This window comes from Elaeis guineensis, chromosome 2, assembly GCF_000442705.2.
Source record: "Elaeis guineensis isolate ETL-2024a chromosome 2, EG11, whole genome shotgun sequence".
Classification (NCBI taxonomy): Eukaryota; Viridiplantae; Streptophyta; class Magnoliopsida; order Arecales; family Arecaceae; genus Elaeis; species Elaeis guineensis.
Window position 1 is genome coordinate 102,271,450 of NC_025994.2, and position 72,089 is coordinate 102,343,538.

Sequence of the window (72,089 nt, forward strand, 5' to 3'; positions counted from 1 at the left end):
GCCGGATGCCGCATCATCAATTTTTTTAAATTATTATATTTCTCACCTATTCAAATTAAACCAGCCACGTATACACCGATAATATCAAATAAAATTTACGATAAAAAAAAATCATTGAAAATGTAACGAAGGATAATATTAAAACGGTTCAAAAATTTTGCGAATCAAAAATTATAGTTTTATAATTTAAAAATTATTTTAAAAAAATATGATATAGTTTAGAAATTAAAAATATAGTTTATTTTTTATTATAAAATTAATATTTATCATGCAAAAATCTAATTAATATTAAAATTTGGATTGCGAACCTAATTAATATTTGAACCGATCCGCTCCAAATCCAACATAACTCAACCTGCGTGTATCAAGGCATAACTTCAGATGTCAATAGTTTGTTCAGAAAAACTAAAGCAAGTCAGCCAGCCGTTCAAATAGAACTTTTATCAGCTTCTATCGGTCATATAATACTATACTCACTGAACTCTAAAGAAAATTTTCTATAAATTAGTTTTCCAAAATAATAAAAAAGTACATCTCTTCCATCTCATTTCGAATTACCATTTTCATCCCAAAAGTCGTTAAATCCGATCGTTATTAAAAAACTACATAGAACACTCCCTCTGCTTGTGCCACGTGGGCGATCAAGCTGTCGGCAGCGTGTAGCTTAATTCTATCGGCCGGCCCTCTTCCACCATGCGGCTGGCGCGGAACCGTCTAACTCGGCTGCCACTGCTTGGCGAGTCATTTGACGCCGTCCTCCATCAGAAACGTTCCCATCGTGACCTTATCCTTAAATCTAGTACAGTTTCCATCACGTGATTGAGTGGGCCTCTTTGGTGGTTAGTTTTATCTAATCCCAAACACACCGAGTTGGTCCACTGTTGGACCTCAGAACTCGGTAGTAGTTATCAGGTTATATGACCGTCAGATCACAACTCCAACGGTGATAAGGACGCAATAGGATTCCCAAAAACCAGAAACAAGTGGCTGCCCAAAACGCCACGCTACAGTTTCCACACAGCAGAGCAGTCCCCAACATACGACCACCGTCCTGTTTGATCCTTGTTCAAATATGATCTCTCAGCCGTCCGATTCTATCAAAAACTCAGGGGTCCGCTACAGGGCGGTACATGACGTGCAGCGCAGCGCAACGCTCCACTCGTGAGCCGCTGACACGAGGTTCAGATCGGAAAGCATGGTTACGTTTCGCAATCTGGTTCGCTACCACTGCGGTGATTCGTGTACGGGATAGCGTGTCGGATTCTCCGAGGTGTGTGAAAGGCGTGGTTTCGTGCCTGCATGACGTTCGCGGGCCATGCAGATTCGATGCATTTTATTAATTTATTTATAAATTTATTTTTGATTAATTAATTAATTAATTACCGATGAAAACAGAGATAAAAGAAGAAACCGAAGAGTGAGGGGGAAGTGAAGTGAGGAGGAGAAAGACGATCAAACAGTTCAACGAGTTTATCTTCTGAACGTCCGTATTGTATAAATTATGCGGGAATTAGATCTGCCGTGAGTCCAGTCTGTCGGCGGGGGAGAATGGGATCGCTCCGATAATATTATACGGACGGGGAAGGCGTGTCTTAGCGCATAGGCTTTTTATGAGAGTACTTTAAGCATGTTGTTGTTGGTTCCGTTCGTTGAATGAAAACGACAGGTAGTACAGCGTGTCGGTTAGATAGAGTGAAACGAACGAGATGGGTTCTGGTCACCTCCGGTTTTTACAATTCTCTCGATAAGCACACCGCTCCTTGGATGGCGCATGCGGAGCTCAAGCGTTTTCCCAGTCAACTCGGACGGTAGTTTTGAAAACAAAATAATATCGGTTTTGGTTTTTATGATGATTTTATTTGGAACTGGAGGAGGACGTTAGTCCATGTCGTTTAGTAGGTAATACCGTTTACGTCAGTAAGGACCGAGGTCACAAAATGGAATCAAGAGGGAGTGCAGGAAATACCAACTCACGCTCACAGTATTTAACGCGTCATGGTGCGATCGGAGAAACGAGGGTGAGAAGGGCAACAGGTGAGGGGACCGCGATCTGTGGGAGCCGGGGGTGGAGAAAAAAAGGCGAAAAGCGTGAGAAGCGACGACGCCAAGGCAAAGGCGAAAACACCGTCGCATGCCCATTTCTCTTCTCCTCCGGTATTCCTTAAAAAAGCCCCTTTTTATTGCTTTCACTCGCTTCGATTCCTTCTCCCGTCACAAACCCCACCTCAAGCCCCAACACACTCTCTCTCATGATTAGAAGAAGAAATCACAGCATCCCCTCTTCTCCCTCTCTCCGTCCTCAAGACCTCTTCTAGGGTTTGGGTCCGGCCGTCCCACGGTCTTCGTCGTTTTGTCTCGTGTCGTCTTGTCTCCATGTCGTCGTCTTCGTCGGCGCCGGCGCCGGCGCCCAAGATCTGCTTCAACTCCCACTGCAAGGAGCCGAAATCGGAGGGCCCTCGGAGGAAAGGGTGGCGGCTCCGCTCCGGCGAGTTCGCCGACCTCTGTGATCGCTGCTTGTATGCTCTCCTCCCTCCCTCTCTCTTCCCACGTGCGAATCGTTCTATGAGTTCACGTCTGCGTTCGATCTTGGCGGGCTTTTTTTATTTGTTTTTTGTTGCGTTTCTTGATGGGTTCTGCTGTAACGGTCCACTGGAAGGTGCTGTGGGTTTCGTAAAAATTCGTTCTTGAATTCGTTTTCAGTCGGTTCTGAGTTTTATTGAGGATTTGTGGATTATTTTTGACGTGATTAATGCTTGAGTTGGAGTTCTGTTTTTACGAATAGGCTTCGATCGTTAGCTGATTTAACTCTCTGCGTGAAGTCAATTGCTTTTCCTCGTGTCCTTCTTTGTTTTCTCTTGCATGTTTTTGGATCTGACCAATTTTGAAGAGAGTGAGTTTTAAAGGATTTGTATGATTCAAAAGTTTGAAACTTTTATTCTCCGATTGCCACGTGGAACGTGGAAATTCGGTAGAGAATCACGTATGATAAGACGAGGACGTGAATTGGTTCATATTCTTGTTCTGCCGTTTTTCTTGATCAATGATTCCTTTGCAACATTATCTCGTGTCTATGTCTGCCTTTAGTTCCGCGTATGATCAAGGAAGTTTCTGTGAAACCTTTCACTCGGATGCTGCTGGTTGGAGGAGTTGCGAGACCTGTGGAAAGGTTAGAGGAGAAATCTCACGTAACTCTTTTAATAAACTAACGTGTCCCTAACAATCTAGCACGTGGATGCATGGAATTGCTTGTGTAGTGAATATGAAATGAATAATGTAGCTATTTTAGCGATCTGTGTACTGATTGGGATGCTGTGTTGCAGAGACTGCATTGCGGATGCATAGTATCAGTCTCTGCTTTTGTGCTTCTTGATGCTGGAGGAATTGAGTGCTTTGCGTGCGCCAGAAAATCTGTTGTAATGGTAAGCAATGAACCCGATGTCCTTCAAATTGTTGTGGGATGTTTGAGCCTCCTGTCATCTTATTTTTACGAGCCAAGGGCATACCATTACTGTTATTCTTTGATGCTCTGATGATTACAAGGATTGTTTATACTGCATTCTAGCATGTTCTCATGACAATAAGACTAGTTAAAACTAATGAATCTATCCCTCAAAAAATTGTTAGGTTTGCATTTACTGCTGCTGAAAGGTTACTTTGCTGCTTTTCACATATGAGTGTCAAAACAAACAGTAGGCATTCCCTTGTCAATTCGGAGCTTGCCATATGACTCCATATTTTATTTTGTTTTCTGTTGAAAATCAAGACAACTCGCTTCAGATGACCTTTGTTCAGGCCTTCAGACTCCCCCCCAAACCCCACCCGCCCCCACACCTACCCAAAAAAAGCAACAAAATAAGAAAGTTCGAGTCTTCAACCATTCAACCCATTCTATGGCATAAGGAACATCAATCACTTATCTGCGTTTATAGGATTCAAGTTTGAGTCCCTTTCCTGATAGGATTTTGTGTGCATAGTGTGTGCCTGTGTGTGTCACAGAGGGAGAGAGAGAATTACAGATGATGTAAATATAGAGGCCTGTGTAACAACTGGTAAGCGAACTAGACCCTATGTCTAGATGTTCTGGAGCATGGTGCTCTCTATGATCTTCTTACAATGCAGATTGTTGGCATGGATAAGGAATCCCACTCAGGAGCACAAAACTTGTGGTAATAAGTGTCAGTATCAAAGGAAAGACTGATGGGCAAAACTTTTTGGATGATGGCAATCATGAAGAGATGCTGCTTAAAAGGGGAAGCTGCTGAGTTAGGATTGTAAGCAGACAATCATATCTGTTTTTGGGCTTTTGTCATAGTTCTTTAAGAATCAATATTGCATTTAAATGTAAATATTTGTGGCTTCTAAAGTCAAGAGTTTTGACTTTGCTGTTGGATTGATGTGACCTTGTTTGTGGAAATGGTCCCAAACGCACGTTAAGTTCACTTTAATAAAATTTTGTCACTTTACCTGTTACAACTTCTTTAAGAAATTTTAATTACTTACATGATGTCCAAAATTTTTTTGCATCAAATCTCCTATCAAGATTTTATGCATGGTTCCACTGACTCAATCTTAATTTCTCCTATTCTGCTATACTGCAAATTGTCATTTATATTCTACATTGTACTCTTCTCTCATCAATTTGATTTGCAGTGAAATTATGTTAATGGCATCTGTCAAATGTTCCTCCATTCAATTTTAGTATATCTTGATGCCACTAATATTTGTTTTGTTGGATGCTCCTGAAGCCTCAGGCACCAAATCAGATGTGGCCATCTCCTTTGGTCAAGCCCCCACAAATATCTGAGAGGAAAGATTTTGCTATTAAAAGCTGGAAACAAATGACTGGTCCATTTCCTGGACAGTGGCGTCAAGCATCCCATATTTGGAATGCTTCTAGCCTCCAGTCTGATTTGCATCAACGGTTATCATATGAATTCGACAGACCTACTAACACTGAAAGAATGATTTCTGGAGGACGCAATTCTATTACAGCACAAGAGAAGAAATTTGAAGATCTGCCTGAGAAATTAGGCTCTAGCAGCCTTAATCATGTTGCACGAGATAGATATGCTAATGGAAACACTTGTCTGGATCCAGTTTCTGCATTTAATATATATCAAAGAGAAGAAGGAAGTGCTGATGGCCTCCAGGATCGTGGCCACCTTGTTGGGGAAAATGATCCTCTGTCTACAAGAAAAGCAGGGATTTCTGACCCTTGTTCAACCAGTGCTGCAGTTAATCTCGAAAATAATCCGAATTCAAGTGTAAATTCACTCCCGTCATCCATTTTAAAGGAGGATCCATCATCTCTGTTGATTGGCTTGGCTGCGCAATTTCCATCATCAAATGGTGCAAAGGATCCATCCAGGGTTTCAACGACTCATCCACAAAGACAAGCAGGTCCACCTTTATCGAAACAATTTTGCCCTCACAATGGGATCGACGGTGAACTACAAGCTCAAATGCGCAATGGAAGGCCTCGAGTTGATCCCCGAGCACGAACACAGTTACTTCCTCGTTATTGGCCTAGGATAACAGATCAAGAGCTGCAACAAATATCTGGAGAGTATCCATTCCCCCATCATCATTTTATTGCATGTTTGATTTGGCTTTTGTTTAGAGATTGTCTTAAACATTTCCACCTTGATACTTTTGCCACCCTTCTATTAAGGAAACTTTCCTTAACCTTAATTTAAGTTCAAACTCTGTCATCACGCCATTGTTCGAAAAGATGTTAAGTGCTAGTGATGCTGGAAGGATTGGACGTCTAGTGCTGCCAAAAAAATGTGCTGAGGTGAGTCCTTAAGTAGTTTTTGTTCAAAATCAAAAATCCACAAACTATCATCATTCTGCTTTTGCCTTCAAGGTTAGGAAGCAAGATTGCTCAAATGGGTGTTCTTGTTCTTCATTGTGATTCCACTTTTATTTGCATCACTAACGATAACATTGCTAAACCTTCTATATATCAGATTTGATTGAGCTATATGATGCAGTCACTGTTAATATGTTATCTGCATGACTTACTTCTCCTTCTGCAACCTGGCTGTTCTTTTCAAGTAAAAACCCTTCAAATTTACAGAAATCGGAAACATTGCTTGCTTTCCATGTTATTGGTTAATAATTGATGTACTGCTGCTGTTTTATGATTTCATTGTGATATGAAAACAAATTCTAAACCATTTACGCTATTAGCCTTTTGTGGGCACTTTTAATTAACCGTCACCATCCGTCATTGTCCTTTTCAAGAATTGCTATCCATAGCTTTGTCCTACAAATTTTTGAACACCATCATCGTTGCTTCTCATGCAAGGTCTTGTTTCCCATGGCTTAATATGTTCTAGATATCTTTACTCTGTCTTTACTTTAGTTTTCTTTAGTTATCCCTTCTTTGTTGGGGATCCTCTCCTAACTATTTAAGTCTGATGTTAGCTGTGGTTTGAATTTCACTGGTAGGTATTTCAACAAAGCTACAATTCTTAGTTTTTTATTTACTTTGTGTCTTCGAAGTGGCTTATTGACAATGGCTTGTGAAGTTGGATGCTACTGCATTGCAATTTAGAGTTAACTAACATGCTAATACAACCTTTAACTGAACCATTGAACCCCTATCAAATTTCACCACTTCACATATATAAACCACTCATCTTTTGCAATTTTTTGTTTGTTGTTTTTTTTTTAAATTTATTTGCATGACATTATGATGCACTGTACTTTGATTGAAAAGTAACAAACCTGCAGTAGCGTGCCAATTCCCCTTCTTGTGACTGTGGCAAACCCTTTTGCTTCATTCATTCATTTATTCTTAAATAATATCTATGATTTTGATTGTTCAGGGATTGAATTTTCTCTTGAATACTTCTCCAAATATTTCATTTTTCAGGGACCTGATATTAAAGTGCATAAGAAGTCATATTGAATGTTAATAAGTTGAGATCATCTCATTTTAATAATTTGCACTCTAAACTAAAAAGAACTCTTTCCATATCATTTTGTTGGAAGATGAGTGATTATCTCATAGAATCAAGCCAAAAAAAAATAGAATCAAGATAGAATCAAGTCAAGATCTCGACAATCAAAGGTCAACTATGATCTCAGCAAATAAGAAAATCTATCAAAAAAAATTATCACAACTAGCAGTACTATCTTTGAATATTTTTCCTATGATTCCTCTCCTTTTATTGTATAGTTGTTTATTTTTTTTGTATAGCCACACTTATCACTTTTATATAGTCATACTTACTTTTTTTGTGGCTCATTGTATTTAAATTTTGACCCATACATTGAAAGAAATACAACTTCTGTAATTAAAATTACTTCTTCCATTTTTTCTTTTTCTCAACATGGTATCAGATCTGTGCTCCACCATAGCTGCCGACAAGCCCTAAAAGAGGCTCACTTACTACTGGCCAGCCGCTATCCAGCCTCTATTGATTCTTGTTCTGCGACTGATCATCTCCGATCTGTTTTGCTGTTGTAATCCGATCTTGATTCAGCAACATTTTTTGATCTAAGATGGTGAAGACAGCGATGACGGGATCAATCAGAGACAAAAAAGACTCTACATCCGGAGCCACAATAGAGAGAAGTAATACTATCATCGGCACACCTCTAGAGGCAGATTATTCTACTGGATCTACTCTTCTACTTGCCATTCATACAAAACTGAATGGTACAAATTACTTGGAGTGGTTGTAATCGGTCAAGTTGGCCGTGAACGGTCAGGCCAAGTTTGGATATCTAACGGGTAGTGTCAAAGAGCCCGCTGAAACTGATCCCAACTTTCAGACTTGGACAGCGGAGAATGCAGCGATTGTGGCATGGCTCTTCAATTCCATGGAGCCGACTATTACAAAGACCTATCTATTTTTCTCAATAGCGAAAAAAATTTGGAATGCTGTTAAGGAGACATTCTGATCGAAAAAATTATTCCCAAATCTTCTAGTTGATGTTCAAGCTATGGCGATCGACACGGAGAGATCGAGATGTTACGACCTAGTACAATGAGATAATAACACTGGCAGGAGTTGGATCTATATCGCACAGTTAAGTTAAAGGATCTCGAGAAATGTGCAAGGCACAAAAAGGGTGAAAATGCTGATAGGGTGTATATGTTCTTGGCTGGTGTGAACCAGAAATTCGATGAGGCAAAGGAGAGAATCTTGAGTCGAAAGCCACTACCCTCTATTAGGAAAGTGTTCTCTAAGATTCGATTAGAAGAGAGTCAGAGAAAGATTATGCTTCATTCATCCTCGTCTCGTGTTACTCTTGGAGCTGAAAGTTTAGCCCTTGCAATCCGAAAATCGGAGGTAGAAGGAGAAAAGAAAAAGCGACCATGGTATGACCGTTGCAGGAAGCCAGGGCATACTCGGGAAACCTGCTGGCACCTTCACGATAAGCCTCCTAACCAGAAGAAGAAGCTCAATGAGAAAGCTCTTCAAACCATCACTGATAATACTCGAGAGAAATCGATCGAATCTGACTCGACCAACTTCACGAAAGAACAATTGGAGTAACTGTATTGGTTGTTTAAATCTTCACAATTCTCCATCACTCCTTGTTCTCTAGCCCACCAAGATAACTCAATTGTGTCATTCAATATCTCCCTTGATTTTCAGAATCTTTGGATTATTGACTCTGAGACAACAGATCATATGACTAATTGCTCTTGGTTGTTTTCATGTTATAGTCCCTGTGCGGGCAATCAAAAAATCAAGATTGCTGATGGATCTTTTTCGGCAATTGTCGAAAAAGGTTCGGTCATGGTCTCACCCACACTGACCTTCCATAATGTCCTTCATGTTCCCAAATTATCCTGTAATTTATTGTCCATCAGTAAACTTACCTATGATTTGAATTATCTTGCTAATTTTCATCATGCTCACTGTGAATTTTAGGATCTGGTAACGGAGAAGACGATTGGTATTGCTAGAGAAATAGAAAGATTTTATTTTTTTGAAGATGGATCATGATTTGGTAGACTTGCTCAGGGTACCTGTTTAGAATCTGTTTCTTTTTCTACTGATCATGAAATAATGTTGTGGCACTATAGATTAGGCCACCCGAGTTTTCACTATTTAAAATATTTGTACCCAAATTTATTTTTGAATAAAGATCCATCTTCATTTAAATATAAAATTTGTACTTTGACAAAATTACATAGGACTGTTTTTCTCTCGCAACCATATAGGCCAATACAACCTTTTTCATTAGTTCATAGTGATGTGTGGGGACCCTTAAGGATTCCTACAGTTTCAAAAAAAAAATAGTTTGTGTCTTTTATTGATGACTATACTAGAATTAGTTGGATGTACCTATTAAAAAAAAAAACTGAAGTTGCTAAAATTTTTAAAAATTTTTACTCTATGATTCATACCCAATTTAATAAAAAAATTCAGATTTTTCGGATTGACAATGGCAGAAAATTTTTTAATTCAACTTTAGGATAATTTTTTTTGGAAAAGGGTATTGTTCACTAAAGTTCTTGCACTAATATCCCACAACAAAATGGGATTGCGGAAGAAAAAATAGACATATTTTGAAAATTGCTAGAGCTCTTCTTTTTGCAACTAATGTTCGTAACTATTTTTGGGGTGAAGCAATTCTTATAGCCACGCATCTCATTAATCACGTGCCCTCAAAAATTTTGAATTTTAAAACTCTCTTGCATGTTTTCACAAAAATATTTTCTAACTCTCGAATACCCTCTGGTCTGTCTATTCGATTGTTTGATTGCACGGTTTATATCCATAATCATGACCAAAATCGTCGAAAACTGGACCCGAGGGCCATTAAGTGTGTATTTGTGGGATATGCACCCACCCAAAAAAGGTATATGTGCTATGATTCCATTTCAAAATATTTTTCTATAACAATAGATGTCCCTTTTTTTGAACAAACTCTATATTTCAACTCTCATCTTCAGGGGGATAAAGAGAAAGAAAATGTGAGAAATTCTAGCATATTTGAAAATAAATTCATTTTTTCTTTGTTCCCCATCATGTGGATGTCCCTACACTTGCATTCAAGAATGAAATTGTTGCTGAAAATAAAAATCTAAATTAGTAAAATGATGTTGAAAGTGAAAATTCTGCAACAAATATTGATAAAAATTCTTCAAATATTTTAAATAATGAAGAATTTGAAGGTTCGCCTGTGGTCCCACCACATATTCATGATCAGAATGAAAAGAAGTAAACATAGACAGGTGCTTTGAAAAAGTCTACTCTAGAAAGGATGTTCTTCAAGAAAAGATGTCCGAAGCTTCTCTTTATAGTCATGAGTCTGAACCGGAGCTGGACCAAGATTCTTTAGGTAATTCTAATTCTAATTCTGATTTCAATTTCAATTCTCCAATTGTACCCAATGAATTAAATCTTTCTATTGCTGTTCGTAAGGGTATTAGAATATGTACCAAATACCCAATGTCCAAATATGTGTCCTATACTAATCTATTATCATTTTTTCAGCTTTTTTCTTTTACCTTTCTCTTGTGGAGATTCCAATAACTGTGCAGGATGCTCTACGAGTTTCAGAGTGGAGGGAAGCCGTGTTAGAAGAGATGCCGGCACTTGAGAAGAACAGGACTGGGGAAGTAGTGGATCTTCCTAAAGAGAAGAAGACAGTGGGTTGTAAGTGGGTGTTCACTATTAAATACAAATCTGATGGCTCTCTTGAAAGATACAAGGTGAGATTAGTGGCAAAGGGGTTTATACAAACCTATGGTATTGACTACATGGAGATCCTTGCACCTGTGGCCAAACTTAACACTGTTAGGGTGTTATTCTCATTAGCTGTTAATCTCGATTGGCCGTTATGGCAGTTGGACATTAAAAATGCATTCTTGAATAGGGATTTGGAAGAGAAAGTTTATATGACTGCACCTCCTAGCTTTGCTACAAAGTTTGGATTCTGAGTTTGTAGACTCAAAAAGTCTTTATATGGCCTTAAACAATTTCCAAGGGCCTGGTTCAACAAATTCACTAGATCGATGAAGAATCAAGGATATTGCCAAGCACAATCAGACCATACTATGTTCTATAAGCATGGAGAGCAAGAAGATTACTGTTCTCATTGTGTATATGGATGATATCATCCTAATCGGTAATGATGTTGCTGAGATAGAACGATGAAGAGTAGCTTGGTTAAGGAGTTTGAAATCAAAGACTTGGCATCGGTCAAATATTTCTTGGAATGGAAGTTGCTTGCTCTCAGAAAGGGTTGTGAATCAAAGGAAATACATTCTTGATCTCCTTAAAGAAATTGGAATGAGTGGGTGTAGACCTGCAGATACTCCCATTGACTCTAATGTCAAATTGGGGGACAGTGAAAAAGATGAGATGGTTGACAAATCCAGATATTAGAGACTAGTGGTGAAGCTAATTTACTTATCTCACACAAGATCTGATATTGCATTTGCTGTGAGTAGAGTAAGTTAGTTTATGCATTCTCCTCGGAAAGTACATCTTGATGCGATTTATAGGATCTTGCGGTACTTGAAGAGTTCTCCTGAGAAGGGTTTGTTTTTTCAAAAACATTCTCAGAGGAATATAGAAGCTTTTACGGATGCTGATTGGGCAGGTTCTTCCACCGATCGAAAATCCATCACTGGCTACTGTACTTATATTTGGGGGAATCTAGTTACTTGGAGAAGCAAGAAGTAGAATGTTGTATCTAGGAACAGTGCTGAAGCCGAATATAGAGCCATGGCAAATGGTGTTTATGAGTTACTTTGGCTGCAGCGAATTCTAGGTGAATTACATCTTGTAAATTTGCCTATGAAATTGTACTGTGATAATAAGGCTGCAATCAATATTGCCCATAATTTAATTCAGTATGACCGCACCAATCATGTGGAGGTTGACCAACACTTTATCAAGGAGAAGCTCGAAGCTGGAGTTATTTGCATGCCATTTGTTCCCACTTCGCAACAAAAATGGTTGACTTACTAAAGGACTGTCCTCTCATCTTTTCAATTTTCTCATGGGCAAGTTGGGCTTGACATCTAAGCGCCAACTTGAGGGTGAGTGTTGAAAGATGAGTGATTATCTCATAGAATCAAGCCAAAGAAGGATAGAATCAAGATAGAATTAAGCCAAGAACTCGACAATCAAAGGCCAACTATGATCTCAGCAAATAAAAATATCTATCAAAGAAATTTATCAGAATCAGCAGTACTATCTTGGAATATTTTTCTTATGATTTCTCTTCTTTTTGTATAATTGTTTATTTTTTTTGTATAGCCATACTTATCATTTTTGTATAGTCATACTTACCTTTTATTTTTTTTTGGCTCATTGTATTTAAATTTGGACCCATACGTTGGACGAAATATAACTTCTGTAATTGAAATTATTTCTTCCATTTTTTTTTTCTCAACACAATTAATTATTTAAGTAGGCAAATATGTACTATAATCATCTTGTTGAATAATGTCACAATGCTTTAATATATGTGATTGGCTATTATGAGCAGGCATACTTCCCTGCAATTTCTCAGCCTGAAGGACTCCCTTTAAAAGTTCAGGATGCCAGTGGCAAAGAGTGGGTATTTCAGTTTCGCTTCTGGCCAAACAATAACAGTAGGATGTATGTCTTGGAGGGGGTTACACCATGTATACAGTCAATGCAATTACAAGCAGGCGACACAGGTATTTATCCAATATCCATTCCAGAACTCTCTCTCTCTCTCTCGCATGCGCAGGCACATTTTCTTGTTCCCAGTCCCTTTGCACTTGAAAACTTTAAATGAGTTCCTCAATTCCCATGCTTCAGTTTAGATGCACTGTTATTGTCATGTGGGGTCAGGCATGAGCTTTATCTTCCAATTTTAGACAATTAAATCTATAAAAATTTTCAGACTTGCATATTCAGATCATCCTGTAGACATGTTCTTTCTTGTATCTTAAATGCTCATTTTTATGGAAGTTTTATAATTTGGTTACATTTTATACCATAGTAGAAATACAACACATGATTAAGGTGGGCTTCATAATAGCCTTCTAGAATTTTGTTTCATACTGTTTTACCTTTTACAGTTTTTGATAACTTACACATGCTGTGAGTTATATAGCAGGATGAAATCTGATTTTTGTGCTTATCTTTCTCTATGCCCTTTTCCATTTACACGGATGACAGTTTGGTATGTATATATAAATATTTCCCAGCTAATGGCTTAATACTTGTTGGTTACAGTTTTTGATATTGTTTAACCTTTTTGAATTTGTTTACTAGCTTACACAAATTTGGGATGTACAAGTAGTGACCGTTACAAATGCCTAAGCAAGTGGATAATTCTGTTCAAACTAAGAATTTGTATTCTCTGCAGTGACATTTAGTCGGATAGATCCAGAGGGGAAGTTGGTCATGGGATTCCGAAAGGCTTCTAGTGTCTCTGCTGAACAGGTTCGTGATTAAAAATTTTCAAAGCTTTTCAAAACAAATTAGTATGTAAATTAAGCGGCTCCTGTCGTCCTCTTATGCTAGCTCTAAAAGCTTTATGCATTGTGCAAACAATCATACGATCCTGGTAGTCCTTTTTAATATGTGGTACATTCTTGTGGGGATTATTCTGGATCTTCTCTGTTCATGCATTAATGCATGGATAAGGTAGAAATCTGGAGCAATGCATTCAAAATATACTTCCAGAATTGTATCCTCATGTTTTAAATTATCAAGGTGCACTGTATGTTAATGACTCTTATTAGGGAATGGAGATATTGGAGTTGTTCCTTTTTTGTTAATATGTGCTCTGTAATCTCTGGCTTTCTTTTAAAGCCAATGTATGCTTACCTAATTTTGAGAAATTTTAGCTGGAACTACTTGGTTTTAAAGGACTACCCTTGTCAAAGGTAGTACTTCTTCTTAGATAAAAGTCAATATATTTATTCTATAAAGATTTTTTTTTTTTTTTTGCTTCGTGACAGTATTTTTTTTTCAATTTCATTACTTTTACTAATAAAGAAAATATAGCCTCTTTTTTCGCAACTGCTGACATTGGTGAGGAGCATATGGAAAGAGCTAAAGTTTATCTTTTTGCTTGTCGGAATTTTTATTTTTCTTGCTTCATATTTGTTGCAGGATACTCAGACAGGTAAAGCCGGCAATGGTTTCTCCACTTCTACTGATGGTCATAACAAAAATTCCGCTACGGATTTGAATGCAAATCTCCCTCTTCGACCTCTAAAAGGAAACACAGAGTCAAGGAACTCAATCAACACAGCAGATCAAGCAACCTGGTCTAAATTTGACAGATCAGGATTCATCCAAAAAGATGGGCCTACTGCCAGATCTTCACAGGGCCCTACTAAAAGGAAAGGTAGCAACCTTGGTTCAAAGAGTAAACGTCTTCGTATGGAAAATGAGGACTCCATGGAGTTGAAGGTAACATGGGAGGAGGCTCAAGAACTGCTCCGGCCACCTCCTAATCATGTTCCAACTATTGTTGTCATTGAAGGCATTGAAATTGAGGAATATGAGGTATGCCAGTTCAGAATTCTCATTCCAATTTTTTTGCTAGTATCCTGTAGATGTGCATAAGCCTTCTATCTACTGCAACATATTCTTTTCATTTGTCTATTTTTTTCCTACTTGTGGGAGGTTGACAGATGGGTCTATGTGGTGGGTGTCTGGGCCTTTTTATTCTTATCTATTTACTCCTTCATTTTGAATCAGGGGCATCAATTGCCTTGTAACTTTCATTTGTCTATTGGCCATTGATCATCTCTTGTCCATCTCTTTTTTGGCCTGCTTGTGTCTTTGCTTTTTCCAACATACATTACTATTCTCACAAGAAAACATCTCTGACTTGGTAATTATTGCTAAACTAACTTTTGTTCTTTATTTCTTTGCCTGTAATTTCTCATGCAAAAGTTATGCTGAATGGCAATACTGATGCTTGAGTGTGTTGTAAATTTGTGTTCGTGTTATCATTTATTTTATGGAGGATTAATTTTTTGAACTCACCTGAAGGGAATTATACAGTGTGCTTTTGGCTTATGCAATCCTCACTACAGAAAATATAACAAGGTTCTATATAACACTAAAGTCATTGAAATATTCTCTTCAGGTACTTGTTATGTTGTAATTAATTTCCAGTAAATGATTTCTGGCATATGATCCAATCTGGTATTTATGAATCAAGAGTTTGTGGGTGCTTAGTGTTGGATAGGATGGAAGTAGATCGAAAGGGGTGGAACGAGGTGGTTATGAGTAATGTGCTTAGGTCCTTAGTATCATCTGGAGGCGCATATGGACAAGGTCAGGCTAAATAAATTGACTTCAATTCTAGGATTTGAGCTGAATAGTCAGCACATTTGCTAAACAGGTTTCAGCTGAATGAGTATAATTTTAAGAGATGTTTGAAATGGATTTGAAATTTGTAGCTGAAAATGTGATCTTTTTTAGTTTCTTTGTTGAGTCTATTTATGATGTCTCATGTCATATTTGATTTTTCCAGACCTATACTAGACTTTATCAAAAACTTAGCTATATTTTTAAGACCTGAACCAGAACCATAGGTCCAGATTTTAGGTCTAAGATGGTGCCACATTAAGTCTGATCTGACAACCCAAAAGCTTCACATAGATGTTTCCAAAAGTTGAGTTATTGAAGTCGTTTTCTCCGAGGTCTTCATTGGATTTTGAGCTTGGAAATTCAAGTACAACCAGAGCTAAAAATCTATTGCCAAGCAAAACCAAGTGGACTTATGATGAACTTTTAGAATTGATGCACCATCTTTTTGTTGGTTTATCTTCTTGTTTTTTCTCCTAATGTCATCGTATTAGAAAAAAATCAGGGATGAGAGTATTAGTTTCTGCATGAATTGAAAATAATGCTTGATGACGCTATTTATGATTTGAAACTTCCACTAGAAGCCCGCACTTGGTCCCTGTATCACTTATTGTTTTGGTTGTTCCCTTCTATCAACCACAAACTGTTGATTTTTATAATTCTATAAGATAGACTTTAATTCATTGATGCGGCTCATACAGTTTCCAAAATTTTAGTTTTTCTTTATTATTATTATTATTATATATTTCAAATTTTGGTTTTTTATTTTTTATTTTAATTATTATACATTTACTTTCATATAGTGCTTATGCCTCTTAGGGACCTCAGAATTCCAATTACTGGATCTCAGGCATGAAGGGCCCTCCCTTTTCTTTACTTAAAAAGTCAAGTGGGTAGGAAATATAGAATGCCAAATGCTCATGCACCATCGCAGCTAAGGAAAAAACTTTCTTTATATTCTCAAATTCTATGTAGAAGAGGTTAAGGATGATTATTCCCAAAAGCCAAACTGATGTTGTCACCTTACTGTCCACATGGCTAGTGATCATCTGCCTGTTTATATTATATCATGCACCATTCTATTATTCTGGAAACTTTAGGTTACCATTGAATGCCTTTCATGATATTGGTGAGGCTTAAAAAGGTATGCAAGATACCTTTGCCTGCACCTTTCTGACACTGCTATGTCTGCCATTCACCTTTTCTTCCTGTGATTTTGTCATGATTGTTATCCTTTCCTTTGCGGGCTCCACACTAGCTCTTGAATTCCTGCCAGCAGTGTAATGGTTATCCAGCTTTACCTGCATCGCCATGAAAGGTCTCATTGATGGGTATATCCTTTTCCGAGCCTTAAGCATTACTTTCAGCATTAAATCTCAGAACAAGGAACCTACCCATGCATATTAGTGATTGGTGGTGAAGAGTCATGCATGGTATATCATTGAGGATGCATCTGAAAACTGAATAGACATTTGTTTTGAATCACTGTAGTCTCGTATGTTATATTGTAGGTTAATATGTAAGGATGGTCTGACTTTGATTTGGTTGTCATTAACAGGAAGCACCAGTACTTGGAAAACGTACATACTTTACCTCAAATCAATCTGGGTAACCTTCTATCTGTTGCCTCTAAGCTTAAATTTTTTTTGGCCTCCCATGCTGACATTTATTATTTTGACTGTGAAGGCGCATTTGTAAGCTTAGAAACATTTTGAATGTGTGAATTGATGCATTCTTTAATAGCTTTAAGATGCAAGAACATGTGAACCTGATACTGTTTATTTGGATAGAAGTGCCTTCTGCTATCCTGGCTTATATAGACTTTGATATCATTGTGGATTGCTTTATTGGTGAATAGCGTTTGGGAGATGATGGTCAAACATAGAACTATTAAACCATGGGGTACATCTCAAGACATATCTTTGTAAGGTAAACAAACTAGCGAGATTCTGAAAGATACAAGACAGTGATCAATTACTGTCAAACCTCTCTTCCAAATAGTTGGTGTCTCTCACTCTTCTGGTCAAGGAACTGCTTCTCTCTTGCAGAATATCATTAATCTCAGTGACTTTTGTTGCTGGAAGGGTGGAAGGTCGTTGTACTAAAGGGGCAAGGGTTGGCACATAAGGAGCCATCCCTAGCATGCACATGATACCCTATTTATTTGTTAGGCAGACCAAGCTCAAATACAAAAAAGATGGTACCATTCTTACAGGTTAATTAGGCTGGAGCATCATACATACAGCACTGTGAACTATATATTAGAGAGGAGTACAAGTTATACAGGTTGCAGGGTGGAGATGTTTCCTCTAAACATCTTGGGCTTGTAGGAACCTTGACTAGGATCCCCATGGTAAAATAATTGATTCGTTGTTCATGAAGGTGGCATGGTCACACTTTGTTCAAGTTGTTTAGGCAATCTTATTTCTTACTGGTTTCCTTTTAGACCCATGATGAGAACATTAATTATGTCTAGATATTAGAATACTTGTGTTAGAAGTTGAATTTGTGGATTGAGGAGGTTTTTGACCTAGTGAAATAGGGATTTTGTAGGGCAGAGGCAGAGGAGGATGTAAAGGCAAGGAAATTAGCAAGAAGAATGTAGCTTTGGTAACAAAATTACTTTGGAGCTGTGCCTGCTTTTCATTTCTGGCTGACATCTCTAGGTCAGGGCTAGATAAAAGGGCTGACTAGTAAATCTTTCAAGTTTTCTTTTTCAAGAAGTGGGTAATAGAGAGTGGGGTGTTTTGTGGTGGTCATTTGGCTCAGGATGGGGTACTTGAAAATTGTTTGGTATGGCCCATTTTCGAAAGTTCCTACTCATCTTTTGCCAGCAGTGTTGGCCTGCCTAATGAGATTATTTTTAGTTGAGGCTATGAAGCAATGTGATACCTTCAGAGGGAATGTTGACAATATCATAGTTGAGAATCTTGCTTTCTTGATGACACTTCTTTGAGGTTCCCTTCTGATTCACAAGGGTGTTTTATGTCAGGACCTAAAATTGCAATAACTAGGAGTTTCTTTTTCTTTTCTTTTCTTTTCTTTTTTGGTGCACCTTTTTTCTACTCTCGCCTCTATGAATAACATTTTTTGTAAGCTAAAGGTGATTTGATGAAATAAGCTAATGTGATTTCTATAATTCCATGAATGTCAGCTGGTCCTTGATTTCCCAAAAAATATAATTGTAGCTACTGTTAAAAGTTCAATGCATGATAATTTTATGTTGGGTTGCTAAGGGCTCCATTTACCATCCCATGCTATGTTTCTGTTGTGTCATCTACAAATATGAGTAGCCACAAGTTTCTAGTAATAGTTATTTCGTAGACATGGTCAATATTTTTTCTAGGTTATTAGCTTGGGGTTTCCATCATTTGGCCTCACAGTCTAACTACCTGACATAACCTTCAATTTGTCATCCAGGAGTAAGCATCAATAGCGACTGCAGTACCTAAGCAAGCATGTGTAGACATACACCTACCAACCTGCTTCTTGTATGTTTATTCATGAATTAGAGTAATCTTCATATGTGATGTTGTGTCATAATTCCTCTCTGACCTATGCCTTACAGATGAACGTTGTTCCTTAAATTAGACCTTCCTATTTTTATCTGCATCCAGACTCATTCATAGTTCTTGGGGGAATCTATAAGGGTTGCTCCCTTGTTGCATGAGCTTAATTGCAGATGTGGTAAAGTAGCTATCCATGCCCCTAACGCCATCTATCTTTCATGCCAGGCTCCTCTCTTGTCTAAATTTTATTTGTTAGGTATGTGAAACCAGTTTTTCTCAAGGATTGACCCAGGTTGACGGCAAATTTAAAAATATGCACGATCCTTCTATGAAGCTTTTTTTTTTTTTTTTGACATTTATGCTCCATAGTTGGACCTGTTCTAAAGGGAAAAGTTCTGGATTGATGACTTCGGTAATGATGATGATATTTGATAAACCTAAGTAATGGTGATGTTCAAGGTGCATCACTGTTTCTGGACTGTTTTACAGTCATATGATCTGCTTGCATTGGGTAGCAAACTACAATAAATTTTTAGATTTAGCAAATTCCGCTATCCATGTTTTCATTCTTAGTTAGTGTGTCCTGTTTAATTAGAATTGAGAAGTAACAGAAGATGACGTGTACTTGTAAGTTTTCATAATTTCATTGGAGCTGCCTTTTACCAATCTGCCACCATATGATGCTATTATACTGATATTATTGTGCTATTCTTTTTGGTAGATGAGGGAGGAAGATATTTTACTTAGTTACTGATGACACGCAATTATTTAATGAGAAAACCACTTCTCCCGCAGAGGGATGCTCAGCACACACTAACATTGTTTTCTAATTGACATGCATGCTAGAACACGACTCTTGTTACCATTTCATGACTAGTGGGGGACAATTTCCATTCACTTACATTTCTTCTAATTAACTGCAATCATTGTGTTTTGTCACAACCAGTGATAATTATCAATGGGCTCAGTGTGAGGATTGTTCTAAGTGGCGCAAACTTCCTGTTGATGCAACTCTGCCTTTCGGATGGACCTGTTCTGATAATAAGTGGGATCCTGAAAGGTGATCTGGAATTCTTTCAACTCTCAATTAAGAGTGTTACATTGTCTTTTCCAAGGTTTACTTTGCAATTTGGTATTCTGGTTGTCTGCAACTGTTAAATGCACCCAAACTTGGATTTAGTGATTTAAACTGTCATATATCCTGTGGTTTAATACCTATTATAGGTTGTATTTGAGCAGTAACTATTATGAAGAGATTTAGGTATGTGGCTTTGGCCTCCTTTTCCATCAGGAAAAAATCATGAGGAGCTTGCTTAGTTATCTATTCAACACTAGACGATTCTTTGTTTGCTTTTCTTTGCCAATCAGTCACCAACAGGCATTGAATTGTGTTGCCCATCTTGTGCGTTTACTTTACGCTAAGTGTGATACATGGTTAGTGGTGATTCACTTGAAAAAAAAAAAAGAAGATCATAAATCATTAGCTTCTATATTTATTCTTGTCTGACCTATTTGTATTTGATAGTTATTCATGCTTGTATGTGGGTTGATTTGGAGAAGGAATTTGCTCGAAAGAATCTACCTCAAGGAGGGATAAATAACAAAATTTCACAGTGCCAATTAAGTAATTTAAATTTTTGTTATTTCTCATAGTGCAAATGCCATTTCGAAGTATTTATAAGATTTCACATAATTTACAACCAAGATTTGATCTTGACCATTGATTAACTGCAATTAAGTCTAGTAATCTACAGATGGGAATGCTCCTTTTTGCTTGATTTTATAAAAACTAATAAGCAGAAACCATGAAAAACAATTATCCTAAATTTCAGGATGCATATCTTACAAACTGAGGAAAAATCTGTCCATGCCACTATATACTTTTTTTGTTTCTGTCTTCTGTTTACTGTTGCTTAAATTCTATTCTGTCTCTCTCTGCTTTTACAGGTCTTCATGCTCGTCTGCTCAGGAGTTAAGTCTAGAACAACTAGCAAATTTGATCCCTATTAAAACTGGTATGGACAGCTCTAACATGACAAGTTTTTGATGACAATTCTCTTGTTAAGGTGTGCATTTACCATATGCTTTTTCTTCACTAAAAGGTTTGCTACAGCTAGTTCACATACGGACATGCATGGGTGTACACACAGAGATGTTTACAACGCCCAAATTATCTGAATGCTTTCATTTATTCATATCATTTCAAAGGGAAAGAGGATTTTCAATTTCTTGTAACTCAACCGACGTATTAAATGCACAAGAATAAGTGACATAATTGATGCCTTGTTTCAGTATAAGAATACCCTTGTTCCTTTCTAGTTCTTGGTAAGAAAGGTAGGATAGTTAGGTGCCTGGTCTTTTATCTCCCCTGTTTGTATTATAAGCCTGAATAGATAGATAGACAGACAGACATTTAACCGTATTCTAGTCTTTCTGAAAGATTGTCTTTTTGTATTTACACTACCTGGAAAATTTGGTCCATACTTAGCCTAAAATCTAGACTGCAACTTTGATGCTGAATATTCAAATTTAAAGTTAAAATTTTTAAACCTCCTCTTTTTTTTTTTCCCCCTTTCTTAAAGCCCCCTTTTTTTTCTTTTCCTTTTTTTAAACCTCCTTTTTTTTTTTTTTTTTTGGTCAGACATATTGTGCCCATGTAATCTGCAAGTTCAACTCGGAACCTTTCTGCTGAGAGGGGTGCCAACGAGCTGAAATAAATCTGGTTGGCATGCTATATTTTCAACTTTATCAATATAATCATTGACCTTGAATTTATTTTGGTGTTTTGCAGGTGCTTCCAAGAGATCCAAGGTTAAAGTAGAAGCTGACAACATTGAAGTTTCAGATGGGCTTGACACGCTTGCTAACCTTGCCATTCTTGGTGAGGGAGGAGCGCTACCCACTTCCTCTCAGCCTACAACGAAGCATCCACGCCACCGGCCTGGTTGCACCTGCATCGTATGCATCCAGCCACCAAGTGGCAAGGGCCCCAAGCACAAGCAGACATGCACATGCAATGTATGTCTCACCGTCAAACGCCGTTTTAGAACACTCATGCTGAGGCGTGAGAAGCGTCAGTCAGAGAGGGAAGCTGAGGCTGCTCGCAAGCAGCAGCAGCAGCAGCAGCAGCAGCTCATCCAATCACCGGAGATGTTGCCTCCCTTGGGAAATGATCCATCATCAGCTGGTCCAAGTGTCTCGAGTTCTCCTCAGAAAGCAGTGGTGAATAATGATGGGGCAGAGGAGGGATCCGAGTGTAAAAAAACATCACCTTCTCCTCTCAAGGCCCAGATTGATCTGAACATTCAGCCGGAGCGGGAGGAAGAACCATCACCGAAAGCAGATGCTGGCGGGATGATGAAGCTCCTTAGAGATGCTGCATCTTAGTCATACCGTGAAAATTGAAATAGAAAAGGCCTTGGTCAGAACAGACGACAATATGGCCAAGATCACTGCATAGTTTAAACTTGATGCTGGCCCTCACAATCTGGACCACCAGGTCTCAATTCAAGCAAATTCGTGTTGCAAACTGGGCAGTGGTGAGAATGGCGACACCCTTCAGTTTATTGTGAGTGGGCTTTGCTTCAAATCTCACCATTATTCTGCTCATCATAGTCATTGTCACTATAACTTTGTTCAAACCATCCATCTATTCTGGCCAGACAGCCATGTGTTCATAAGTTTTAGAAGTTGGTCGGGATGCTGGTCCTGAGATGCATTTTCTTTTGCATTATTTTGTTGACAGCAGAGGAATATAATGAGAAGTTATAAACCTTAGCTTGCAAGGTGATGGTAAATCCAGAAATGACCCCGGAGAAGTTTTTACTTTGTTGCAAGGAATGCCACAAGTTATTGGCATAGTTGTCAAATTGGGATTCGGCTTGTGAATCGCTCATTTGAATCGTGATTCGAATCATAAGATTCAATAATAAATTTATTTTTTATAAAATATTAAAAATTAACATACAATTAAAATTTATATAATAAAATAATTTAAAAAATATTAAAATAAAAATATAATAAAAAATTAAGAATTATTAAAAAAAATTAAAATAGAAGAAATATAGAATGAGGGATATGAATGTTATCAAATAGGTGAATACCAATTAGTGGTTTCTAAGTTTTGATTTAGCCTTAAGACTTCATGGATCACAGTTTGGATCACTTGTCTTTCTCAGTCAAAGAGAGAGAGGTTCAAGAAAACGGGGGCTTCGGAGCTTTCTCAAAAAAGGGAGAGAGAGAGAGAGAGAGTGCGATAGGCTGACGGTGAAGGAAACAGGCTGCTAAACGATCGAGATTTCAAAGCTTCCTCTTGAGAAAGAGGAACAGGGAAGAAAGACAGGGAGAGCAATGGGGGACTCATGCAAAGAGGAATATATCTAAGAATATATCTTTTATCATTGAAGCTTTTGAAGTTCGAAAAACAGTCGCACGCATCAGTAGAAAGAGAAATTGAAGAATAGAGGAGAGAGAAGGTCTAGAAGAAAAAATCGAAGTTAAAAAGATTTGAAATTGATTCGATTTTCTTTTGTATACCATTTTAAAAATTAAAATATCAAAAAATTTAGACTCTTAAACTTTCAAATATAACAAACAAGATCTGCAAGCTTATTTTTTCCAACTCGAGAGTATCGTGCGATTCATCGATTCGCATGATTCAGTCAATAATTCATCAATTCAGATACGATTTTTTTCACATTTTCAATTCACCATCCACAAGCTTTGAATCGTCTCGAATATGATTCTAACAATAGAGGTTATTGGTGGATAACTGTTAGCAGGTAGAAATGAAATTTCGTGGCTAACATTGAGGCATGATTTACCCTATGGGTGTTTATTACAGGTTTTTATTGACAGTCTACTATTTGCAAGTATTTTGTGTATTTAACTTGGATGTGAACTGTTGGTGTACTCATGATAGGAGCTTTGAGGTCTGATGATTCACTGAAGTCAATGCTGTCAAAAGTTGAGAGATATATGACGTGGTTTTTATTTAAAGGTGAGGTTTGCATTAAATGTACGGGATGAGCTAGTAGGATATTATTTTTTCAAAGAAAATAAGAAGCCGAGGAGTTGGTGCTGTTATTTATATGACAAAGTATCAGGATTGGGATGTGACGTTATGTTGGGCTCAAGCCAGTGTTGAAATGGTGTCATTTCATTAGAATGGTCGTTGTTGTGGATATGCACCCTGATCTCGGCCGTAACATATTCGACTTCGATTAAATTATAAAAAATAAATATTATATATATATATATATATATATATATATATATATATATATATATGATAGAAATAAAAATTACTAAATATGTTTTGTTTATGAAGATTTTTTATCCTTCGATCTTGGACGATTTATTTTAAATCGTCGTCAGTCTATTTCAAATCACTCAAAATTAATATGCACTCTACAGTCTCCATGATCTCAACTTTGGATAATCTATCGTAGTTTATCCACTGTCGAGCTATATTCTTCTCTTTTTTTCTCTCTCAAATTAGAAAAATTCAGATAAAATAGAATTCCTTCACGATCGAGTATCCTATAAAAGAAAAATATCTTATCCGAATCAATTTGTGCGATAAATCCAAAAAATTATCAGGACTCTGAGACGAATGCGACTTCAATTCTTCTTCTATAAATAAAGAAGTTTCGAGACCTTCAAAGTATATCTACTCCTCGCTCTCTCCTTCTCATTATTCTCCATTTTTCGATTTGATTTTTGAAGAATTTTTACCGGAGAATATCCTAATGAGTATTTTTTACAGGTACTCGAGCGATGCTCTAGTGGCAGTCTTTTTTTCGATCATCTTCACCTCGATAGCCGATCTCAGACAGGGAGATCAAAAGTAACATTTTTTTTTTTAATTATTGTGTTAAAATAAATTTGGGGAGTGATGGTATGAACTGAAACTGAATTCACGGAGCCAAGCATGCATAGATTAGCCATTCTCCAGGATTTACTCCTACAGGTTACAGAAAATAGATGCCTGGATTTATTTAGATGTGGGATTAATATGTAGCTTTATTGATTCAGATATATTTTCGGAACCCATTATTCTGGTTGCGCCAAGGTTATGGGGAATTTTTGATTACTGATATATATTTTTTTCCTAATCCAAAGGCCAAAATTATGAAAGGTCGTCTACGATCTCCTCAATTTTAGGCCTTGTAACCGGACTGTAAGGGCTACGATTCCTTGAGGCTACAACACCTCGATATTGGGAGCCCAGAACTCCAAATCAAATCGAGAAACCTCGGCGACCTCAAACAGCCGGCATGTCTTCTTCTATCGACACGTGGTATTTCAGTTGGGATCTTCCAGTTGCCGGCGCGTCTCTAAGGTCTCTCATCACTTCCAGCTCAAAGGCATCCTTTGTCCCGTTCGCCCAGCCCGCTTTCCCTGGCCCAAATGCCAACCGACGGAGAAAACGAGACTAAGCACGACTCACCTCGCCGGCAACTGACTGTATTTTTTTGGCGCCATTTCTCCACGCGTCCGCTTCCATAAATTCCGTTGGCTCGTTTCTTAGAGTTGTTTGTCTTTCCTTTTTTTTTTTCGCTGTTTCTTCTTCCTTCTTTCCAAGGCGAAGATGGAGAAGCGCCGACCGCGACGAACCGGATCCCGGGATGTGAGCTCCCGCTTCCTCCTCTCCCCGGCCTCCTCACCCGCCTCCGACGCCGCCGGCAATGCCCTCTCCCCTCTTCGCCGCAGATCCATTTCCGACCCCCCTGGCAAGCTCCGCTTCTCCGCTGCCTCCTCCCGCGGCCTCTGGCCCTCCTCTCGGAAGCCCGGTACCCTCGCTGACCACCTCGGCAACGACCGCCTCATCGACCTGGCCGAGCAGAACGCCGGCAACAAACCAGCCTCCACCACCACCGCCGCCTCTCCTCAGTCCATCATCCGCCAGCGGAGCTGCTCCGAGTTCAGCCGGTTCGATGACAAGGACGAGACGGAGAAGAAGGGCCGGAGGTCCAAGGAGAACCTCCCGATCGGCGCGTCCATGCGGTACATAGGCAAGATCCACTTCCCCCCATCGCCTAAGCCTGGCTCACCTTCCTCTCCTTCCTCCGCTGCGACTCTAGCCCTGACACCCGGCCGGATCTCGGTGGACGAGAAAGCGCTGCCCCTCCGGCGGAAGTCCGACTTCGGCCTCGACTACCCGAGCTCGGAGTCGGACCGGAGCGAGACCAAGATCGCGACTCCGAGAATTCCGAAATCTGATGCGGCGAGGGTGGCGGCGGCGAAGGCGATCGGCAGGGCGAGCTCGATGACGGCGTACGGTTCGGCCTCGACACAGTGGGCCCTGTCGCCGGGGCGGTCGGGGTCTCCTACGACGGTGGCGGTGGCAGAGGGGAGAGCGGCGGGGATGGGGAGGTCGTTCTCGAACCTTCGGCCGCCGAGCCCGAGGAAGGGGAGGAAGGTGGGGGATTTTATAAGCATGGGGTTGGATCTATTTCACTTTCGAAAGAGATCGTTTTCTGGGTCTAGCACCGGCGGCGGCGAGGGTTCGTCGCCGACGTCGTCTTCTTCGTACCCTTCGTTGGTCGTAGGTTCTCCGACTGCGGGAGGGGTGGGGGTGATGGGCCACCAGTTCCGGCTGATGCACAACCGTCTGATCCAGTGGAGATACGCGAATGCCAGAACAGACGCCGTGAATCGGATCGGGATGGCGAATTCCGAGGTACGTGGTGTTGGCCTTCGAACCCTCGTTGTGTTTGTCCCGCTCAATTTTAAAGAGGAGCCTGCTTGGTACGCTGTTTCGCCTTATCAGTATTAGACAGCAACCAGCGTCTTCTTCTGAGCCACGTAGACGTGCCTGTGGGTCCCACACTGCTCTTGATCATGGTGGCACGTGGCCAGATCTGATTTATTTGAAAAAAATTGCTGTTTGATTTCCACGGTGGCGGCGTGGGTTGCATGGTCCGTTGGTCGATTTAATGACGATGTGTTTCTTTGTATCGGTGAGGGGGATGCAGAGTACGTTGGTGATGGGGTGGGCGGAGGTGACGAGGCTGCAGAGCAGGGTGGTGCAGAAGAGATTGAAGCTGGAGAGGGAGAGGCTGGCGCTCAAGCTCAACACCCTCCTCTCCTCCCAGGTCAGTGCTAGAACCCCTCTTACCTGAAATTGCAGGATAGAAACCATAAGTTCACCCATGGATGCCAAAGTCAGGCAGGGATCGTCTGCGGTGCATATTTTACACGGCAGAGAACGGTACATGCTTGGATTGTCGCGATGTCCCCACGTGTTTGGCACAACACGAGCGAATAGCAGCTATTCAAGCATGAGAATAGTGCGACACATGCACCTCATAGAATCTCTGGACTTGGGCTATCAGCTGAGCATAATAACGACGCCCAATTGATATCCTCGACCCACCATGTTTGCCACCAATTTCTGACTGCCATATCCCGGGTTTACTGGATGCTTGGTGACAGTACTTAAAAAAAAAAAAAAAAAAACCCGAAACATCTGATCAAAAAGAGTTCACGTTACATGGCGCATGGATTATAACAAGTAATACTCTTTCTTCACACGTAATGACTTAAATATCCTACCAAAAAAAAAAAAGACTTGAATGGGTTGGGATACTGGTCTTATGAACAAACTGCGAGCATGGAATGACTAATGTTTCCTGGTGATGGTGATGGTGGCAGATGAAGGCACTAGAAAGCTGGGGGGACATGGAGAGGCAGCACACTTCAGCGCTCTCCACCACCAAGGACTGCTTGCAGGCTACCGTGTGCAGGCTGCCCCTCCTCGATGGAGCCAAAGTAGCTGCTATTCTTATACAACATACACATCACAGACTGTTTTATCAAGCACCAAGATTCATACACATCATTCATAAGAGGGAACTCCTATCTGTTTTATTAAGCGTCAACATTTTTATTTGCAGGCAGAGCCCCAACATCTGTCTGCAGCACTTCGACAAGCAAAAGATGTTACGGCCACAATTACAACCACAATCAACATGATCATTCCCAAGGTAAGCATGAAAGCATCTTGGGCAAATGATGCTCGAACTAGAGCTGCAAACAACGGCGTATCCACAACGCCATCAGTCTCTGGCGCATCAATTATCATATGCTTCCACAACGCTAGGTTAAGATCATAGTTGACATCTAGGGATTTTCATAAATCTCCCAGCATGATGTCTGTAATCATTGTTATTATATACTTCCACACGTTCTAGGATAGAAAATATGATTCAGCTCCTGGCATCATTTTGGAAACAGGCTCAAAATACGGTCCCTCTACTTTCGGACCTCGCCCATGTGATTGCCGAAGAACGATCACTTCTAGAAGAATGCTTCGAGTCGCTGCGCTTGGTCGCTGCCCTCCAGGTAATCAATGATTATCTCCTATCATATACTTAAGGCATCCAACCATTCTAGATCTTTCCACCATCAGTAGTTTCAAGAGGCGGAAAATCATGCCTTAATTCATTGCTTTGTAGCAGATCCAAGAGCAGAGCCTAAAGTGCCACCTAATCCAATTGACATCACTGCAACAACGGAAACAGCTTAAGGAGAACATGGTCATAATGATTAACTAGTCGGAGCTCAAGCCCCAGGCTTTAGAAACTCAGCATCAGACCACAATTTTGATCTGGCACCTAGCATGGCTTAGGTAACGCATGCTTCGCAGGGGGAAGTTCATCAAGGAGCAGTATACCAGAAAATGGGAGAAGAAAATTCATTCAATATTATGGTTCCGAAAAGATCTAGTCCACCATTGGTGCTGTGCTCATGGTCAGTTAAAAGACGAGGAATGTTTATATGAAAAATACTCATGATATGTTCTGAATATTTATTTTTTAAAAGTTATTCATACAATAACATGACCATAATTTGAACTGTACCTATATGTTTCATAAAATATCAACTCAAAAACCATCCAGCACTTCACCTCCCTAATCTACCATCCATTCCCACATTGTAACAAGTTTCTGTAATCCCACTTGCAGTCTTTAGGTGCATGCAATCCAGTGTCTGCTTCTCAGCACCTGAATATGTGAAATAACAAGAAATTAATGTTTCAACTTGAAAGGCATCGTCATAGGTGCCAGTTAGTCCTGTTGGTAAAGTTCTCGGATTGCGGTATACAATGACCTGCGCTTGAATCCCCCTACACCCAGGTGGCTCAACAACAAAAATGACTGCTTGAGGCATGGTCAACAGAATTCATAAATGCTAATACCAAAACTGGGTTCTACATTTTCTGCAAATCCAACTCCCAGGAGTAAGGAACATGTGCATTATAATGAAGTAATTGAGAGAGAAGCAGACATGCACAAGAGCCTTGAAACCAACAATCAGAATTCGTATCATAACCAGACCAACCTGTCCAAGCAAGCTGATAACATGAGAACATAAAATTATATTCTAGTGAACAAGAGGGTTTGCCCTGCATTCTAGGCTGATAGATGAGAAAAGTTGGTAACCACGGCTTGAGAGTGTCCTGTCCCTACGATCTAACAGTGCAATCCAGAACTTGTCCTCCGAGCTTCTATAACAACCCATGGAATTATATACACTCTTTAGATTATGTGAGAGACCTTCACTCGTATGAAGAGTTGAATATTGTTATGATTACTAAAGAAACGAAAATGAAGGCTATGAGTTTGACTAAATTCCACCGAACACATAAAGCTAGCTCATTAAACATTCAACAAATATCAACATAAACATTAAATCAGCAAATAAAATAATAACAAGAGAATGTGCGAGCAGCCAACCACCTATCAAAATGCATATGCCAATAAGCATTTTGAAGCATCCAAAAAGAAAACGAGAAACCAGCAAAATCTGATATTTTATCCACCTAAAAACCAGTTTCTTGGATTTCATCCAAAGAAGATGAATAAAGGAGCCATATACGCCCATCCCTTCAGTCCTTTGCATTCCAAACCTTCAAATCTCAATAAGAGTTTGCATCTTACCAGTTATTATTAGGACAGTCCCCTCATTAAATAAGTTCCGCACATGTTTAATATCATATTGGAAAATAATGCTATGAAAAGAGGAGAGCAAAAAGATAGAAAGCACATTCAAGATAAATGATCACAGGTCAACATAACCACTGAAGCACCACATCTAATTGTGAAAATGATCTTCAAATTCTTCCCATGAACTTATATAACTAATCATTTTGCTGGTAAGCTCCAAGCACTCTTACACACTCTACATACTACATCATGCCATATTAATTTCTCATAGTTCACTTACACCATGACAATTTTGAACACCATCCATTACAATGGAGCCATCATCATGCTCCATGTGATCCTCGAAACAATGACAATGGAATCTACCTCAAAAGTCCAGACTCTGGTCCCCAAGAACACAGAATTGGAACTGCCTGAAGGATCGTCAATGTACTCACCACGAAACTTTTTCAATTATGCGACATCCATCCACCACTGACCATAGCTCTTCCATACCTTGACTGATATATCACAAGTCACATTGAAGCCTTCTATCACAAAGAAGAACCCAGATCCCAGTAGGAAGGTATACTAAACCCCTCCCCTGGTGTATGTAAAACATCATCTGTCCCTTAATGCCTTCTAAAAGCAATCTAGTATGACATTCTCCAACCTCTGCATTACCATGGCAGGAAACCAGAGGAGGAGCTAAGAATAGTGAAGATGTGAACTCGCTTCAGTTAAGTACCCCCATCCTTCCAAAACAAAGCACCCCTTTTATCATATAGCCATCAAACTCATATCTTTAAACAACTTCCTCTAGCACTTCCTAGTTTCCAGTTTATGCACAAGAGAAGCCTAAAAATGAAACCTAAGTTCTAGAACTTACATCCACAGAGTATCTGGCAGTTTCCTCCAGCACTTCAAACCCTGTCTCCATGCCCATCACCACAATTTCTCAAACAAAATGTTTAGTCAAAAAATCAACTCAAACCACAAGGGGATGACTCTCACAACCTTGACCTGCTACTTCCAAGCATCAGCAAACCACCATTTCATCACACTCAAAATGCAAAGTCACTACAAGACTTCAAGCTAGCTACCTTATGGTCCTTATGTGATCTGAGGTTACTGATAAATTGTTTCTTACTTCTACAGATAACCACGTATGCTTTATTGTGGAATGCTATCTTGCCCTTAGAATTTTTTTATCTCATATATGCTGCCCTGATCGAGGTATCCATATGGCAGGAAAGGGGAACTGAGTTCCGAATAAATTCAACTTACAGAACAGATAAGGAATACTTTACCTCCTTCAAATTGTAAATTCTCTCAAACCCTAATTATAAGACAAACATAGTGACCACCCAACACCTTGAACATCAAGGTCCTATTTGGATAGTTAGACTGAAAATCCTATGGAATTCATGGATAAGGATGGCAACTTTAGCGACCCGCTGGATATCTAATCCAACCCAACCCGATAGAACCCGGGTTAGGTATGGGTTCCAAATATATATATACATACATATATATATATATACATACATACATACATACATATATATATATATATATATATATATATATATATATATATCCAAGATGTATTCGGATCAAATATGGGTAGTGGTATGCCCCGCCCGAACCCAACTGGATATAACCTTAATATATATCTCTGTTTTAAAATTTTAGTTATTTTATAATGTTTACATGTATCCGACTCGAGGCGGGTATGGGACAGGTATGAGTATGGGGTTTTTAATTATGGGACGGATACTGGTATTGACTGATCTGACCCATATCCGATCCGTTGCCATCTCTATTCATGGGTTGGGCCAATACAACTAGCAAAATCATTGGATTACAAGTTGGGCTAGACCTATATTCATAATTATCCAAAAGTAACTTGGAGTGGGCTAGCCCAAATCCCATACGGAGAAAAAAAAACCTCAGCAGGTCAAGTACTACTCTCATGGCACATTCCTGCATTGTTGGAAGAAGTGAAACCTTCAAATGGGGTGTTGATTTCTTTTTTCATACTTCCCACCAAAAAGCACATGGGGTGATTGGCAACAAAGCAAGGTTTTCCATAGAATAACAGATTCTCCACCTAGAATAATTAAAAAGATACAAAACACAATAACAATTTACCCGGTAAAGAATGACTTAATTTGAAAAAAAATCATCTTTTGTCACTTGGAGGAGAATGGTGTGAATATTTCCCAACTTCTTATCCCTTTGTTCAAAAAATACCCTTAAAAGTGAAAAAAAAAAAAAAAAACTTCTTCCTTCCAATACTCCTCAGGGACACTTACCTACTTAAGCTAGGAGCCTGAGCTTAGAACTTCATCCAATTTATTTTGGTTTTGATCCAAAAAAAATAAAAAATGTGAATATTTCCCAACTTCTTATCCCTTTGTTCAAAAAATACCCTTAAAAGTGAAAAAAAAAAAAAAAAAACTTCTTCCTTCCAATACTCCTCAGGGACACTTACCTACTTAAGCTAGGAGCCTGAGCTTAGAACTTCATCCAATTTATTTTGGTTTTGATCCAAAAAAAATAAAAAAATAAAAAATAAAAAAAATAAAAATAAAATTCTTGATGTGAAAAAAAACTTCCGGCATTTTCGTTCCAAGACTGCTCAAAGACATAGAGACCTACAAAGGCCATGAGTTTGGACTTTTAATGCCTTTTTTTTTCCTTTTGAGTACTAGGATGGGAGGAATCCCAATCAAAACTATGGAGGGTGGGACACAAGCACCCAATCACTAGTATAAACACCCAGTGGCTTCACCAATTGAACCAGTTGGCACCCTCTATGATAATGGTGAAAAATATTATATAACTATTAATGCTAAAAGCATGATTCAAAATTATTTATTATTTTTACATATCAAAACTTATACTATTATAAAAAGAACTACACCTATCAGGTTTTTTTCTTCTTGACATGCTTTTGCATGTGCACTGTTACTAGCAGATATCACATGAGATGGTTTCCAACGAACCAAGGTTTCACTAAAAGTTTGCTGAACCGGTACCGCCGGCCGTTTTGGCCGGCCGACAGTACGGTTCGGTATGGTTTCATCCGTACCGAACCGACGATCCGAATCGGAAGAAAAAAGAGAGAAATAGAGAGAAATAGAGAGAGAGAAAGAGGAAGAAAAAAAAAAGAGGGAGGGGAAGGAACCGGCAGGGCCGCCGGACGGCCTCCGACTGGCCGCCTTGGCTGTCGGAGGGCGCCGTCCATGCGCGCGGCGCTACAGGTGTGAAACAGGGGCATCGCCCCTGTTTCGCAAATTTTTTTAAAAACATAATTTTAAGTGAAGTTGGCAAACGATTTGCCGGCTTCACGATTTTTATTTTTTTTTTTAAAAATTCTTAAGTCAGCAATCCAGTTGCCGACTTCATAAGTTTAAAATTAAAAAAAAAAATCGAAACATACGTCGTCTGTTTCGAAAAAGAAGAAGGGGGCGGAGCCGCGGAGGGGCTCCGCCCGCTCGACCGCCTTCAGACCGTCGGCGTCGGCTCGTCGGCCACCGGAAGCCTCGCAACGGAGGCACCGTCTGTCCGGTAGGTTCTCCGCCCCCTCCGCGGCTCCGCCCGCTCGACCGCCCTCAGGCCGTCGGCGTCGGCTCGTCGGCCACCAGGAGCCTCGCAACGGAGGCACCGTCTGTCCGGTAGGTTTTCCGCCCCCCCTCCGAGCGCTCTCTCTTTTTGCTCTCTTGAAAGCCCTATCGGGCGATACGGGGCTCGAAAGCCCTCCGACGGCCGCAGCTGGCCACCGCCGACCTCCGACGGCTCCCACCTCCCTCCCTTCCCTCCCCTCTCTCTCTCTTTCTCACTTTCCATTCTTTATTCTTCGGTACCGCCGGTGTACCGATTTTACCGACCAAATCGTGCCGGTTCCCCACCGGTCCGGTACGAGATGGGATGTACCGACCGGTTCGGCACGGTATGGCAAACCTTGGTTTCACTTGTCAAAAGAGGAAGAAATCCACAACATTAGCTAATCTTCCCCCAAACCATCAAATATTCCAACGAATCTCCCAATAAAAAACCAATTAAGGCAAGGAATAATTTCAACTCCTGGTCAAATAGAGCACAACATCTGTATGTACCACTCTCATTCAGATGTTGTCATAGGATATTCTGCCAATTATTATGTCCTAGCAAATTGCTTAAATTGAGCCATTGAACTTTCAAATCTCTAATAAATCCATACAAAGCCAATCAGCTCATCAAGCATTAACTATATAACTATAAAGAAAGTTATGCGAAAAAAGATTTAGAAAATCTATTACCTCATTTTTATCCTCCTTAGCTCCTTATCTTTCTAATTTCATTCATTTTGGAAAACAAAGAAGAGCAACCACATCCTTAACTTACTTCAATCTCATTAGACCTCTACAAACAAAATAGAGAGCACCACATCTACCTAATAGTATTCTATCACAAAATGCAGAGTTGGAGGACATAAAAGACAGCTCCCTATCAAACTCATCTTCCAATAGCCTGTATCTTCATACCTTTCCAAAATGAAAATTATTAAACTTCCCTCAGAAATATTCTATATGGACATATTTGAAATCATAGCCACCAGCCAAGTCCCAACAATCCCTCTTGATAATATCTTTCCCTCATCAGATTTTCCAAAAAGAGTCTCTCTATCACCTACAAATCTTGATTATCACTTTTCCAGCCGCATCTTGTTCTGAACCTATAAAGTCCTTATGCCTCAAGTACTACTTAGATTTATAATTCTTCGCAACTTATGGAAAAGTATTTACTTTTTATTTATTACACCCACCCCCCTCCCCCTCCCTTCTTCCCCACCACACCCCCCACCCCCCCAAAACAAAACAAAAAAAAAAAGGAAAAGGCATTTACTCTTCACGATTCTTTTCTTATCCAAATTTCCTATTCTACTACTTTAGAGGAAGAAAAATAAGAGAGATTTGAGTAAATCAACAAAATACTGCTAATAGGCCCTTCAAAGTACCAAAAAATGCTGTCTTGCTCAACTAAGAATTGGGCCTTTTGGCCATCTACTAAGTCACAAAATCCCAATCTTTCCTAATTCCAAGCTTACAAAAATTCAGGTACCCTACAAGAACCTACCTATTTCCCATTCCTACATCACATGTAGAACAATAATTCACCTTCAATCATATGAACCAATTAAAGCAACAAAGAAATCAAAAACCAATTTCTCAAGGCCACTTTGACAAAAATGAGTGGGGTATTCACTCCCACACACATGATAGGATCCTAGGCAGTCTTTCCTCCAGCCACAAAACTTACATACACAAATAGCACAGAGATGGAATTTGGATGTCCTTGCCTCAAACCATTTTGTGATCAACATTAAAAAATAGAAGGGATCCACTGCAATATTAATATACTTAGCAACCATAATAAAACTACACATCCCATTGATCTACCTGCAACCAAAATCCACCACCCAAAAATGCTAGATATAATTCCAATCAACATTTACCATAAATATTAATATTCCATTCTACTCTCCTACTCCGCATGGCCCTCATGCATTTTGTATCATCATACCAATAATATCTGATAATCTTTAAAACCAAAAAGCTTCTTCATTGAAACAACACAAAACTACGCAACCTTATTATTATCACAAAGAAACACTGCAGACGGTGCAGGGAGATACCTTGTTCAGACTTTCTCTTAATCACAAAGTTCAATATCAGAATGCAGCAACGCGTTCTTAAGTTCAAAAGACCCATTTTTGTCCCGCTACGAAGTAGCTAAGGATCAATGTCTAGAAACTTGGTTTCTATTTGAGTTTTAGTCAAGTTTGTAGAGTTTTAGTTTTGGTAATTCGGTGGTTTCGAAAGTTTCTCTCCAAGTTTCAGTCAAAAAAATCAAGAAAAATTCTAAAAATTTGGAAAAAGAAAGAAAACAAATGAAGCAAAAAGGATGTTATGAATAACATTTGAGTATTCTGGTATATTTATTCTTTATTTCTGTATATTTCAGTAATCTTAGGCTGATGCTAGTATTGCATATGAGTGAAAGTATGCTACTACTTTTTGATGCGAACCTATTATATAATGATGTATATAAAATTTCCTTCTTAAACTTCAATGTTTGAAAGTTTCATTATATTTACCTATTTTAAAACCATTTTTAATGCTGAGTGCATTCAAATCTTTCTCCATTTTCCAACAAAACCAAAAATTACATTGAATTCTTATATTTCCAGAGTCACATGGCTACTAGTCATTTTTATGTAGTTAAAGAATGTTTTTGCTTCATGTAAAAAAAAAGTTATATCTTTGATATGTCTCATATTTACTTGTCCAAAGACTGTAAGAAGGGCCTTCTTTTGTGCCTCAGCCCAACAAGGTTATCTACATTACTTATCTCATCTTTTAACTCAAGAAAAAAAAAAGAAAAAGGAAAAAAAGTTATATCTTTGATATGTCTCATATTTACTTGTCCAAAGACTGTAAGAAGGGCCTTCTTTTGTGCCTCAGCCCAACAAGGTTATCTACGTTACTTATCACAATCTTTTAACTCAAGAAAAAAAAAAAAAAGGGAAATTCATTGAACATGAATATTTTATAGACTATGTTTTTAAATTAAAAAAAAGAAACAAATTCAATATAATTGCAAAAACCAAAAATGATTCCTAACTGAATAATTAATAATTAAATTCAGTCAGTTTTAGTAAAAACTAGCCAAAACCACCAAAACATGATTGAAACCAGTCCATGTTGGCCAAAGCTGGCTGAGACTACTGAAACTCATAGAAACCCAAAACTGGGGGTCAGTTTTGGTTCAGTCCTAGCCAAAACAGATTGCTTCACTGGAACTTAAAACCCTTGCTTAGGACCCTTTGATTACAGGCAACCAGGTCAGGTTTGAGTATATAAGAACTGAACCTAACCCAGCCAATTGCATATCTATTCAAAATTCACATGGCTCAGATCGCCAAAATTGTAAACAAAAAAAAGTATGTAACTTTTATTTTATCAAGAATGGAGCCCACAACTCCCTCTGCTAAAGTATGCGATGTTTCTAGCTAACACATGCAGATCTTTCCAATTTCCAATCACTCAATATGTAATATATGATCCAATGATTCAAGAAAGAGCAAGTATACCTCTTTGGGCATCACTTTTAAAGGTTAAAGGAATTTCAATACAGACAAAAAAAACTATCCAAAAGATGTTTGAATTCCTTAAAAATAATCTACAGCTTCACATATATATAGTGAGAGAATGGGTGCGCATGTGTGTGAGTGTGCTAGTCTACCCTCGTTCCAATTCGGGGCCTCAATCCTATTGATCCAAAATCAATGATAAAATTTCTATATAGAGAATCCACACTGTTGAGTGTGATCTACATAATGAGAACTATTTCAAAACCAAAAATCATCTATTCAAAGATAATTTGCTTGTGCATCAAGTGGTTCAAAAGTACATCATTTAATCGTTCAGTATGATGTTTTGCATGATTTATGGTTTGGGAGCATCCAAATCTATAGAATTTTTTACATGATTACACAAATATTTTATGTGGTGAAGAATATGATCCATATAAAGATTTTTAATTTATATGCCCTATATATGATCTTGCACACAAACACCATCACAACTATCAATATTTGTCTCAACTTGAAGCATGTCTATGATGGCTTTCAGAGCACAATTTTTTGATTTCTTAACAGTTTTTATAATGATATAGATCATACTTGGTAGTGTGGATTCTTTATTTACAGTGTCGATCACTAATTTTGGATCCGTAGGATTGAGGCATCAATTCTCTTGATGGGAGAGTAAACACTCTCTAGTCTCTATGTCATATATATATATCCATGTAATTAACAGTGCCAGCACCTTAAAATTGATAGGAAGCCTGTGAGGCCCATAATTGCCTGATTGGGCAATATCCTCATGACAAGAGTCAGATCCTAATGAATCAAATCAATCATAATTGTGAAGAGGCTTTACTTGGCACTAATTAAGATTCTTGTTTTTCTCAAACCATCCATAAAACATTCAGCATATGTGTCAATGTCTATAAATCACAAGAATAATGCGCTAATCATCTTCCAAGAAAAGAGGTCAAGAAACAATAAGCATGAATAACAACATGATCAAAACAAAACATCCATGACATAACGTCTAACAGGGGCATTGTGAAGAAGTTTTTCTTCGCTTTGGCAACCAACTATTGCTGCTTGTGATAGTCTCATCTTGTACTTGGTTTCATTGAGAAAGAACGCCGAGATTCTTAGTCAATCTTTACCATGTCTGTGGTTAATAACAAGCTATTTCATGGTTATCCTAAATTTTATGTTGACATATTAAACACCACCTTGCTCAGCATAACTAAGATATTAGGGGCAGTAGTATTTAAGAGTATGTTGCTGATATCAACCACAATTTACAAATTTACATTAACAAACTTAAAAACTATTGAATTGATTAGTACTTGAACTGTTACCAATGCTTAAACCTACACCTTGCACCATTTCACAAATTTGAAATCAAACAAACATTTGATTCAGTGATGTCAAATCCTAAAAGAGATTATAAATCAATTCTAGAGACATCACATTACAACAGGACAACTAAAAGAATTTATAAAAACATAATATATAATTTCTGACATAACAGTCTAAGGAACCTTTAGAAGTCTAAACAACATAATACTGAATAAGAAGATACATGATGAGCCAGTTTGAGTGCTTAGAAAAAAATTTCAGAATGGGAACTTGAAGAACTGAAGGGATACTTGGCACCAAGTTATCCCCATAGAAAAAGCACCTGATTCATCCTATCATAAAACCAACAACTTGCTTTGTTTGAAATTCAACCTAACAAAATAAAACTTATGAGCACTTGAAGTTTGGATACAGTTTTATAATTTGAAATATGCCATCCATGCTAAATTAATATGTCTAAACTTTGTTTTCACTAAAACGACAATCAAACTCATAATGCAAGAAATAAACTATTCTTACCAAATTCCAAATAGTGCCCCATAAAAAACTGTGGTGTAGAAGCATAGTAAATGCAGGGTCTCGAAGTGATGCACATCAGACAGATATATGAGATGACAATCCACGCAAATGTCAGATTAAAGAAAAATGAAAAGAAAACATTGGAGTAGAATCCCAATAATCAAGAAACCGGTTCTCTTTCTCTCTTGCAGAGGAAAATATGCGATCGTCATTATGTCAGCTAAGGTGAAGAACTTTCCTGGGAAAATTTTGAGAGCACATGGAAAGGATTGAATCAGCTAGTGGAGCTGTTTAGCAGCACTAATCAACAGAAACCAGTCTTTGAACCTAACATCCCATTCCATGTATTCCTACTTAATAGCAAGGGTCCTGTTAATCAATTTCCATCAACAACGACATGTGCAAACGCTACTGCATAAGCCAAGCAACTAGCAAACAGAAACACATGACAAACAATTTTTCTTTTCTTGAAACAGCATGGCACCAAAACCGCAAGATCGTGGTGCATATGTAACAAGAACATGTATAGCAAACCACAAAAGACAGTGAGGTATTTTGATCAGCTCCCTCTCCGTGAGGTGTCTCACATCTAAATTGAAATAAAACCATGTCTTTTTCTTCGCAATATATAATAATAGAACATCCAATTCAAGTACAAAGATGGGGGAAGCAAAAAAGAAGGAAAGAAAGATAAAACAATAAAACAAACTCACGGAGAGGGAGCTGATCAAGGTCATGATCAGGACCCGGCATTGGGAAGGGCAGCCATGAATGCGTTGTAGGAGGATTCAAGATCAAAGTGGAGCTGCCTCGCCTGCTGCTCCGTCAGCTCGTCAGCGGCCCCCATCTTCGCAAGCCTGGCGAGCCACTCCCTGACCTTGACCCTCCCCTCGAAGTCCGGGGGCAGGATCCCGCCGCCAAGTTTGGCGAGGGAGGAGGAGAGGTCGGAGAGGAGGGGGTGGACCTGGTCGACGGCGACCATGTTGAGCTTGAGGGAGTCCATGGCGGTGATGAAGTGCTGGACGCACTCGGCGACGGCGGCGGCAGAGGACGCGGCCGAGGAGGCGGAGGAGGCGCGGTGCTCGACGGTGGCAGGGACGCCGGAGACGAGGAGGCGGTTGAGGGCGGCGGGGCAGTCCATCTTGTAGGCCTCGGCGAAGCGTTCGACGGAGGGGACGGCTTCGCGGAGGGAGGAGGAGAGGGTCTTGAATTGGGCGATGAGCTTGAGGCACTCCGCCTCGTACTCGGCGGAGGAAACGAGGTCGCGCACGTACGCCTTCTCCAGCTTCTCCGTGGTCTTGATGATGGCGTAGAGATCGGCGAAGCTGTCGAGCATCTCGCGCTCCCGCTTGTCGTTCCAGAGCTTCACCTCCATCGTGTCGGCGGCGGCCGGGGCTGGATCGGTCGCTCCGACGGGGGATTAGGGTTTGGGGGTGGGAGGAGTAGGTTTCTTGAACGGCGACCGGGCTATCTCTTTCGAACGGATTGATCGCACTAGGATTAGGATAACGTTTCCTCGTCCTAAGAAACCTCGCAGAAGGCGAAGCAGCGCGAAGGAAGAAGGGAAGGGAAAACTGGGGGCCAGAATAGGGAACAAAAGAAAGGAGAAGAAAAGAAAAGAACACCAAAGAGAAACGGAGCGGAGGAATTTAACTCAGGTTGGTTCGATCCATCTCTTACAAGAAGCAGCTTGGATTCGGATCAAAGCGCGGCGAGCGGACCTGCCTATTGGGCGGGCCGGGCTAAGCCCCATCCATAGTTAAAACCAGCCCTAGAACGGCCCGGCCCAGACTTCTAGCTTACTTCGCAGGCCCGAGAAGCTTCCGATTAGACTTGGCAATGGGCCGAATCGAGTGCGGGTTTGGGTCGATCGAATCCGACCCGATATTCCAATATTTTGCCTTGAACCCGATTCATGATCGGGTGGGTCGACACTTTCTCTACCCATACCCTATCCGATTGGGTATTAGGTTATCCCATCAAGTATCCGCTCCACCTAAATGAGATTTTCTAGATGAAAATAGAAGCATTGAATAATAATCCACTATCATTCTTCAGCTCTTGAGGTTTTAACCAAACCTAAAGGTCATAAAGCCCACATTTCATGCAACCAGCCCATATTTGAACAATATATATACATAAAAGCAGGTCGGATTCGGATCGGATAATGGATCAGGACGGTCATTATCCGAATTTGATCCGACCCAAGATATAAGTTTATCAGGTTCGGATCGCATCAAATCAAAATCCGATCAACATATTGATCAATCCGATCAATTAGATCGGATCAGATCGGGACCTGTCTGGGTTGAATGTAATTGCCAAGTCAACTTCTGATGTCGAGCTAGGTTCGGGTTTTTGGCATAATGGCGGCAAGGAAGGGAAAAGATGATGCATAGAGGAGATGATGGTATCGAAGATTAATCTTCTATTTGGCTTGAAAAATTATATATAGGGGATGTCAGTATATGTGTACGTTCTGCATCCATAGTGCAAGGATAGAGACATTTTAATTTGATGCGCGATGTCTTTCTCCTAAAAAATATACATGGCACATATGAATAAAAAATTAAGCACAAACATTATCAGCTGGAAGAGAATCAAAGATAAAAAATTAAAAAAAAATTCTCAATTTTGTAATTAATTCACCTTTACGTTTCAAAAATATTTTTATATATTTTTTATATAACTGTATGTGTGCATGTTGTTGTCCCCACCCAAAGAGTCTTAGATCTGCCTCTACTCTTTCATGGTCAATTAGAAGATCATTATTTGCACACTTGAAGAATAGAAAGCTTAAAATTGTTAAGAAATATAAATATAAAATATAAAGAGTTTGGACAAGGGTTAGAATGCAAGAATTAAAGGTAAAGGTACCCTTTCAATTTGTATTAAATAATTTGAAATTTTGATTAGAGCTGACGGTAATAGTCCGCTCGAGTCGCCTCTCCCTCGATCAAAAGCCACCATCGTGCATGTTTGGTAAATCCTACTTGACCATACAATACTAAAATATCCAACTTGTTGATTTTTTATGTTTCTTCTCATGACATTAATATTTTGAACACCTCCCCCAAATGATAATGGTGATTATGATGATGATATAAATATAAAAATTAATAAATAAAAAACATATAAGCTGTGAAGATTTTTTTATAAATATAAATATAAATAAATAAACAATATATAAGCTGTAAAGTTTTGAACTTTCCCATAAAGTCAGCATCTCTTTTGAATGCAGCTGTACCTAATCATTACCAGGCATGGAAGAAAGGATACATGAGTTGAGCATGTCATGGAAGCTTTTTGGCATTGTTGATGCGTCCATTTTGTTACGCGGCTGTTGAGCTGCCGGTTAAGTTACCCGTTGAATATATAATATATGGTAAAAATTTTTGTTCTGAGGATAATTTTGGCTCCTAATTTTCAAATAAATATTTTGGGATTCTTTGATTCGTAACCACTCCATCTGTGACCATCTTTTGTCTCATATATAAAAAGAAAATAGAAAAGAAAATTTGCATGAGGACTTCTTTGGGGGATAGCCTGTCTGGATATTTGAATTGATCCTAAAAAATCATAAAATCTATAGCAAGTACATTGCTGTTACACTCGACCAAAAGTAGTTCTTGAACCACGGGCGGTGCCACAAGAATGTGAGGTGTAGGAACGGTGAAAGTGTACCCTACAGGAGTGCTAACACCATAAACCCCAGGTCTTGATGTCTATAATTTGAATTGCTACCCCCCAACCTAACCCAAAAACATTTTATTTATAACTATATTGTGTATATTATTTTCATTTTCAATCAATGTAGGAAAAGTGACTCCTTCATAATTATTTATGTATTTTGTTTTATATTTTTCCTAATTATCTTCATTATATGTCTAAGATTTCTTTGAATATTTGATATTTGTGATATTATTTTTAGTTTAGTCCAAGCGACTGCCTTTCAACCCATTGCGTTGTATATAAGTAGCTCTGGGATTTAAAAGGATAACACAAGTATTTTCACGTAAATTTAAAAGTTTAATATTTCCTTAATGAATCATCCATACCATGAGTGCATGATGATTGCCTCAATTCTCCTAATCCTTGTCTCCAAAAAAAAATTTCTAACTCCAGAGAAACATGTCCCTTATCTTGATATTCATTACATTTTTTTTTAAAATAAATTGAACTAACAAAGAATGTTCACGACTAAGACTGGTAAAATATGATTCGATCCGTCAATCTGATCCGTATTCGATCTACCATAAATAAGTTTGGAGTTAGACTAAATGGATTTGAGTCATAAACAAATCAATCCGTTTAATAAGTGAATCGGATTTGAGTTTTAAATATCTGACCTATTTAACTCATTTAACCGGTTTAACCCATTTAATATTCAGATCGCGTTGAGTCAGTAACCCATTTAATCTATTTCTGACCCATTTAACCCGACTTGTTTAACCCATTTAAGATCCATTTAATCTGTTTAACCTGTTTCTAATCCATTTAACCCGACCTATTTAACCTGTTTAATCCATTTAACCTAATTTGATCTATTTAATAAACGATTTAAATGGATCGGATCGGATTACTTGTTTAATAAACAGATCAGATTCATATTTGAATTTTTGACCCGTTTAATAAACAGATCGAATTTGAGTTGGTGATTTTCTGACCCAATCTGTTTATGATCCAATCCGTTTATGACCCGACCTGATCTGATTGCCATTCCTACTCATGACCAAACTAAATTATAAAGCACATTATTTTTTAAAACTAAATTATATTTTTAATCCCCCAAATTTATATTAAATTTTTATTAAATTTTTAAATTTAAAAAATTTAAATTTGGTTCTTATTACTTCGCTACTATTTTAGCGTCATTCTTTCTTCCAATTTATGAGAAGAGAACCAAAAGGAGGAGGAAGAAGTAGAATCGCAAAATATGATCCGACCCATCAATCTGATCCATATTTGACCTGTCATAAACATATTTGAATTTAAACTAAATGAATTTGGATCATAAACAAATTGATCTGCTTAATCTGTTTAATATTTGAATCGAATTTGAATTTCAAATATTTAATCCTTTAATCTATTTAATCTATTTAATATTCAGATCGGATTGAGTCAGATAACCTATTCAACTCATTTAACATATTTAATCTATTTAAGATTTATTTAACTTATTTAAAATCTGCTTCACCTATTTTAGACCAATTTAATCTGATTTATTTAATTCATTTAATCTAATTTAATTTATTTAATAAATTAATTAAATAAAATAAATTAAATTAAATTTTAATAAATAAATTGAATTTTTAAATATAAAATTTTAATTTATTTAATAAATAAATTAAATTTGAATTGAAAATTTTTCAATCTGATCCACCTGTACCCGACCCAATTGCCACACCAATGAAGGAGAGGCATATGGTTCCGGAAATTCTGATAAGAAATAATAAGAGCCAGATTTGAAGTTTTTGAACTTATTAAAAATTCAATCTAACTTTGAGATGGTATGACACATTATCCAAGATCAGCATTACAGGCGTCTTCACTTCATTCCCGAAATACTTGTTTAGAAGGAAATGGAGATTTTCTCTCATAATTATTTTTTGCATTAACACTGCGGCGCTTTCATGCCACTTATGTCAGAAGGCAATTTTGACAAGTAGGAAGAAGATTGGCCACCCAATAATTTTCACATAATTTTGCGCATCCATGCCAAGAGATTTCATTCCATGCATTGATGACATCACTGATCATCCGTATGATAAGATTCCAAGCAAACAAAGTTCAGCTTCTTTTGTCACAAATTTCAAAGAATTTTGAGTCCATATCCATTTGAAGAATGTTACAACCTCGAAAGAGTATGATGCAACTCCACATGAATTGTTTGATTACCTTCTTAATCAATAGATGAGCTAAACTAAACTAATTAATATTTTCAATTGAACAAAGCTGAGACAGATTCTGCAGGACTAATGCTAAATCCAAAACACAGACCATAATAAACCAAATTTAACCCTCTGTTTTTGAACTCCCTGTCGCATCACCGATCTCCAGATTCAAAGAAAGATGACCATCTCCTATTGCACCAGAATTCCAACGAGGAAACAAGAAAACAGAACGTTTACAAACCACAAGTTCACCTGACTCCGTTGGTATACACACACACACACACACACACACACATATATATATATATATTGAAACTCAAATATAAGAAAACGAAAAACCAACAAATAAAAAAATATTTAAAAACAAAACAAGCATCACACACAGACCTTCCCCTGTTCTTTCAATTCTTCCTTCTGAACCCAGATAAAAAGAAGGAAAACAAACCACTCTTCTACTTTATCTTTTCTATCTTAAGTTTCTAACAACAACTCATCAGCTTACTTGTCCACGATAATACGCAAACTCTCGCTTCTTCCTCCGTGCTTTAATGGCTTCCGCGGTTGATCATCTCCATGTAGTGCTGGTACGACTCCTGCCGCTGGAGCCTCATCTCCTCGTTGAACTTCTTTATGAACGCCTCCACCCGCCGGTTGAGGTCGTCCTGCCCCAACGATGGGTCCCTCCTCAGCCGGCCGCCCGACGACAACGGCGACGGCGAGGACGAAGCCACCGGCGACCGGCCGGCCCGGTCGTTGAAGGTCTCGGCCTTGCGCATTAGCGGGGCCGGGGATTGTTCGTCGCGGGAGGCGCGGCCGTGGGTCTCCCACGTGTCCGACTTCTTGAGGTGGCGGGCGAGGGGGACCGGACGGCCCTCCGTGATGGTCCGCCACGTGCTCTCCAGCGTCTCGTTCCGCTTCGGCCTCGCCACCCGCAGCGCGTTCCCTGCCATAGAATCAACATTTTGCCATCGCCGTTAATAACGCCGTTGTAGTCGTTTGACGGCTGTTAGCCTGTCATCAGAGACTTCAAAATAAAGGGGAACCAAACGCCGCCCGCGTTCGTTGCGGTCGGTGCCGCAGAGGATAATAATTAAACTCGATTTAAGTAACCGATGGATCGGAACGACGAGATCCCGTCGCCGTCAACAAGCCGTCAACAAAAATCGAAGGATATTGGCTATTTTTTATTTTGAAAAAAAGTTGCGCCGAAAAGTGGAAAAATATTTTTCAAAAGAATCAGTTTCGATACCGTACCTTCGGGACTGGGCTTCACATTTTTCCGGTGACCGAACCTGACGGAAACCAGCGGTTTCTCCGTTACGGCCGAATACTCCGTCGCTGTCTCCCTCGACTCCCTCCGCTTGGGCGACCAGCTCGACCTCGATATCACGAAGTCCTCCTCACCTTCCACCTCCTCCGCCGCCGCCGCCGCCGCCGCCATCTCTACTCCTGAACCCTCCACCTCCGCTCCACCGTACACCGCCGGTTCGACGAACTCCGGCCGCACGCCCTCTGCGACCTTCGCCACGTACTCCTCCGTCGGAGGCACGTACAGTGGCGGCTGGATCACCGTCGAATTAGCCACCGACGGCACGGATCCAGACGGATCGAGGCCTTCGGGGGCGGGTTTCTGGAAGCGGGAAGAGGCGGCGATGGAGATGATGATGCCGTTGATGACGAAGTAGAGGTAGGGCGGGGTGAGCCAGGAGAGCAGGGAGACGTACATCCGGGGGAACTCGGAGGCCAGGAACTTTATGATCGACGGTCCCGAGAGGCGGAGCATCAGGGCCGTCGATAAGACGCCGGCCGAGACCACCACGGTTCTGAGAGAGAGGACCCACGCGCTGCTGCTCCAGCTCCGGTGACCCATCGTCGCCATCCCTTACACCCTGTGAGAGATTACAGCCGTCCTATTGCTCCCTCTCTCCCTCTCTCTGTCTCTCTCCCCTTTAGAGTGGCGGAAGCTTTTCGCGAAGGAAAGGAGCGGGGGAGGTGAGAGATATATAGAGTGGGTCGGGCGATGGGTATTGATGATGAGATATCGGCCGTTGGATTCAAAGAGATCTGCGTGTTCTTTCACGCTCACCGCTCCGACTCTACGATCATTATCCTTTCTCGAAAAATTACAATAAAATAAAATTTAAAATATTTCTCGTTTTACGAAATTTCCAGATACTTCTACTCCGAATATACCCTCATTTCAATTAGAGCTCCCTCCATCACCACCATAAGAAAAGTCACACTCGTAAATCAGACGGTCCGGGTTTCTCTTTCCTTTGGCCTTTCCGGGAAAGACGCAAAATAGCGCTCGGTCACTTGAATGGCAAGGAAAGGGTATTTCTGGAAGACCCGGTAAAATAAATTGCCAGATAAGAAAATTCATTATTTTTGTTGTTTTGCAGAAATTCTAAATTCTGGAAATGCCCTGCCTGTGTAATATTATAGACTTTGATGAAGAAGAGTCAACGGACAGGATCTTTCGTTTGGTGCTGTATGCGCTAAATATGGCCTTGATTGGTCAGGGTAGAAATGTCTTTTGCCGTTCACTGGATTTAATTTTGCTGTGGTTCATTGAAAGGGCCGAAGTGAAGTACTGAGAGAGGACAGAAGGGCGCTTGCCAACGGTCAAAAATTGGACCGTTACCTACGGAAGGAGTGGCAGGATCTCAAGTGGCGGGCCCCATCGAGGGGTATCTCCTCCACCCCAGCCGTTCACTCAGCCGGTCACCGACCAGCCATGCCCTCGAGATTCTCCCATGTTACTATTAAAATATTAAAGAGAGAGAGAGAGAGAGACACGGCCAGGAAGTGGTTGCGGTGGAGAAATTATTGCAGTGGCTACGTATGGTGTTACCCTCTTCGTCAACTGACCAAATTATATAAGTAGTCGGTCGGCAACCACAATACTTTCTATTTTCTAAATTGGAGTCTACAGGTTTGCGGTTCACCACCTGCTTACTGGATTTTGCATCCGAAAGCGTGGTGCATGTGTACGATACGTGGCTCGGTGACGCATGCCGTCTGACAGGTGCACCAATCAGGGATGTTATGAAACCCTTTCAAGGATGTTGTGAAACGTTTAAAATTGTCAAATAATATTAGGTTTAGACTTTTAGTATAGAACACTAAAACATTGGAGGTAATCAATGTGGACCACCAAAAAACGTTGAAGGTAATCAAAATCCAGCTAAATTAATCCTAAGAATTTTTTTTTTGATAAATATGAAAGGGATGCTATGCTTGAGCATTGAACATCTCCCAAATGGAGAGGAATGCTAATCGCTAAGCTAAGATTAATCGAGATGCTAATTTTTAGATTTTATATATTTATTTAGTTTTAAAAATTTTAAGATTTTTTAAAAAATTACTATATACAAAAAAAAAATTTTGAGTTATGTAAAATCAGGTTTCTAAAATGATGAAATCGCAGAATCCACACTCTCAAAATTGAAGAGAATACATACTTTTATATTAACCTAGCTCTCTTTATTAAAAGACATGTACGAGCCACCTAAATGAGAATATAGTTATTGACATAGTTAGATATCTGATATAGATCTTAGAAATGAATATAGATTTATTTTAAAGACCAGATAAAGATAGAGCCTTAAAATAAATGAGAATGAGAAAAACAATAATACTACCCCATCTCTTTTTTTTTTGCTTCTTGACATTGACATATAGAAAAGAGTTCAATGATTCCTATTTAGTGTTAGCCTTAAGCTTGTTCTTAAATCTTTTAAAATATTTTTCAGAAAAAAAAGTAATGGATGTTATTGGAGTACACCTCATGTATGATATAAATTTTAGTCGGACCAAGTCCACCATTGAATTGGTGGATCAATCCAACCGTGAAGCAACATGCACGAAAGCTTGTGTATTATATTATTTTTTGGGACTTGCTTTTCCTTATGTGTATTGCTCTATGGTTGGACTAGTCCACCACCTAATCTGTGGACTTGGTCCAACCAATAATCACTCCCATGCATGTGATCTAGGAAAAGTGTTTACATGAAACGTGGAGCTTCATCAAAACTCTCCCTGCATGGTCTGGGTTAAGTGGCAAAGAAATCAGTAGGTGGGATGTAGGTAGGATGAATTTGAAGGTTTGTGGTAACAACAGATTTAGATGGCAGAAAAGAAAACTTTTTCTGTGCAATGCATCCAAGAGACATCATTTTGCATTGACCTAGAAGTGCCCCTATCTAGCTACCTCACTTCCCATCGAAACTTTACGTGCATAGATCAACTATTATTGTTTTAATCTTTGAAAAACAAATTACATATCAGCCTTTTACGTCCAAAACAAATCACATGTTAACCTTCAACCACGCATACAAACGAACGAAAGTAACAAAATTAATATTGAATAACCAAAGAGTGATCTCTCGGTTCAAAGAACTCCTTAGAAAAATTACTAATATTACCGAGTTAGACTTCACATTGTTGCTACGCAAATAGAAGAGAGGAGAGCGCCACACAAAATTAGAGAGAAGAACGAAGTAGAAGCAAACTGTAGAAAGAACTCTCGTGTCTTCTAACCACCCAAACGTAACGATCACTACAGAAAAAATAAGCATTAACGACGCTATTAATGATCATTAACGACGCTTTAAAGCGTCGCTATTTGGCTTTACGACGTTTTGAAAAGTGTCGGCAAAGCGTCGACTATGTAAGAGTGGGGACGAATAGCGCCGACGCTTTTTAAAAGCGTCGTTATTTTTTAACGACGCTTTAAAGCGTCGTAAAGATTTACATTAACGACGCTTTAAAGCGTCGTTAAATTTGTCTTAACGACGCTTTAAAGCGTCGTTAATGGAAATCTTTACGACGCTTTAAAGCGTCGCAAAAGACAAATTTAACTCGTTAATGTAAAAATTTACGACGCTTTAAAGCGTCGCAAAAGACAAATTTAACGACGCTTATAAGCGTCGTTAAAGATTTTAAGAGGAAAAAAAATACAAATATTATTTAAAAAAAAATAATACAATACATTCCTGTACGAAATCATATCACATCTGTACAATACAATAAACATGTACAATCACCACATTCACATTCACACCTGTACAATCACCATCATTCACATCACCTGTACAATACAATAAACATGTACAATCACCACATTCACATTCACACCTGTACAATCACCATCATTCACATCAAAAGCAAGCTGAAATAGAAAATTTAATCAAACCAAAAGACAATATTTTATATAAATAAAAATAAAGTACTAATCGTCCATTACAATCAAGAGTAATATAAATAAATATAAAAATATAATAAAAATAAAATAACATCAATCTGCAGGCGGATGGTCGTCGTTGTCTCCACGTGACGTGCCGCTATCTCGACGGGTGCCTGATATGCCAGGAGCCTACAAAAAACATATCAAAAGCATGATTTGCATATCTATAAATAAAATATATAAATCATTAAATTAATATAAAAATATATATTTAATATTATGTGTTTACCTGAGATGAACCATACATCTCTAATAAAGATGTAAGGCGATCAATCTGTCCCCTCATGGCCTGCATCTCGGCACGGCTCTGTCGCATCTCCTCCATCTCAGCGGCACGACTCTGTCTAATCTCCTGTATCTCCGCCTCGAGTCTGCGAACGCGTGAATCCTGAGCATCTGCTGCAGCATGCTGCGTATATCTACTAACCTCAGATAACTGAGTGAGGGTGACTCCTACTCCATAACCCCTCACTCGGCCGTAGCGCTCTGGTCCCATCAACTCTGTGAAGACCTCGGTCTCGATACGGCTCTGCTGCGTAGATGCTGCGGACTCGTCGTCACGCTCCGCAATGAGAGATGTAGCCCTCTCCTGTATTTTTTTTGAAAACAAGAGTTATACATTAATAGCTAACAAAATTAAATTTAAATCATTGTAAAAAATATAATATTAATAATGCCATACATATAAATCTCTCGACTCATCTCGAACAAAAGTACCATCCTGATGAGTATGAGTCATCCGGTAAAACTCCACTTGTCCGGGTTCCCTCCCATGCTCATCCTCCTACACAAATAATTTCAATTTTAAGCAAACAATTATGATAATTTAAAAAAATATATGAGTATCATGATACAGACATGGTCCACGATACATAATGATATTAGTTATATAAATATTTGAACATAAAAATTAAAAGTTAATTATGAAAGTTTCAGGAACATACAAACTCCTGTCGGAGTCGTGCATAACTCTTCGACCCCGATGTATGAGGAACAGACTGAGCTGCTCGTGCAGCTCTACCAATAGCAGAATAAGTCTGTAAAATAAAGTAAAGAACTTGTTATATATACAATATATAATAAAAATTAATATTTTTATAAAATATTTAGAAAAAAAAGATAATAAACAGATAATATACCTGTGCCCTCTCGGAGAACCAATAATGAACCAACTCCATCCACTGATGAGGGGGTACATCAGGAGGACAATTCCTAGCAACCTCCTCCTCTGTCATACCCTGTCTCATATAGTCCTTCTTCAATTGCGCTCTATATTCTTTCCATTTGCGGTTGAGAGACTTCATTATAAAATCATGAGTGGATGGAGGGAGAACAAACTTGCTCTATAAAAAAAAAAGTTAAATGAAATAAATTATATAAATGATTAACAATTAATATACAGTATGAACATCAATTCATTACCTCTATAACTCGGAGGAGCTCAACTTTGTACGTTGGAAGCATGTCATTCCATTTTGCATAGCCCAACGGACATAGCTGAGGCCTCCGAGCAACAGTCCCCAAAAATGAAGTCAATAAGCAGGCAGCTTTCTTAATTGGCTGACCTAGCTGATTGCACTCCACAACAATCCTCTCGCCCTCACGCATCTGCCACATATCTCGTACTACTGTGGGTCCGCGTCTGGGGCGTACTCTCCCGGATCCGTCTGCAAAAAATACATAAAAGTAACTATATCATAAATATACATAAAATGAAATAAAAAAAATTTACATTAAAGACAATATATACCCTGCACGTGTATCTCATCATCTGGCTGATGAACAGGAGGATCGTGCTGTGCTGATGATGAAGGACAGGGCTCAGAATGCTGTGCAGCTGAACTGGCCTCAGGCTGCTGTGCTGAAGAAGACGTACCGACCTCTGTCTGTGAAAACTGGAACTGCACACCAGTATATCGTCCCCTGCGACGCATGATGTCACCTAGCATTTATATAAATAAAAGGTAGAATCAGTTAATATATGGAGTAAAATAACACAATAATTAATGCAAAATATATACATCATAAATAATTATTACCAGTAACAATCAAGCAATAGTGTTTTCTTCGAATTCTGTTCTAACCAACGTCGTCGTATCATTTAAATCATCAGCTGGCATAAAATTGTAGGGCATACATTGTGTATAAGTGTCATCGTCATCATCCTCCACTTGGTTTCCCATATCATATAAGTCTCTAGGTTTTGTTTTGATGACAGTAAACCAATCTTTATCTTTTGCGTCTTGTACATAAAATACTTGACGAGCTTGAGATGAAAAAATGAATGGGTCATCCTTCAATAACACACCAGTGTGTATCAACCTTGAAAAATTTACAAGTGTAAATCCATTTGCATCTTGTTTCAAACCCCTTGGTGAGTTTATGTCTATCCAATCACATCTAAACAGTACTACTTTAAATTTTCCATAATAATCCAACTCATAGATATCTTTAAGTGCACCATAATAGGATTTTCCATCCGCTTCCACCATAACACCGCTATTCTGTGTTTTTCTAAATTTCTCCCGTTCTCTAGTATGAAATTTAAAGCCATTAATTATGAAACCATTATATCTATTCACAATCTTGTTAGGTCCTCGAGCAAGAGCTATTAGTTCATCTGACTTATTTGTCTCCATCATCTTTGATACCTAACAAAAAATGATATGACGAAGTACAGTTGAGTTATCTGATATTAAATATGTATCAAAAATTAATATATCCAATAATTAAATATAAATCACACCTGATTCGAAAGCCACATAGGGAATAACTCGACCAACCATCGCTGTTCAATCCTTGCATTAGGACGAATGTTATGATTGGCTCGTCTCTGATAAATTAAAAATTCACTGCATAAAATATAAATATATAATTTAGAACATTATATCTAATATAAAATTTAAATTTTGATGTCATTCCTTAAATATACTAACCTGCGATGGTCAGATATTATGTCACTATGAAGTAACACATAACGATGTGCTTGTGCTAAGGATTTTTGATCAAGTACAATACCTTCACCTCTTCCCAAGAATTTTCCAACAGTTAAGAACTTATACAATTCTGCATTCTCCACAAAGTCATTATGCCGTTGAGGTCGACTAAAAATAGTCTCTACACCTTGAAGATATCTTGAACAAAATGTCAAACATTCATCCGCAATATATGCTTCAGCAATCGAGCCTTCGAGATAGGCTCTATTTCGCACATAATCTTTAAGACGCACAAGATACCTTCAAGAATTAAATATTTATTAAAATATCAGTATGCTGTTGTTTCTAATAAAATTATCAAAAGATTTAAGGTTTGTAATAATACCTCTCAATAGGATACATCCATCTATAATGTACCGGTCCACCAACTTTAACTTCTGAAGCTAGGTGAACGAGCAGATGTACCATAATAGTAAAAAATCCAGGAGGAAAAATTTTTTCTATCTGGCAAAGTATAATTGCAATATCCGATTCTAACTGATCAAGTTCCTGAGGATCAATAACTTTGGAACATAATGCCTTAAAGATTGGCGATAATCGAAGTACAATTGTAACAACTTGTTTCGGCAATGACGATCTTAAAGCTATTGGAAAAATATCTTGCATCAATATGTGACCATCATGACTTTTAAGATTTGAAAGTTTTCGATCCTTTAGATGCACACATCGTGAAATATTCGATGCATATCCATCGGGTACTTTGATACTTTTCAAAACTCCCAAAAATTATCCTTTTCTCGAGCAGACATTGTGTAACATGCAGGAGGCACATAAATTCTATCATTAGCAAGCATTTTAGGATGAAGTTCCTGTCGGATACCCATTTCTTTTAAATCAAGACGTGCCTTCATGTTATCTTTGCTCTTTCCATCAAGGTTTAAAAATGTTCCAAGTAAATTATCGCAAACATTCTTCTCTATATGCATGACATCAAGATTGTGCCGAATAAGATTATGTTTCCAATAAGGTAAGTCAAAAAAGATACTTCATTTTTTCCATAAATATTTACTTGGCTGTTGTGTAGATGCTATCTGTGTGTCTTCCTCATTTTCATCCTCGAAATAATTGTCTGGATCTTGAAACAACTCTGCATCTATAGTACTGATACTGACTTCCTCTGGTAACCCTTCGTGCACTGAGCGTTCAACATCATCCCTTCCTCTTTTTTTAGAGGACTTTGAGTGCTTACCATAGCTGTAATTCATGCCATCCATTTGTCTATGAACATCAGTTCCAGAAGGTGGAATAGGGGCACATCCCAATTCTATAGTACCATCAAACAAATCTTTCTGAAATCGAAACGGATGATTTGCTTCCAACCATCGACGATGTCCCATGTAACAAAATTTACCTCCATGTTTTAACCAAATTGAATGTGTTGAATCTCCACAACAAGGACATGCGACCCGTCCCTTTGTACTCCAGCCAGATAAATTGGCATATACTGGAAAATCATTAATAGTCCATAACAATGCTGCCCGTAGTTTAAATGTTTGGCCGTTGGAAGCATCAAATGCATCAACACCCTCCCACAACTGTTTCAATTCCTCTATCAAAGACTGTAGAAAAATATCAATATCATTGCCTGGACCCTTATCTCCTAGAATAACCATTGACAAGATAAGTGATGATTATTTCATGCACATCCACGGTGGCAAATTGTAAGATATCAAAATGACTGGCCAAGTGCTGTAGGTAGAACTCAGGGTCCGAAATGGATTGAAGCCATCAGAAGCTAAGCCAAACCTAACACTGCGAACATCAGAGGCAAAATCAGGATGTCTATCATCAAATGCTTTCCATTGAAGACTATCTGCTGGATGTCTCAACATTCCATCCTTTGTACGTCCTTCATGATGCCATCTCATTGATGAAGCTGTTTTTGATGATGCATAAATCTTTTTCAATCTAGGTATAAGAGGAAAGTAACGCAATACCTTGGCCGGTTTCTTTTTACTCCGCGTTGCATCCAATTCATTCAGTACATCATCTCGATCTTCTTTTTGTGTTATCCATCTTGAAGATCCACATACATTGCATGACTCTTGATTAGCGTTTTCACCCCGATATAACATACAATCTTTCGGACAACTATGAATCTTTTCGTATCCAAGATCCAATTCCTTTACTACTTTCTTGGCTTCATAATACGATGGTGGTAAACGAGTGCTTTCTGGAAATGCATCCTTTAATAACTTGAGCAGCATGGTAAAACTCTTTCCAGACCATCCATTCAAATATTTGATATGAAATAAATGAACAAGAAAAGAAATCTTAGAAAATTTTGTACAACCCGGATATAATTCTTCGTCTGCATCTTTCATTAAGGTGTGATAACGAGCTGTCTCATCATTAGATGTATGTATGGGCTCCTCAACATGCATACGTTCCGTATGCGTACATCCATCAAACATTCCAACTGTTTCTTGTATACTACTGGATTCTCCTAAATTTTGAACATCAAATCCAAAAGCATCTGTGATCAAACCCCTTATATCATCATCTCTTGCAGAATTGTCTTCTAGGCTAGTGGATCCGCAATGAGTCAGAGGTTGGTTACATGATGATGGCAACATAGATTCTTCATGAAAAATTCAGTCAGTATAACCTCTTAAAAAACCATTCCATACCAAATGTTCTTCAACATTTTGTGGATCTAAAGAAGAACTATTTACACATTTCCGACATGGACATAAAATCTTTCCATTCAAACTACTTTTCTCCATACCAAATTTAATGAAGTCATGAACTCCATCTAAATATTCTTTACTATTTCTTGGTTTATTTATCCAACTTTTGTCCATTGTAGGATAAAACTGACCGAACTTGCAATTTATCTAAAAATAAAAAAAAATTATACAATCTATATTAATGCAATGAGTAAAAAATATCAGTCATTTCATAAAATCCAAAAAAATAACAACTACATAAAGTTTACATAGTAAATGCTTGCTATCATCAACTAATAGGTAAAGAAGGTCCTATCCCATTCAGAAAATGTATTAATTCTATAGGTCAATTACAAAAATCAAATGATATGCAACAAGAGTCGAAAAAAATTTCGACAGCATTTCCCCTTAGTTCTTCCGTATAGGAAGAACAAAAAGAAAATACCATCCGAAATTTTTTCCGAACCTCTCAGCATACCATTTGATTATGGTAATGACCTATAGAATTACTCACATTTTTCAAACTGTCCATACTGGACAATCAATTGATCAATGTACATAATTCTTTTATCCGTACAAAAATAAATAAATGAGCGGATATAATAGAATATGTACATTAATCAAAAGACGGGTCTATGTTTCGATGCAATATAATTTTTGAAAAATTAATTCATAATTAATTTGATTTAATACCTGATATTAACTTGGGGAGTAGTGGACAAAGAAACTTGGCCCAGCTTAATCCAGATGCTTAGTCTTCATCAGTCACGAAGATAAGGATAACGTAGGCCACACGATATCAGGGTCCAGCCACATAACGAGCGCCACATGTCAGATAAGCAATCGATCAGGATTCATGAAACTATGAAATTATCCATTCATCAATCATGTATCACAACCTTAATTAATTGTACTACATATTTTCGGGTGAACCTCGTAGAGAGATACTAAGAGGGTGTGGTTGTAAATTGATCTAGCTCTATATCATTTATTTTATGCTACACAGGTTTACCATATTTGATATTTGATAACTGGTTGTAAATTGATCATGTACAACCAGTTGTTAACCACCAAATCCAAAAGAGTATGACTTGCATAATTTGGAGCACAGACATACATGAAGTACAAGCCTACTCACTAAATTAAAATTTTCCTGTTACACATATTTGCATTATAATCCTTGCACAAGCACAGTAAAATAGAAACTTCAAAAGAACTATATATAAGCATGCCATTGATCAGAGGAAACAAACACAGAGAAGATTCTGGAAGACAGAGTGAGTGAAAAATAGATGCAGAAGCATAAGTAAGGGGGATTGGTAGCAAGAAGAGCAACATACTCACCGATCAAAGAGATTTTCAGGGTCCATCCTAAAATGTCAGGATAAATTTCACCACACTTCATAAACATTGCAGTAAAAAAACTTTCATTAATGAATTCAAGGTTTCATGTATTTAGAGCATGACATGATGACGGATGCTAAACAAGATTAAAGTATGATTTACAGCAGGAAGGTTGAAACAGGCCAAAATGAAATATAATAATACTATCATTGATCCAAAGAGACTAAATAACATCATCCACAGAAAGTAACATAATGACAAATAGATGAGTCATGCTCAAGTAATCACAAAATAATCAAAACACAACACTGCTAACATCATACTTGTTTCAAAATGAAAGAAAACATGGATTTAGGACGCCAGGTTTTGTGAAAGAAAACCATGCAGCACTAATAACGTCATATTGTTTTTAACTAGAATATTATGAAGGTGTAACTCTAGAAGATCATAATATTAGCATTTGCATTTCGTTACAAAAGAAAAAAACTACGAAATACAGATAACTCCAAAAGTTAATTATTTGTTTTCCTTATATTAGGCAGTGTATCCTTTCATCTTTCGTTCTACATTAGTGCTATATAGGCATTAAATAGCAATGTGTATCACAACATCATGGTAGCACATCTCCAGTAAATTAGAATCATAAGATTTGGTATAAAATTATCCCATCTCCCTCTCTTGCATTAGATGAAAATGAACCCAAATAAAGGGTTTTGGAATCCTTTTATGACCCATTGCCGGCCCAAACTAGTCAGCAACTACCAAATCAAACTTTCTATATAAGCCGATACGGGCAACATGAACCATACTGCAGAATACACACCTACTTGAAATGGAAGATGAGTCACATGCACATCGCACATGCACAAGGCAGACATGGACATGCACAGAGAGAAACCAATTGATGGACAACTTGCACCATCAAATTTCAACAGAGAAGAACTCTCTCACTTTCCTAAACCTAGGCGTATCAAAACCAGTCATGTGAAGATCTCCTCACACTCCCTAAAACCTAGCATCCACAGCAAAGAATTCTAGACCAAATTCGGAGCTCCAAAGAGAAGAACTCGCAATGTAAATCCTCTGTCCGTCTTTCTAAATATAAAGAACCCTAATTTCGAGCTTCCAAGCTCCACAATATCAACTAATTAAGAAGAAATACTAAAGAACAGAGAAATTATACCAGAATCCACGGATATCTCATCACCTTGAGGATTCGATTTGCGGATTTCTCGGATTCTGGGGTTTCCAGGCGGTGGATCCGATGTTGGAGCTGGATCGACCGGAGACCGCGTCGATGTTCGATGACGGAGAGGATTTCCGCTCTGAGAAATGGTAAACACATATTAGATGCGATTACCGGTCATGACACAGGGAAGGAGGGAGGGGGAGAGAGAGAGACCGAACCTTTGGGCCGAAATTGAATCGGTCGAACACGAATCAGTCTGCGCCAAACAAAATCCAAGCAAAAGTGCACGGCAATCGAAGGGAATCGTGATGGGAAGATGGCCGCCGGGAGGGGGGAGGGGAGGAGGGCCGGTGGGGTGGTTGCTTCCAGCGGACGGTGTACGGCTTCGACAGCGCGGGTGCGGCGTCGACGGACGCGGCAGCAGAGGGGAGCGGCAAACTGCGGTGAGCCGTGGACGGCGGATGCGCGTGGACGGCGGGCGCGGTGCCGGCGGCGGAGATGAGACGGGGTCGGCGGAAGAAATTAAGGATGGAAAGGGCGGCGGTAGATGGATTAGGGCACGGGGGAAGAAGGGTATTAAACGAACCTAACGACGCTTTTTAGCGTCGTAAATTACTGTACAAAAACGTCGGCATTTACTTTATTTAACGACGCTTTTGCTAAAAGCGTCGGCGTTCAACGCCGACGCTTTTAAGCGTCGTTAAACGACGACGCTTTTAAAAAGCGTCGGCAGGTCTGCGCAACTTGCTGACGCTTTCCAAAAGCGTCGGCAAAAAACTGTCGCTACAGGCCCTTTTCGTTGTAGTGGATGGTCTCATGCATGCCACATAACCATGCATCGTATGGTCATCCTGCTTGGGCCTACCAAACACGGCAGTGCCAGCTATCAGAGCACAGGCGTAGAGGAGAGAAGAGAAACAAAAATCAAAGAGAGAAAGACGGCGTCGAACCAACCGACCACTATGGGAGAGGCTGGAGCATGCGTAGGCCGCATGAAAACATCAGTTGTCATAGAAAGATAGGAAGCAAAGTGTGATACATTTATTTTATGATTAATTGTTTGAAGCAGTATGAGACTTTCACCAAAGAGACTGCTCCAAGGGAAGCCAAAGACGGTGACCGGCCGTGGTCTGTTTGCTTGTGTAGACTAAATTTAGCTATGCTCAGATCTGGTCCACTCATCTCTTCTGGAAAATTATATTGCTTTAGGTTCGAGTTTCGACAATGGTAAGGTTAACTTTACGATTGAAAAGTTTATATTTTGGTCAGTCAATGCTAGCTAACAAGTTTGGCAATAGAAGGCGCTTACATGTGTCATGCAGTATCGCTGCCAACTGTTAATTTGGCTACATATTTGAAATGGTCAGTGGCTGCTTCACCACCTATCAAAGACCATGTACGCAAGGATATGGGCGCAAAGTACGACAATCATCACTTATTTTGAAATTAAGTTTTCGGACGCCGGACACAATGTGTTTTGCCGTGCCACTTTTTATCAAAACACAAATCAATCAAGGCGATGGATACACAGCTAACTCAAAAGCGGAGGAGCAGGAGTTAAATACAGTTCTCGAAGATTGGGCATCTGATTTATTTTTTAATATTATTAATTTTTATTAAAAATAATATAAAAATTTATATGAATATGTGTTTAATTCTATATTGATTATATAATAAATAAATTTTGAATATTTATAAAAAATTTAAAAATTTAAATAATATTTTTTGATTAATTTTTTTGGATGAAATTTTAAATTATTATAAATATTTCTATTATCTGTAATTATTGTTATATTTTTATTTTTTAATTTTTTAATTTATTTTTTTAACATATGTAGGCAAATTTAGATCTTCCTTGGTCATCAAGTTTTTTTCTTATGTATAGACCATCTTGGTCCATTGATATAACTTTCTTGGTCCATACAATGCGCTGCCTTTTTTCTTCCTGGCCTTTCTATTTTTCTAATGCCATATGTACTCACGATTTTTTTGTGGTACAAAGCGACCAAAAGATGATACTCCATATGTACCCAATGTTGATCCCAACACAGTACTGCCACCAAGGAGGAGGCTTGAAGCGAGCTGTGAGGAGAAGTGCCTGAGTGGGCAAGGGCAACCGCAAAAAGAAAGAGAGAGAAAAATTAAAAGAAGGTTTGATTTTTGGAAGAAAGCGGAGATGTTACGGGACTCGAGCCCTTGCTAGGTTTACGACACATGCTGAACCAACTTCCGTGTGTGTGTGTGTGTGTGTGTGTGTGTGTATATATATATATATATATATATATATATATATATATATATGTGACATTTGTCCTTTTATCTTGTATGGCTTGATGACAAGGGATAAAAGAATAAATTTTGTTTCGACAAGCCAATCGACCTCCGACTCCAATTTTACATCGATCATGTGAATATATTACATTAACTCACAATCGATTGATCGATCGATAGTCGGTTACTATCAACCAGCAACGGATAATTTGGTTAACCTCTGATCGAAAACCATCGATATATCAGAGTTACCGATCGATGCTCATTCAGATCTACTATCAATTTATCACTATTACTGATATATAGTCGGTCTATCTTCTCAACATATCCTAATCGTTCTGAACAATTATTGACAACGTATCACGGTCATTAGTAGAAATAAATAACCCACTAACTCTATGATTACGGTCCAATAATGTAGCACCGTAAAAAGCGAAATCACGTACTCGACGGTTATATCAGAATCATCTATAAAAAAGAGATAAATGAACAGTACGGATAAGACAATTCTGGACAAAGACTCTGCCACTTTAAATACTCTTCATCTGTTGTTCACCAACCTCCTCACTGACTTAGCATCGGAGGGTCCCCGCCGGACATAATTTCGGTCTGTGAGGATTTTGTTTTACAGGTGCTCTTCACCGGCTATAGGCGACAGAAAATTGGCCACAACAAATTGGTGCGCCAAGTAGGGAAAAAACTACAGTCAACCATGCCAAAAATCAAAGCTCAACATTCGATTGGATCAGCGAGATAGTCCTTCCGTCGGAAAGATATTTCTCTCCCACCTCCAGTGGCAGAGCCTAATTCTTCACGTCCTGTAGTCACCACAGACGTACAAATTGCTGCACTCACGTAGCAAATGAAGGTTTTGACAGAGGTAGTTCAAAGCTTCCAGCAGCAGCAAATCCAGCAGCAGCTGCTGCTGCTGGTGGAGCAGCCGGTGGCTCAATCAGTGCCATCTAGGCACAGCCACCATCCTCCCCGATGCTCACCCTCCTCATCTTTGGAGCGATGACCGTCGCGACACTCCCATCGAGACAAGCAACCGCATTCTCAGTACTCCCATCGTGCCACCCATCATTCACGGCGTTCTCCCTCTCCTTCCCATATACACAATATCAGGAAGAAAAAACGATCGTTGACGCCTTCTGCTTCTTCCTCTTCGAGCTCTTTAGGTGGTTCTACCCCTGGAGTTTTTGATTAACAGCGGCTTGACGACTACGAATGCAAGTTCAGTAAAATTGATCGTTAGCTTGCCTGACTTCAGATTGAAAATCGAAAGTCCTCTAATGACTACGACTTCTACACTGTCCAGCCTCTCTCTCAACACATCCTGGATGAACCGATTCTCTCTCAACTCAAGATGCCACAGATGGAGCCATACGGTGGCTCCACTAACCCGATCGACCATCTGGAGAGCTATAAGGCTCTCATTATGATTCAGGGGGCAACCGACATCCTCTTATGCATTGACTTTCTGATAACTCTTCGAAAGGCTGCTCGAGCTTGGTATTTCGAACTTCAATCAGAGAGCATTAATTCTTTCAAACAGCTCGAGCATTCTTTTGTGACCCACTTCAGTACTAATCGAAAGTCACCATGGACATCTGATAGTCTCTTCTCAATCAAGCAAGATGAAATAGAGATGTTGAGAGATTTTGTGGCTCATTTCAATACGGCCACACTTGAGATTAGGGATCTCGATGAAGACATGGCTATATCGGCCATGAAGAAAGGTCTGAGGAGATCCAGACTCACGTTTTCTCTAGACAAAACTCTCCCTCAAGCCTATACTGAACTTTTAGAGCACGCGTACAAGTACATACGTGTGGATGAAGCTATTTCTGATCGATATTAAACAGAAAAAAAGGTCAAAAAAAGAAACAGAAGAAAAGTGAAGCTCCGATCGAATCAAGTCAGTCAATTACCAATAAAAAAGCTTCACCTCGACGACGGAGTCCGAAACCAAGCAGCTATGGCTGGTATGACTCCTATACTCTTCTCTTTGCTCTCCATGCGCAGATCTTGATGGAGATCGAAGGAGAGGAGTATCTACGACACCCCCCGCCAATGAAAGCGCCATTGAGGAGTCGTGACAGGAAGAAATACTGTTGGTTCCATTGTGATCACGATCATAATACCGAATAGTACATCCAGCTTAGGGACAAGATAGAGGTCCTGATTTGACGAGGCTACCTCAAAAAGTTTCGACAAGATCGCCCGATTCAATCTCTCACCGACCAACAATCTCAGCTACAAACTGAGGAGACACTCAATAATCGACCAACGACAGGAGTAATCAATATGATCTCCGGGCGACAGAAGAACTGGGGGGCAACTTTTGAAGAAGAGTCAGCGAAGAAGCAACGACTCGACAACGTAATTACTTTTTCGGAGGAAGATGTTCGAAGAATTCAAACTCCTCATGATGATGCTGTCGTTGTCTCGACAATAATAGCAAATTATGATGTAAAAAAAATTAGTAGATAATGAAAACTCGATAGATATTTTATTTTACTCGATTTTCTCTTGAATGCGACTACTGACTAGTCGACTCAGAAGAGTCTCGATGCCAGTGGCCGGTTTTACTAAAGATGCAGTTACTATGGAGGGAGAAATCACTCTCCTCTTAACTACAGGAACTGAACCATAATAGAGCACTATTCTCTTGACATTCACGATTGTCTAAGTTTTTTCGACTTATAATGTCATACTCGGACGATCTGATCTTAATGCTTTGAGGGCAGTAGTCTCGATATATCATCTGCTAGTCCAATTTTCGATAAAAAAATAGAGTCAGAGAGATACGCGGAGATCAACAACTTGTCCGACACTACTTTCTGATTTTCACATAAAATAATCAACCTGAAGACTCTTTGTCTGTTGATAAATTGAATCAAAGAGAGAATGAAGAAAGGGGTGAACCAGCCGAACAACTGATTTTTATCTAACTAAAAGAAGAAGATCCTGAGAAGACGGTCTAAATTGGATTACAGCTGTCTGATCTAAAGCGACAGAACTAATAAATTTACTTAGAGCAAATGCCGATATTTTTGCTTGATCGGCTACTGATATGCCAGGCATTCCTCCGGAAGTAATAACCCACCGGCTAAATTTTGATTCAAAAGTTAAGTCGGTGAGACAAAAGAAAAGGCCTTTTGCTCCTGAAAGACAGAAGGTCATCGACGAAGAAGTCGATAAGCTCCTCGCAGCTGGTTTTATCAGAGAAGCTACTTATCCCGACTGGTTTGCCAATGTAGTGATGATAAAAAAGACCAATGAAAAGTGAAGAATCTGCATCGACTACACAAATCTAAACGAAGCTTGTCTGAAAGACAGTTTCTCCTTGCCAAAGATTGATCAACTAGTTGATATAACTTTGGAGCACCGACTCTTGAGCTTCATAGATGTCTTTGCAGGCTACAATCAGATTCGGATGGTATTTGTAGATGAGGAACACACAGCCTTCATAACCAACAAAGGCATCTACTATTATAATGTAATACCTTTCGGTTTAAAAAATATCGGTGCAGCTTACCAATGGCTAGTCAATAAAATCTTCAAGGCATAAATTGGACGAAATATAAAAATTAATGGATGATATGTTGATGAAAAATCTTCAAATTACTGATCATATTCGGGATCTGAAAGAAGCCTTCAGCATACTTCGACGACATCAGATAAAGTTGAATCCGACTAAATGTACATTCGGAGTAACTTCTGAAAAATTTCTCAGATTTTTTATATCACAATGAAGAATCGAGATCAATTCTGAGAAAATAAAGACTATCATCAACATAAAGCATCCTAGTTCCAAGAAAGAGATACAGCAGCTTAATGAAAGGATCGTCGTACTCAGTCGATTCATCTCAAGATCGACAGAAAGATGCTTGTCTTTTTTTAAAATACTGCGGCAAGCAAAAGACTTTTCATGATCAGATGAGTACTGACAGTCCTTCGAGGACCTGAAAAGATACCTTGTATCTCCACCATTGCTTACAAAATCAAAGGTCGAAAAAATTTTGTATCTCTACTTAGCGACATCGATGGAGGCAGTTAGTTCGGTGCTTATTTAAGAGGATGAAAATCGAATTCAACGATCAATCTACTACACTAATAAGGTGCTTCACAATGTCGAAGTGAGATATTCGAAAATGAAGAAAATGATCTATGCACTAATCATATTATCACAGCGACTTCGTCCATACTTTCAAGCATAGCCTATTGTCATCTTGACAGATTAGTTGTTGAAGACAATCTTACACCGACCTGATACATCGGGTTGAATGACAAAGTGAGCAATAAAGTTTGATGAATTTGATATACAATATCGTCCACATCCATCAATGAAGGTGCAAGTTTTGGCTGACTTTCTCGCTGAGCATATACTACCTGATAATAATCCTGGAGATGAAGTTAATGATAAAATAAAGCCAGTTGAAACTCCCGAGCCCGACTTAACATCGGCATGAGTGTTACATATTGATCGAGTATCTAATAATGCACAAGATAGCAGAGCTGGTCTTATCTTCACAAATTCTGAAGGATTTATAACTGAATATGCTCTTCGATTCAATTTTAAATCTTCGAATAACTAAGTCAAATATGAAGCACTCTTAGTCGACTTAAAGATTGTCAAGAGCTTGATATTGACAGTCTGAAAGTCTTGACCGACTTATAATTGATTGTTGGATAGGTTAAGGATGAGTTTGAAGCTCGAGACCCCATTATGATGAAGTATCTTCAAAAGGTGAAAGATCTTACGTCAATCCTAAAATATTTTGAGATCTTTCACATTCCAAGGATAGAAAATACTCGAGCCGATGTACTTTCATGACTCGCAACCACTTCTTTTAACTCGCTGGGTCGGACATTCGTCGAATGTCTTGAACAGTTGAGTATTAATAAAGTTGAGGAAGTGCTACAGATCAATGATGAACTAAGCTGGATGAACCCAATTATCCAGTATTTAACTGATGGAACTCTACCTATGGATCCCTTAGAAGCCAAACAACTCAAATGGATGGTCTCATAATATATTTTGATGAATGGTTAACTATATAAAAGGTCGTTCTCTCTTCTCTTACTGAAGTGTTTGGGACTGACGTATGCCGACTATACACTCAGAGAAGTTCACGAAGGGATTTGTGAAAATCATTTGAAGGACAAATCTCTAGCTTACAAAGTCTTACGACAAGGATATTATTGGCCCATCATAAAGAAAGATGTAGCTGAACTTGTCCGAAGGTGTGAACCATGTCAGAAATATACAAATATACAACACCAACCGGCCAGTCAGTTGACATCAATTGTTGCATCATGGCCCTTCGCACAATGAAGAATTGACATATTTGATCCTTTTTCTCCGACATCTGATCAGAGAAAGTTCATAGTGTCACCATCGATTACTTCACCAAATGGGTGGAAGCTAAACCTCTGACATAAATCACTGAGAGTAAGATAAAAAATTTTATTCAAAAATCAATCATATACAGATTCGAACTACCACACACCATCATCACTGATAACGGTCGGTAATTCGATAATCAGAACTTCAAAGAGTTCTGTGTGAAATTTTATATTACACACAAACTCACATCAGTTGGCCATCCGCAATCTAATGGAGAGGTGGAGGTAACAAACCGAATAATTGTGCATAGACTCAAAACTGGACTGAATGAAGCTAAAAACCTCTGGATTGAAGAATTATATCCGATCTTATGGGTATATCGAACAACTCCACGCATACCAACAGGAGAATCGCCATTTAACTTGACTTATGGAATAAAAGCGATGATCCCACTGGAGATCGGATTACCATCAGTAAGGATGGAACAATACAGTGAGCCGAGTAATTCAAAATATCGGAGAGCCGATCTAAACTTACTTTCAGAAGTCCGACAGTAAGCTCAAATTCGGATGGCAACATATCGACAAAGACTAGCCCGATATTATAATACAAAAATTAAACCAAAAGTCTTCCATCCAAGAGACATGGTCTTAAGAAAAGCAGAAGTCTCAAAACTTTTGGATCAGAAAAAATTATCTTCGAATTGAGAAAAACCTTACAGAATAACCGAGATACTTAAATCGGACGCATATCAACTGAAAACTCTTGAGAAAATAGTAATTTCTCGAACGTAGAATGCTGACAACTTAAAGATATATTATTAATAAAAATTATTCATATATACAGTATTTCGAATGAAACATTGAACTTTAGAATCACAAGAATTTCGACCAACTACAAAGTGGTTTTAGACCGATAAATGGATAATTAATTTTTATCGACTATATCTTGATTTTTCACTGTAAAAATCGACACATCAACTATATATTGATTTTCACTGTAAAATTGATATACTGACTATATCTCGGTGCCGGCTATACCTCGATTTTTCACTATAAAAGCTGACTCTAGTCGAACAACTATTTATGCCGACTTAGTTTTAACTAAGCAGAATACTATGCCAATGTGACTCAAGTCGAATTAGAATTATACCAACTTGACTACAGTCATTCGAAAGATATTCGGCTTGCCATCAATTATTAAATAACTAGATATATTGATCTGACTACGGTCGGTTAAAGGATATTCAGCTTATCACCATTTATCCAAATACCTAAAAGGTAAAGTATGTCAATTAATATTCTACTAACGGATGAATCTTATGATTACTACCGAATGTTCAACTTACCGATCGATATTCGGCTATACGACTATAATTCTACGATAATGAAAGAATACACAAGGAAAGAAAAGTCTACACTTAAAAATTTTTTTTTTCATTCATTGAAAAGAACATTACAAAATTGGACCAAAGTCTGATTACAAAAGAAAAACAAAAACGATACACCGATCATTAGTCATCGTCCTCATCTCCTTGCTCCAACATAGCTTCGGTTACTAGAACAGCTTCTGGTGCAGTCGGTGCGTCGTCTTCAGTCAGTGCAGCCCCTTCTTCAGCAACTTTATCTCCCGAAATAGGAGGAATGATGCTGTTCCAATTTAGATCCGGGTATAGCTTTTCGACTGCATCTCGATCGTCCTCATACCCGATGCAGTAAGAGGTGAACTAGTCTTCGAAGATTTCTTTCTGAAACTCTTCAGAGTTCTTGAAGTTCTCGATGGCTTGATTCAAAGCTTCCTTTGCTGACCCTGCTTCAGCTTTTGCCAACTCTGCGTCAACTCTTGTGGAGACCGACTCAACATCGATCAGTGCCAACCTTTCTAGGGTGGCCTGATATCTTCCACATTCGGCTTCAAGTTTATCAATGCACCCATCCCTCTCTCGTTGAAGCTGATGGATGGAGTGCTTTTTGCTCTTGATCCGTGATTCAAGAGACAAGATACTCTGACAAGCCGACTCAAGTTTGGCTCCGGAGGATTATAGATCGGCGGTCAAATGGGAGACTTCTTCCTAAAGCTTTGCCTCCTGTTCAGTCATCGCCTGGAGTTGTTCAAGGGCAGCCATTTTCTCAACATTGAAGGCTGCCACTTTGTCTATCTAGGATTGACGGAAGTCAATAATCTTCCGATAGCTAACCTCCAGATTGTGCATGTCATGTGCCCACTGAAAGCAGAAGATAAGTCAGATCAGATCAGATGAAAAAAAAATAAAAAATGAGTAGGAAAACTTACCCTGAGCATCATCAGATAAAAGGAAGAAAATATTTCGGCTACTGTCCGATTTTTTCTGTTCTCCCGATCAGTCGGAAGAAGAGCAGCTTGGATGAGCCACTTGGCCAATATCGGATTAGCCAAGACTGACTCACCCTCAGAAATTTTGATGTCGAAAAGAATGGGATGGCCCACCAACGATCCATCATCTGTCGAAGTCATCGGTGCTTTCCTCTGATTTTCTGTTGGCAGCCCCACACTTGAGAATGCAGAGAAGTCAGCGCTCGACTGCGCCCGAGAATGTTCCACTACCGGAACGACTGGAGTAGTCGTGGATTGTTCTGGCTCGGCCACAACTTCCATCTCGGTCCGAACTTCTGCTGATGGAGCTGTCGATGGTACTGCTGTAGCTCCATCTTCTTCTGCCGCCACATCTTCAGTGGACGGCACCTCAGGGAGCATTGTCGGAGCCGACAACGCCAAAACTGGCTCGAAAACTGATTCTGATGGAATGTCAGATTTTCTCATCGGTTCAAATGGGGTAACTACCCGACCCTTCTTCGACAGTCGGAAGGGTCCAGCTTCAGATGCTACCTTCTTCTTGACAGCGTGTAGATGAATATCAGCAACCGACACTCGTGCCTTCGACTACATAGCTATAATTAGAATAAAAAAATCAACACAGTTCAAAAACAAACAAAAGTAAAAAAAAAGTGAAAGTGGTCAACTATGTTATATCTCAGGAGGTGACCGAACTAAAGCCGGCATCGTAGAGAGCTTGTTCGGTCATCAGCTCTCGCTACTGTGGAACTGTCATATCCTTCAGTCGGTGAAAATCTTTCAGATATCAACCTCCACCCGACTATTCTTGTTGGGGCCGATCCTTGGATCACCCCAGCACGAAGGAAAGCCTCAGAGAAAAGGAGAAGAAATAAAGAAAAATTGATTCTTCCATCCACGAATGGACGATGGAAGATCGATGATAAAAAAAAGATTTTTTCTCGGAAGGACAAAAAAAGTTTAGAAGAGAGAAGGATGAGGTTCAGTCGGTATGAGCCGACATAACAAAGCAAAACTGATGATCAACCGGACGGAGTTCAGAGCGAGCTGAGCAGGACAGAGACCATAATAGTCAAAAAAATTTTAGATGAACTCTAAAATCGAGAATCGAAGACTGGCCCAAAGATCTTCGACATAAAATATGACTTGACCCGGAGGAGGAGAGTTAACCCGACTGTCCGCACCGAAGGTAAAGAGCTGATCTGCTCTGAGATACGATACTGCTCCCGGAGCCATTCAACATTGGATCCGGATAAGGAAGAAGCTTTCATTTTCGGATCCGATGGAGATTCGTTGGCCTAATTTTTCGACCGACTATCCCGAGAAGAACCCCTAGCCTTAAAAATGAAAAACTAGAGAAAACCCAAAAAGGAGAAGGACCCAAGGAGAAGAACGAGAAAGCTTGAACAGAAAGTCAAAGAAGGTGCGAAGAAGAAGACCCAAAAAACTCCTGGCACTGGGGCAGAAGAAGCTTCCATTGCAGAGGATGCTAATAAATGCAAAAGTAAAGTCTGGCTGAAAGTGACTCCATATATGTAGGATCTTTCAACGATCCGGATGAAATTGGTCAAATCTGAATCTCATCAAATGACATACGTGGCAACATCCAGACCGATCATTGGTCAGACAATTCGATGCACCTACTCTTGATCATGCCACCTTACCGTTATCCGCATGAACAACTCCGACCAAATGATGTTTGGATACGTGGCCAAGATCTACTAGTCAGAATCAAATCGTCCAGATATCTTGGATGCCGAATTATCTTATCGAAATGACAACCCAATAATGATTTCACAGCTATCAAAACAGCAAAACAGTCGGAGATCTTTCGTATTCCAGAAAATCATAAAGATCAGCAGCCAAGTCGGGACTCGAGGCAACACGTGATGACTTCCTTCGTCCAACATGACAGACCACATGATAATATACACATCGGACTACTTTGGATTTGGAAGCGGGAGATAACTATTGAGACAAGTCAACCAACTCCCGACTCTGACTTTACATCGGCCGTATGAACACATTACGCCGACTCACAATCGATTGACCGACCAATAGTCGGCTACTATCAATCAGCAATGGACAACTTGATTCACCTCCGACCAAAGATCATTGACATATCGGAGTTACCGACCGATACTCATTCAGATTTACTGCCGACTTATCACTATTACCGACATATAGTCGGCCTATCTTCTCAACACATCCTAACCGTTATGAACGGTTATCGACTACATGTCACGATCATTAGTGGGAATAAACAACCCACTAATTCCATGATTATGATTCGATAATTTAGCGCCATAAAGTGAGACAATGTGTTCAACGGTTACATCAGAATCATCTATAAAAGGGAGATAAATGAATAGTACGGATAAGATAATTCTGGACAAAGACTCTGCCACTCTAAATACTCTTCATCTACTGTTCACCAACCTCCTCACTGATTTAAGCATCGGATGGTCTTCGTCGGATACAATTTTGGTCCGTAAAAATTTTATTTTGCAGGTGCTCTTTATCGACTACAAATGACAGGAGATTGATTGTAACAAGTTTCCAATTAGCTCCAACCAAATGTTTCTGGTGCACATAAGCATAGTTTCTGGTGTTTATGGGATTTTCATGAAGCTAAGCATGTGATCCAGTGTTGAAGACCTCTCTTGGTTGGTAGGGACCGTGGGGTGGTGTGGCGCGGGCGGCTACATAAAGAAATATTTAACAAGCATTTGAACATATCAGGCGAGGTATATATTAAACATGCCCCGGCTACCATACATGTGCTAGCTGATGAAACTACACCACCTCCGTGCATGTCTTAAGGCGACTTCTCTTAGATTTGGGATTCCCATGAAGTAATGTTTGGTAGTGGCAAATTATCTTACATCCAAATCCTATTGTCAACAGAATCTAAGTCACTCTGTAGGGTCTAGAGCAATATGTATTACAAGGAAAGGTAGATTTAGCAAAAAAGGGAACAGACAACAACGTTGGAGATGATGGTGGGGCAGCTCTTCATGTGGTTCCACGTGCAGGCATCCTAGCTTGCTAGAGAAATTTCTTAGGATAAGGCCTATGGTCACCGACACCTCCTTTTAATTGGTCACCTATAGATTTAGCAATTACATCCAATCTAAATGGATCTCGATTCAATCCGATCCTAATAGACCGAATTGATCAATATATTGATTGAATTTTGACCCTATTCAAATTTGATAAATTCATATCTCGGATCGATTCGGAGTCGGATAGTGGCTGTTTAGGTCTCAAATCAATCCGATCTTATGTATATATATTGTAAAAAAATAGACTGGTTATATGAAATACGGATCTTATAATTTTTAGGCTTGATTAAAATTTTAAAAGCTGAAGAGTGATGGTAGATTATTGTTCAATACTTTTATTTTCATCTAAAAAATCTCATTTAAGTGGGATGGATATCTGATCAAATGATTCGATATTCAATCAGATTGGAAATGGATAAAGAAAGCATTGACTCGCCGAGTCACATATCAGATTTGAATCAAAACACTGCCATATCGGGTTAGGTTCGAATCAATCCAAACCCATATCTACTCTGACCCATTGTCAAATCTAGCCATCCATCACATCCCCACGAGATCTTGTCCCTCCAATAGATGTGAACATAAGATTTTTCTTTTTTAATTTAGTAAAGAAAGGAAGCTCGTTGACGTATTGTTTTAAAAATAATTATTGATTAGAATTATTCTATTGAACCATCTAATAAAAGACTAGCATATTATTTATTATTAAAAAATATATTATTATTTAAATTTGATTGAAAATTTAAAATAAAATTGCTAATAATTATGATTTGTTAGTTTTTTTTTTTTTTTTTTGAACGAAATTTTTTTTTTAATGATATGTTGATTTTTTATTCGGTGGCTCAAGAGATAAATCGTTCTAACGAATAATTTTTTTTGTTCTCTAGCAGCTCAACCAATAGCTGGGTGGCTCAAAGCCTCATTCAAACAGGAACTCAGAAAAATCCCTCAAGAAACTTACGTAGATACCCTGCACCACGCAGTCCTCCTCGATG

General features: G+C 39.0%; 5 protein-coding genes across 7 annotated transcripts; 2 read left to right on the plus strand and 3 right to left on the minus strand.

Annotated features, from left to right (window-relative positions):
* The first annotated feature begins 2,042 nt into the window (after positions 1–2,042).
* Positions 2,043–22,581, plus strand: LOC105032350 (B3 domain-containing protein Os07g0563300). The gene is made up of 12 exons (XM_010906787.4): positions 2,043–2,516; positions 3,085–3,166; positions 3,321–3,419; positions 4,746–5,566; positions 5,698–5,794; positions 12,472–12,646; positions 13,324–13,400; positions 14,076–14,474; positions 16,846–16,895; positions 19,743–19,856; positions 20,744–20,811; positions 21,588–22,581. The coding sequence occupies exons 1-12, from the start codon at positions 2,374–2,376 to the stop codon at positions 22,181–22,183; spliced, it is 2,721 nt and encodes a 906-aa protein (XP_010905089.1). The 5' UTR covers positions 2,043–2,373; the 3' UTR covers positions 22,184–22,581.
* A 2,559-nt stretch (positions 22,582–25,140) lies between these two features.
* LOC105032870 (uncharacterized) lies at positions 25,141–28,413 on the plus strand. Its single transcript, XM_029260956.2, has 6 exons — positions 25,141–26,480; positions 26,776–26,895; positions 27,455–27,571; positions 27,697–27,786; positions 28,037–28,144; positions 28,261–28,413. The coding sequence occupies exons 1-6, from the start codon at positions 25,389–25,391 to the stop codon at positions 28,354–28,356; spliced, it is 1,623 nt and encodes a 540-aa protein (XP_029116789.1). The 5' UTR covers positions 25,141–25,388; the 3' UTR covers positions 28,357–28,413.
* A 161-nt stretch (positions 28,414–28,574) lies between these two features.
* Positions 28,575–40,362, minus strand: LOC105032363 (vacuolar protein sorting-associated protein 28 homolog 1). 3 transcript variants are annotated; one of them, XR_003798690.2, is made up of 3 exons: positions 39,448–40,362; positions 28,913–29,021; positions 28,575–28,806 (listed from the first exon to the last, which is right to left on the minus strand). XR_003798690.2 is itself a non-coding variant. In XM_010906808.4 (2 exons), exon 1 carries the CDS (start codon positions 40,107–40,109, stop codon positions 39,474–39,476), a length of 636 nt encoding a protein of 211 aa, XP_010905110.1. In that variant the 5' UTR covers positions 40,110–40,362; the 3' UTR covers positions 28,575–28,806; positions 39,448–39,473. The 3 variants fall into 3 exon arrangements, 2 of the variants coding, with proteins under 2 accessions (XP_010905110.1, XP_073108510.1); XM_010906808.4 differs by lacking the exon at positions 28,913–29,021; XM_073252409.1 differs by lacking the exons at positions 28,575–28,806; positions 28,913–29,021 and adding an exon at positions 38,452–38,587.
* Positions 40,363–44,600: 4,238 nt separating this feature from the next.
* LOC105032371 (uncharacterized) lies at positions 44,601–46,609 on the minus strand. Its single transcript, XM_010906818.4, has 2 exons — positions 45,883–46,609; positions 44,601–45,571 (listed from the first exon to the last, which is right to left on the minus strand). The coding sequence occupies exons 1-2, from the start codon at positions 46,505–46,507 to the stop codon at positions 45,174–45,176; spliced, it is 1,023 nt and encodes a 340-aa protein (XP_010905120.1). The 5' UTR covers positions 46,508–46,609; the 3' UTR covers positions 44,601–45,173.
* Positions 46,610–49,832: 3,223 nt separating this feature from the next.
* LOC140855478 (uncharacterized) lies at positions 49,833–51,199 on the minus strand. The gene is made up of 5 exons (XM_073251363.1): positions 51,016–51,199; positions 50,821–50,913; positions 50,559–50,660; positions 50,106–50,465; positions 49,833–50,005 (listed from the first exon to the last, which is right to left on the minus strand). Exons 1-5 carry the CDS (start codon positions 51,178–51,180, stop codon positions 49,928–49,930), a joined length of 798 nt encoding a protein of 265 aa, XP_073107464.1. The 5' UTR covers positions 51,181–51,199; the 3' UTR covers positions 49,833–49,927.
* Between the last annotated feature and the right edge of the window lie 20,890 nt (positions 51,200–72,089).

What these genes read in the sequence shown, in the direction of transcription:
- LOC105032350 (XM_010906787.4), top strand. Translation starts at nt 2,374, where the DNA reads ATGTCGTCGTCTTCGTCGGCGCCGGCGCCGGCGCCCAAGATCTGCTTC. An exon ending in CTGCAACAAATATCTGGAGA is followed by an intron (nt 5,567 to 5,697) that starts GTATCCATTCCC and finishes CCTTAATTTAAG; the next exon opens with TTCAAACTCTGTCATCACGC. An exon ending in TTGAAATTGAGGAATATGAG is followed by an intron (nt 14,475 to 16,845) that starts GTATGCCAGTTC and finishes TGTCATTAACAG; the next exon opens with GAAGCACCAGTACTTGGAAA.
- LOC105032870 (XM_029260956.2), top strand. Translation starts at nt 25,389, where the DNA reads ATGGAGAAGCGCCGACCGCGACGAACCGGATCCCGGGATGTGAGCTCC. An exon ending in CCCTCCTCGATGGAGCCAAA is followed by an intron (nt 27,572 to 27,696) that starts GTAGCTGCTATT and finishes TTTTATTTGCAG; the next exon opens with GCAGAGCCCCAACATCTGTC. An exon ending in GCTTGGTCGCTGCCCTCCAG is followed by an intron (nt 28,145 to 28,260) that starts GTAATCAATGAT and finishes GCTTTGTAGCAG; the next exon opens with ATCCAAGAGCAGAGCCTAAA.
- LOC105032363 (XM_010906808.4), bottom strand. Translation starts at nt 40,109, where the DNA reads ATGGAGGTGAAGCTCTGGAACGACAAGCGGGAGCGCGAGATGCTCGAC.
- LOC105032371 (XM_010906818.4), bottom strand. Translation starts at nt 46,507, where the DNA reads ATGGCGACGATGGGTCACCGGAGCTGGAGCAGCAGCGCGTGGGTCCTC. An exon ending in TGTGAAGCCCAGTCCCGAAG is followed by an intron (nt 45,572 to 45,882) that starts GTACGGTATCGA and finishes ATTCTATGGCAG; the next exon opens with GGAACGCGCTGCGGGTGGCG.
- LOC140855478 (XM_073251363.1), bottom strand. Translation starts at nt 51,180, where the DNA reads ATGAAGTCTCTCAACCGCAAATGGAAAGAATATAGAGCGCAATTGAAG. An exon ending in GGTTCTCCGAGAGGGCACAG is followed by an intron (nt 50,914 to 51,015) that starts GTATATTATCTG and finishes TTTATTTTACAG; the next exon opens with ACTTATTCTGCTATTGGTAG. An exon ending in AGATGTATGGTTCATCTCAG is followed by an intron (nt 50,006 to 50,105) that starts GTAAACACATAA and finishes TGTTTTTTGTAG; the next exon opens with GCTCCTGGCATATCAGGCAC.